The sequence below is a fragment of the Ranitomeya imitator genome, chromosome 4 (genome assembly GCF_032444005.1).
Source record: "Ranitomeya imitator isolate aRanImi1 chromosome 4, aRanImi1.pri, whole genome shotgun sequence".
NCBI lineage: Eukaryota > Metazoa > Chordata > Amphibia > Anura > Dendrobatidae > Ranitomeya > Ranitomeya imitator.
This window is the reverse complement of record NC_091285.1, coordinates 260,099,515-260,171,603: the sequence shown is the minus strand read 5'-3', so window position 1 is coordinate 260,171,603 and position 72,089 is coordinate 260,099,515. Positions and strand designations below refer to the sequence as shown.

General features: G+C 42.6%; 2 protein-coding genes across 11 annotated transcripts in view; both read right to left on the bottom strand.

The window, feature by feature from the left end:
* Positions 1–14,154: 14,154 nt before the first annotated feature.
* Positions 14,155–46,821, bottom strand: BBS10 (Bardet-Biedl syndrome 10). 4 transcript variants are annotated; one of them, XM_069764560.1, is made up of 6 exons: positions 46,683–46,800; positions 33,727–34,466; positions 33,480–33,545; positions 31,373–31,943; positions 24,755–24,949; positions 14,155–16,095 (listed from the first exon to the last, which is right to left on the bottom strand). In XM_069764560.1, exons 5-6 carry the CDS (start codon positions 24,946–24,948, stop codon positions 14,265–14,267), a joined length of 2,025 nt encoding a protein of 674 aa, XP_069620661.1. In that variant the 5' UTR covers position 24,949; positions 31,373–31,943; positions 33,480–33,545; positions 33,727–34,466; positions 46,683–46,800; the 3' UTR covers positions 14,155–14,264. The 4 variants fall into 4 exon arrangements, with proteins under 4 accessions (XP_069620661.1, XP_069620663.1, XP_069620665.1 ...); XM_069764562.1 differs by lacking the exons at positions 31,373–31,943; positions 33,480–33,545; positions 33,727–34,466 and having other exon boundaries at positions 46,683–46,821; XM_069764564.1 differs by lacking the exons at positions 31,373–31,943; positions 33,480–33,545; positions 33,727–34,466 and having other exon boundaries at positions 46,729–46,819.
* A 24,301-nt stretch (positions 46,822–71,122) lies between these two features.
* The window catches only part of OSBPL8 (oxysterol binding protein like 8), a 441,028-nt gene continuing 440,061 nt past the window's right edge, over positions 71,123–72,089 (bottom strand). For all 7 annotated transcript variants that reach the window (XM_069764557.1, XM_069764552.1, XM_069764556.1 and 4 more), the window contains one exon: positions 71,123–72,089. This exon is cut by the window's right edge and continues 1,409 nt beyond it. The gene's annotated coding sequence lies outside the window, so the exon portion shown is untranslated.

The following is a 72,089-nucleotide window of genomic DNA, read 5'->3' as shown; positions in this document are numbered from 1 at the left end:
TTGCCCCATAGATGTGCCATAGAAAGCTGTGCCATATAGTGCTCTGCACCGTTCATTATTGCCCCAGAGATGTGCCATATAAAGCTGTGCCATATAGTGCTCTGCCATATAGAATGCTCTGCACCGTTGATTATTGCCCCATAGATGTGCCATATAAATCTGTGCCATATACAGTCATGGCCAAAAGTATTAACACCCCTGCAATTCTGTCAGATAATACTCAGTTTCTTCCTGAAAATGATTGCAAACACAAATTCTTTGTTATTATTATCTTCATTTAACTTGTTTTAAATGAAAAAAACACAAAAAGAATTGTCCTAAAGACAAATTGGATATAATTCCACACCAAACATAAAAAAGGGGGTGGACAAAAGTATTGGCACCATTCGAAAAATCATGTGATGCTTCTGTAATTTGTGTAATGAATAGCACCTGTAACTTACCTGTGGCACCTAACAGGTGTTGGCAATAACTAAATCACACTTGCAGCCAGTTGACATGGATTAAAGTTGACTCAACCTCTGTCCTGTGTCCTTGTGTGTACCACATTGAGCATGGCGAAAAGAAAGAAGACGAAAGAACTGTCTGAGGACTTGGGAAACCAAATTGTGAGGAAGCATGAGCAATCTCAAGGCTACAAGTCCATCTCCAAAGACCTGAATGTTCCTGTGTCTACTGTGCACAGTGTCATCAAGAAGTTTAAAGCCCATGGCACTGTGGCTAACCTCCCTAGATGTTAATGGAAAAGTAAAATTGACAAGAGATTTCAGCGCAAGATTGTGCGGATGTTGGATAAAGAACCTAGACTAACATCCAAACAAGTACAAGCTGCCCTGCAGTCCGAGGGTACAACAGTGTCAGCCCGTACTATCCGTCGGCATCTGAATGAAAAGGGACTGTATGGTAGGAGACCCAGGAAGACCCCACTTCTTACCCCGAGACATAAAAAAGCCAGGCTGGAGTTTGCCAAAACTTACCTGAAAAAGCCTAAAACGTTTTGGAAGAATGTTCTCTGGTCAGATGAGACAAAAGTAGAGCTTTTTGGGCAAAGGCATCAACATAGAGTTTACAGGAGAAAAAAAGAGGCATTCAAAGAAAAGAACAGTCAAACATGGTGGAGGTTCCCTGATGTTTTGGGGTTGCTTTGCTGCCTCTGGTACTGGACTGCTTGACCGTGTGCATGGCATTATGAAGGCTGAAGACTACCAACAAATTTTGCAGCATAATGTAGGGCCCAGTGTGAGAAAGCTGGGTCTCCCTCAGAGGTCATGGGTTTTCCAGCAGGACAATGACCCAAAACACACTTCAAAAAGCACTAGAAAATGGTTTGAGAGAAAGCACTGGAGACTTCTAAGGTGGCCAGCAATGAGTCCAGACATGAATCCCATAGAACCCCTGTGGAGAGATCTAAAAATGGCAGTTTGGAGAAGGCACCCTTCAAATATCAGGGACCTGGAGCAGTTTGCCAAAGAAGAATGGTCTAAAATTCCAGCAGAGCATTGTAAGAAACTCATTGATGGTTACCGGAAGCGGTTGGTCGCAGTTATTTTGGCTAAAGGTTGTGCAACCAAGTATTAGGCTGAGGGTGCCAATACTTTTGTCTGGCCCATTTGTGGAGTTTTGTGTGAAATGATCAATGTTTTGCTTTTTGCTTCATTCTCTTTTGTGTTTTTTCATTTAAGACATATTAAATGAAGATAATAATACCAAAGAATTTGTGCTTGCAATCATTTTCAGGAAGAAACTGAGTATTATCTGACAGAATTGCAGGGGTGTCAATACTTTTGGCCATGACTGTATAATGCTGCTGCTGCTGCAATAAAAAAAATAAATGACATACTCACCTCTCTTGCTTGCAGCTCCTCAGGGTCCCGTCTCGGCGTCTCTCCGCACTGACTGTTCAGGCAGAGGGCGGCGCGCACACTAGTACGTCATCGCGCCCTCTGACCTGCACAGTCACTGCAAGAGGACACGAAGACAGAGCGGCGCCCGGCGTGTGGAACGGGGACAATTAACTATGAGATACTTACCTGCTCCCGGCGTCCCTGGCTCCTTCTCCCGGACAGCTGGTCTCCGGGTGCCGCAGCCTTTTCCTCTGTCAGCGGTCACTGGCACCGCTCATTAGAGAAATGAATATGCGGCTCCACCCCTATGGGAGTGGAGTCCATATTCATTTCTCTAATGAGCGGTCCCACGTGACCGCTGAACAGGGGAAGAGCTGCAGCACCCAAAGACCGTGGGATAGGCAGGGGGAGCGCCAGGAGCCCCGGAAGCAGGTAAGTATGCCTCAGACTTCTCTCCCCCTCACCCGCCGACCCCACCGCCGACCGTGACTCGAGTATAAGCCGAGAGGGGCACTTTCAGCCCAAAAATTTGGGCTGAAAATCCTGGCTTATACTCGAGTATATACGGTACTTTATTTTTCAGGTCGGTGCAATTCTACTGATACCAGATTTATATAGTTTTTTCTGTGTGACTGCTGTCACACACTGAAAACTGCTTATAATGCATTGCCATATTTTGAGAGCTATAATTTTTCTATATTTCTGGCAAAAGAGTCGTGTCAGGGCTTGTTTCTGGGGGGACGAGTTACTGTTTTATTGGTAACATTTTCCGGCACATGACATTTTTTGATTGCATTCTATTCTGATTTTTGTGGGGCAGAATGAACAAAAAACAGCAATTAAGGATTTTTTTTGTGCTAAAATTGATAAGGCAGCTTTATTCTTCGGGTTTGACCAATTAGAGCTATACCACATTTTTTTCTTTTTTTTATGTTTTGGCGCTTCTACACAAAAACTATTTTATAGAAAAAATAATTATTTTTGCATTGCTTTATTCTGAGATCTATAACTTTATTTAATTTTTACACTGATAGAGCTGTATGGTGGTTTGTTATTGGGGGACAAGATGCCGTTTTTAGCGATACCATATTTATTTACATTTGTCTTTTTGATTGCAATTTATTCCATTTTTTTGTTCGGCGGGATGACGAAAAATCATAATTTTTTGTCCCGTTTTTTATTTACAATGTTAAATGAGGGGGTTAACTAGCGTGACAGGTCGTTCAGATCACAGCGATTCTAAACGTGTACATTTTTTATTTTTTTTAATATAAAAATAGAATTTTATTGGTACAATATATGGTGACCAGAAAAATGCCCACAGGAAAATTGCCCACATGGAAAATTGCCCACATGGAAATTTGCCCACACGGAAAATTGCCCACACGGAAAATTGCCCACATGGAAAATTGCCCACTTGGAAAAGTGCCCACACGGAAAATTGACCACACGGAAAATTGTCCACACGGAAAATTGCCAATTGCAGCATCACAAAGTTTCAGATCCATGATATTTGAGGTGGAAGGTGAAGAATGCCCACAGAAAATTGCCCACAGGCTGAATTATAGGTTAAATGCTCTGTAGGACAGGAGGATAGTATATGCGTGTATACATGAGATGCTCTGCAGGGCAGAAGAATAATATAGAATTATAGGTGAGATGCTCTGCAGGGCAGAAGAATAATATAGAATTATAGGTGAGATGCTCTGCAGGACAGAGAATAGAAAAGAGATATAGGTTAAATGCTCTGCAGAACAGGGGGATATTATGCAGGTATACGTGAGATGCTCTGCAGGGGCAGAAGAATAATATAGAATTATAGGTGAGATGCTCTGCAGGGCAGAAGAATAATATAGAATTATAGGCGAGTTGCTCTGCAGGATAGAGAATAGCAAAGATCTATAGGTTAAATGCTTTGCAGGACAGGGGGATAGTATGCAGGTATACATGAGATGCTCTGCAGAACAGAGAATAGTATAGAATTATAGGTGAGATGCTCTGCAGCACAGAAGAATGTCGGCGAAAATTGCCCACAAAAAAAAAATACCAATAAGTTTATTAAGAACAGTTTATTAAGGAGTTCTAATAACAATAACTTAAGTTTATTAAACACTCATTGCACACCTGCAAATAATTAGCTGCCGGGTGATTGTCCTTGACTTCCATGGGCTCCATTGAAATACAATACAGCACAACACAGGCAGGAAAGAAAATGCAGGATGGATTTCAACAAAGGTCTCTAGGCCCAGTTTATTTCTCCAGGTTCTATAGGTTCGGTTCACTCATCCTTAGTCCCAGAGTACGGATTCTGTTCTTAGGAGTTGTCATTCCACTGTGCTAACAATAATTCTACTCTCATTGTGGTGTGTCTGGGCCTAGAGACCCTTATTCCACTCTTATTATGGTGTGTGTGGGCCTAGAGACCCTTATTCCACTCTCATTGTGGTGTGTGTGGGCCTAGAGACCCTTATTCCATTCTCATTGTGGTGTGTCTGGGCCTAGAGACCCTTATTCCACTCTCATTGTGGTGTGTCTGGGCCTAGAGACCTTTATTTCACTCTCATTCTGATGTGTCTGGGTCTAGAGACCCTTATTCCACTCATTGTGGTGTGTCTGGGCCTAGAGACCCTTATTCCACTCTCAGTGTGCTGTATCTGGGCCTAGAGACCCTTATTCCACTCTTATTGTGGTATGTGTGGGCCTAGAGATCCTTATTCCACTCTCATTGTGGTGTGTGTGGGCCTAGAGACCCTTATTCCACTCTCATTGTGGTGTGTCTGGGCCTAGAGACCCTTATTCCACTCTCATTGTGGTGTGTCTGGGCCTAGAGACCTTTATTTCACTCTCATTCTGATGTGTCTGGGTCTAGAGACCCTTATTCCACTCTTATTGTGGTATGTCTGGGCCTAGAGACCCTTATTCCACTCTCAGTGTGCTGTGTATGGGCATAGAGACCCTTATTCCACTCTCATTGTGGTGTGTCTGGGCCTAGAGACCCTTATTCCACTCTCATTGTGGTGTGTCTGGGCCTAGAGACCCTTATTCCACTCTCAGTGTGCTGTGTATGGGCCTAGAGACCCTTATTCCACTCTCATTGTGGTGTGTCTGGGCCTAGAGACCCTTATTCCACTCTCATTGTGGTGTCTGTGGGCCTAGAGACCCTTATTCCACTCTCATTGTGGTGTGTGTGGGCCTAGAGACCCTTATTCCACTCTCAGTGTGGTGTGTCTGGGCCTAGAGACCCTTATTCCACTCATTGTGGTGTGTCTGGGCCTAGAGACCCTTATTCCACTCTCAGTGTGCTGTGTATAGGCCTAGAGACCCTTATTCCACTCTCATTGTGGTGTGTCTGGGCCTAGAGACCCTTATTCCACTCTCATTGTGGTGTGTCTGGGCCTAGAGACCCTTATTCCACTCTCAGTGTGCTGTGTATGGGCCTAGAGACCCTTATTCCACTCTCATTGTGGTGTGTCTGGGCCTAGAGACCCTTATTCCACTCTCATTGTGGTGTGTCTGGGCCTAGAGACCCTTATTCCACTCTCATTGTGGTGTCTGTGGGCCTAGAGACCCTTATTCCACTCTCATTGTGGTGTGTGTGGGCCTAGAGACCCTTATTCCACTCTCAGTGTGGTGTGTCTAGGCCTAGAGACCCTTATTCCACTCTCATTGTGGTGTGTCTGGGCCTAGAGACCCTTATTCCACTCTCAGTGTGCTGTGTATGGGCCTAGAGACCCTTATTCCACTCTCATTGTGGTGTGTCTGGGCCTAGAGACCCTTATTCCACTCTCAGTGTGCTGTGTATGGGCCTAGAGACCCTTATTCCACTCTCATTGTGGTGTCTGTGGGCCTAGAGACCCTTATTCCACTCTCATTGTGGTGTCTGTGGGCCTAGAGACCCTTATTCCACTCTCATTGTGGTGTGTGTGGGCCTAGAGACCCTTATTCCACTCTCAGTGTGGTGTGTCTGGGCCTAGAGACCCTTATTCCACTCTCATTGTGGTGTCTGTGGGCCTAGAGACCCTTATTCCACTCTCATTGTGGTGTGTCTGGGCCTAGAGACCCTTATTCAAATCTACTCTGTATTTCCTTCCATCCTACGCCTGCCTGCACCTGCAGTATATGTGTATGATACATAACTAGGTAGGATCTGTTCACTTTTACTCTTGGCAGTCATAAGTAGACAGGGAAGGAAGTGCAGGCGCCAGATTCACTGCCACTGTAGTCAATGGGAGAGCGGAGCTGCTATAGCACTTCCGCTCCTCTGACAGAATCTCACCTTTCAGCGGTGCCTTCGGGCCTTCCAGGACCATCTATCTCTGCCAGCAGCACCCTGCTTTTGGTGGGCACCCACTGAGATGATAATGTATTAGATCTGACCTGCAGTCCCATGTAACTCCACAGATAATACAGTGATTATTTTGTGGGTACTGATAGCAGTGATGGCTCCTCTAGATCATACTGCTGCTGGCTCTGCATGTGCTGCTGTTCTGGTGGGAGTAGGGCAGAATCAGTGAGAGAGGAGAGCAGACTAGATCTGTCTATTGCTGATAATGACAGACTGCTACAAACCACAGATCTTCAGCATGTTTGCAGTTTTGCACTTGGTCAGCTGTAAATCACAAGTTGATCACACATCATGTGAACATCCTCACCTTTCACCTCAAATATCATAGATCTGAAACATTGTGATGCTGCAATTGGCAATTTTCTGTGAGGGCAATTTTCCTGTGGGCATTTTTCAGGGAACCGTAGGAAGAGAACCAGGAGAGAGCAGTGTCCTTAATGCCTAGTGACTGGAGCCTAGAGAGTAGGAGAGGGTGGTCAACAGTGTCGAAAGCTGCAGAAAGGCCGAGAAGAATGAGCAGAGAGTGGTCACCATTACGTTTTGCTGTCAGATGGTCATTGGTCACTTTGATGAGTGCAGTTTCAGTCGAATGTAGGGGGCGGAAACCGGACTGTGGAGGGTCTAGGAGGGAGTGAGTGGAGAGGTAACGGGTAAGGCGGGAGTATATCAGGCGCTGCAAGAGTTTAGAGATGAAGGGGAGATTGGAGACCGGTCTGTAGTTATTTGGGCAGGATGGGGATTGTAGTTAGGTGAGTTGTGAGGACTGGAGGAGGTGTGAGGGAATGGGGTTGGTGGTGCATGTAGTCGGACGAGAAGAGGAGCCTGGAGACTTCTTCTGTGATGGGATCGAATGTGGAGAGTGAGCCAGGGCTGTTTCACTCTGTGTTTGGAGGTTCTGAGGGTGAGGGGCGCTACTTGGTCAAGGGTGCTTCTAAGAGTGTCATTAAAGTGATATACAGCCAGATCAGGACAGGAAAAAGAAGAGATTGGGGACAATGATGAGTGTAGGGAGTCTGAAAGTGTATGAGGGTTAATGGCATAGATTTGGTAGATTTCTGAATGTGCAGTAGGTAGGAGTGTGCTAGGGTGGGCGAGGATTTGTGAGTGTGAAGGAGAGAATGTTGTGGTCAGAGAGGGGAAGCGGTGAGTTATCTAGGTAGGAGATTGAGCAGAGCCGGGCGAAGACCAGGTCAAGGGTGTTACCATCCTTGTGTGTCTCAGAGGTTGAGAGCTGTGAGAGGCCTAGAGAAGTGGTTAGTGATAGAAGCTGGGATGCAGATGTAGAAGTGGGGCTGTTTATGGGGATGTTGAAGTCTCCCAGGATAAGGGTTGGTAGTTCTGAGGACATGAAGTGCGGCAGCCAGGCAGAGAAATGGTCCAGGAAGTGGGTGGGTGAGCCTGGGGGCCGGTATATGACCGCTACTCTGAGGGAGAAAGGACGAAAGAGCCTGATGGTGTGGACCTCAAAAGACGGGAATGAGAGTGATGGAGCTGGAGGGATGACCTGGAAGGTGCATTGTATGGAGAGAAGTATGCCGACTCCACCACCATGTCTGTTTGTGGGTCTTGGGGAATGTGAGAATTGTAAGCCACCATGGGAAATGGCAGCAGGAGAGACCGTGTCAGAATCCTGAATCCAGGTTTCCGTGAGGGCCAGCAGATTCAGAGAATGTTTCAGAAAGTAATTGTGTAGGAAAGGAAGCTTGTTGCAAACAGACCGTGGATTCCAAAGGGCACAATTAAAGGAAGGAGATGAAGGAGTGCAAGTAATATTAGTAAGATTATTAAGGTTTCTATGTGAGGTAGGGTACGGGTTGAGGTTGGTGGATGGTGGACCGGGGTTGGGGAAGATGTCCCCTGAAATCAGTAGGAGTAGGAAGATAAAAAGCAAGTAGTTTTTGGAATTGTATGAAGTTTTTCTGCGCAGAGTGTTTGGGCAAGATGGATTGAGGTTTTTCAGGAAGGTGAGAAGTGCATGGGTGCTGTACATGGGAGAGGGAAGGAGAATGGAGCTGATGTATGAGTCGTGATGGAGGGGGGATTGGTCGGTGAAAGTGGATTGCAAGGGAACATAAGAGGATAGGAATAAAGCACATGGGTAGAGGGGAGTGCAGAGTGTGGGCTACTTGACTCCTGCCCTGACTAACTGCCATGGAATAACTACTGTATCACGACGCTTAGCTTCATGACACTTTGCTTCTGGGATTGGCGAGTCTACATTGGCGAGTCTTGTCCAAGAATCGCAGCAATACGCAGCATGCTGCGATTTTTTCCTCAGTCCGACTTCGGCTGAGAAAACACTCGCAAATGAGATGTCACCTATTGAATAACATTGGTCCGAGTGCAATCCGATTTTTTATCTGATTGCACTCGTCTGTTTTTCTCGCAAATGGGTATGAGGCCTTATACATATTATATCTTCACAGCACTCACATTATATATTGTCTCTGCAGTGCACACATAAAACACAATACTGCTGCATGCACAGTACACGCACGCTCAGTTCTGCTGTACATTTACACATCTATGCTACATAGGCATACACATACAACTCTGCTACATCAACACACATCTCAACTACAATAACACACTCAGCTTAGCTACATCAACACTTAGCTTCAGCTTGCCAGGACCTACAGCAAACACCCAGCTTTAGTGCTGTCTGAATCCTGGTAGCATCCTCTCCTGTCCTGCACCAAATCAGTATCAGGCAGGAGAAAATAGTGCTGCTACGTACCTTTCTAAGGCTAGGTTCACATTTGCGGTTGAGTTCGCAGCATTTCATATGCAACCGCAAACGCTGTTTTTTAACCGCATCAACTTACGCATGACAGATAAAAACACGCAACGTTTGCACGCATTTACATGCATTTTTGCATGTGTTCGCGTTTTTTATGCGCATGCGTTTGATAGGAGAAAGATTTTCCAGGAGAATTTCCTTCTGTAGTCCCGGCGTGGGGAGCAGTGAGTATTCTGGCAGCTGTCCTCTGCTTGTAGGCAGAGCATGACGTCACTGCCAAGCGCTGCTTACAATCAGCAGCTGGCATCAGTACAGGAGACTGCCAAAGAGAGCAAGGACGGTAAGTAGAATGGTTTTTTGTATGTTTTTCTAATGGGGCCCATGCAGACCAGGATGGGGATGAGGGGGCCATGCACACCAGGATGGGGATGAGGAGCCATGCATAGCAGGATAGGGATGGGACCCATGTATATGATAGGGATGAGGAGGCCATGCATACCAGGATGGGGATGAAGAGCCATGCACACCAGGATGGGGATGAGGAGCCATGCATACCAGGATGGGGATTATGGGTCCATGATCACCAGGATGGGAATGAGGAGCCACGCACACCACGATTGGGATGATGGGTCCATGTACACCAGTATAGGGATGAGGGGGCTATGCATATCATTATAGGGATGAGGGGGCCATGCATATCAGGATAGGGATGCGGGGGCCATGCATACACAGATAGGGATGAGGTGGCCATGTATACCTGGATAGGGGACATATATACCAGGATGGGGAATATTAGTACAGAATTGACCACATTTTTTCTTCACTTTTTTTCCCTATTTTCCTCCTTTAAAACCTAGAGACATAACTACCATATGGGGACCTGGATGGGGACATTACTACAATATGGGGACCTGACTAAAATATGGGGACCTGGATACTGGGACATAACTACAATATGGGGACCTGGATACTGGGACATAACTACAATATGGGGACCTGGATAGTGGGACATAACTACAATATGGGGACCTGGATACTGGGACATATCTACAATATGAGGACCTGGATGGGGACATAACTACAATATGACGACATTACTACAATATGGGGAACTAGCTATGGGGACATAACTACAATACATGGAAATAACTACAATAAGTGCACATTTGTAATTACTACATCCATAACGACCAAACTTCTAAAAAAAAATTTTTTTAAAAAGCAAAAAAAATGTTCAAAAGGTGTATAGAAAAAAAAATGGTATCACTAAAAATGTCACTTTGTCCTTCAAAGAATGCGGCCCCCCAAATTCAAATTTTTTTTTATATGCGGCCCATATACCCAGCCAAGTTTGAGACCCCCAATCTAAGTGATCTGAAAGGATGCTGTGTTAGGAAGCTGCATTCAGACTATAAGACGCACACACAATTTAAATTTTCTCTTGCTAAAACATGCGATTTAGTCAGAAAAATACGATATAACATTTTTCCAAGACAATTGGGTGTGCTCAGATTTGTGTATAGGCAGGTCCACAGAGCACAATGGTATTATGTATATATACACGTGCCCACGTAGGTAATAATAAATATAAATATCCTTGTGAAAGTCACCAGTGCGCTGTGGAAGGTTTAGTGGGAAACCCACTTAGCAAGGGATAGGTACAACCGTAACCAGTATATAGATAAAAGTAAGATATAACACCAGACAGGGATTATATATAAAAAATGCCTTTATTAAATACAGATGGCAAATAAATGTATATTTTTAAATACTCATAAAAAGTGCGCACAAGGACAAAAAAATATATTACAAAAAATGACCACAATATATAACAATTATTAAAAAATATACAGTGGGGCAAAAAAGTATTTAGTCAGTCAGCAATAGTGCAAGTTCCACCACTTAAAAAGATGAGAGGCGTCTGTAATTTACATCATAGGTAGACCTCAACTATGGGAGACAAACTGAGAAAAAAAAATCCAGAAAATCACATTGTCTGTTTTTTTAACATTTTATTTGCATATTATGGTGGAAAATAAGTATTTGGTCAGAAACAAACAATCAAGATTTCTTGCTCTCACAGACCTGTAACTTCTTCTTTAAGAGTCTCCTTTTTCCTTCACTCATTACCTGTAGTAATGACACCTGTTTAAACTTGTTATCAGTATAAAAAGACACCTATGCACACCCACAAACAGTCTGACTCCAAACTCCACTATGGTGAAGACCAAAGAGCTGTAAAAGGACACCAGAAACAAAATTGTAGCCCTGCACCAGGCTGGGAAGACTGAATCTGCAATAGCCAACCAGCTTGGAGTGAAGAAATCAACAGTGGGAGCAATAATTAGAAAATGGAAGACATACAAGACCATTGATAATCTCCCTCGATCTGGGGCTCCACGCAAAATCCCACCCCGTGGGGTCAGAATGATCACAAGAACGGTGAGCAAAAATCCCAGAACCACGCGGGGGGACCTAGTGAATGAACTGCAGAGAGCTGAGACCAATGTAACAAGGCCTACCATAAGTAACACACTACGCCACCATGGACTCAGATCCTGCAGTGCCAGACGTGTCCCACTGCTTAAGCCAGTACATGACCGGGCCCGTCTGAAGTTTGCTAGAGAGCATTTGGATGATCCAGAGGAGTTTTGGGAGAATGTCCTATGGTCTGATGAAATCAAACTGGAACTGTTTGGTAGAAACACAACTTGTCGTGTTTGGAGGAAAAAGAATACTGAGTTGCATCCATCAAACACCATACCTACTGTAAAGCATGGTGGTGGAAACATCATGCTTTGGGGCTGTTTCTCTGCAAAGGGGCCAGGACGACTGATCCGGGTACATGAAAGAATGAATGGGGCCATGTATCGTGAGATTTTGAGTGCAAACCTCCTTCCATCAGCAAGGGCATTGAAGATGAAACGTGGCTGGGTCTTTCAACATGACAATGATCCAAAGCACACCGCCAGGGCAACGAAGGAGTGGCTTCGTAAGAAGCATTTCAAGGTCCTGGAGTGGCCTAGCCAGTCTCCAGATCTCAACCCTATAGAAAACCTTTGGAGGGAGTTGAAAGTCCGTGTTGCCAAGCGAAAAGCCAAAAACATCACTGCTCTAGAGGAGATCTGCATGGAGGAATGGGCCAACATACCAACAACAGTGTGTGGCAACCTTGTGAAGACTTACAGAAAACGTTTGACCTCTGTCATTGCCAACAAAGGATATATTACAAAGTATTGAGATGAAATTTTGTTTCTGACCAAATACTTATTTTCCACCATAATATGCAAATAAAATGTTAAAAAAACAGACAATGTGATTTTCTGGATTTTTTTTCTCAGTTTGTCTCCCATAGTTGAGGTCTACCTATGATGTAAATTACAGACGCCTCTCATCTTTTTAAGTGGTGGAACTTGCACTATTGCTGACTGACTAAATACTTTTTTGCCCCACTGTATATATAAAAAAATGGAAAATTTGAATAGACTAGCTGACCCCGACGGTATCTTCATATAAAACCGAGGGTGTGCTCCCACACAAAGTATATGACTAGACAAATATCAATATATATTTATTATAAACAATGATAAAAAGTGCGGAATAAAATGAGTAACAAAAACATCCGTGTGTATATATACCAGACTGCACAGACAAAAGCGCAATGTGCAAAAAATATATAGCAAAAAAATAATTAAATATATGAATGTAGAAGTAAAAAGTGACACCACTGTATCATGTGATGAACAGTACTAAAGTGCAAAATATATGTGCAAAATTATTACCAAGGCCGGTGATAAAACAATCACACAAAACGGACTATCTGGTCTCACTACCTGCTACAATGTAGGCACATCAAACAATGGAAAGTGCCAAAGTGCAATAAAGCCAAGTATGGCAGAGAAGGTGCAATATGATATATATCTAATTGATACGAGTAAACTTGCTGCTGGCTCTCTATTAAGGTGGAGGCAATTAACGTCACTCACATCCGCACATGGCCAAGAGAGCCACAACCACCTCAATATCCTAGCGTGAAAAATCACAAGGGGAGCACATTATACCTCAATTGCTTAAACCGGATCAGTGGGGTCAGCCAGGTCCTCATACGAACGCGCCCCGACGCGCGTTTCGGATAGTGATCTACTTACTTGTCTATGTACTTCATCTTGATCCTTTGCTGCTGTAGGATGTGTCGTCCGTCATGATGTTTGACCAGATAGTCCATTTTGTGTGATTGTTTTATCACCGGCCTTGGTAATAATTTTGCACATATATTTTGCACTTTAGTACTGTTCATCACATGATACAGTGGTGTCACTTTTTACTTCTACATTCATATATTTAATAATTTTTTTGCTATATATTTTTTGCACATTGCACTTTTGTCTGTGCAGTCTGGTATATATACACACGGATGTTTTTGTTACTCATTTTATTCCGCACTTTTTATCATTGTTTATAATAAATATATATTGATATTTATCTAGTCATATACTTTGTGTGGGAGCACACCCTCGGTTTTATATGAAGATACCGTTGGGGTCAGCTAGTCTATTCAAATTTTCCATTTTTTAATATATATATTTTTTAATAATTGTTATATATTGTGGTCATTTTTTGTAATATATTTTTTTGTCCTTGTGCGCACTATTTATGAGTATTTAAAAATATACATTTATTTGCCATCTGTATTTAATAAAGGCATTTTTATATATATAATCCCTGTCTGGTGTTATATCTTACTTTTATCTATATACTGGTTACGGTTGTACCTATCAGATTTGTGTATGATGTATTGCAGCTTCCAGTGATCTAGAATCTAGTTCATCAATATTCAACCAGTGAGTCTCGAACACCCAGCCCGCTCACTGATCAGTTGTTTGCAGATCCCACAGCAGCCAGATGGATACTGTGTACAGAGCGAAACAGCATGGCTCTGCACAGTGTATAGTGGCTATTCTAGGGTAATACAGTCCAGCACCTATTCACTTCCATAGGATCTTTCTCCTTGTGAGGGTGGTGCTTTGGTTTTTACCTGGCTGGCAGCGCCCACCGCATGACACTGACTGGCGTTGCGGGTAGTCATGGCTACGGACGCGTCACTTCCGGTTCGCGTCATCACTACATCCGCTCCAGCTGTAATTTATATCCTGCATTTTATTCAACACATATGCCCCCTGACAAATTTTGAAACATGTTATAAATAAAAAAAAAAACGAACACACTTTCCAAAAAACTGCATTTATAGTTTACATGTCAATTTTAAAATATGAGGAAGCAGATATCTAGTAACTTTAGGTATTAGGAAAACAACCTGCATTAACGCCTATAAAGGTCAATGATCCTCCAGCAACATGTCTTGATCAGTTTCTTCGCTTCGACTACATGGGCTCCTTTTAACACCAACAATCAAGTCTATGGTCACAAGCTGGCTGATGCATTGGAGCACAGAGGCTAGCAATTGGTACTTACAGGAAACAGGTTCAAGACCTGTCTCTGCTATGCTAAGTAAATCTGTGGGTTTCATGTTTTGAGTACACTGTAAATAATATAGTGGGAAATGGACCTGTCCGGTCTTTGCTTTGTAGATTTGCCTGGGAATACATAAAAGAGCATTTCCAAACATTGTACATATGGATGCCAGTTCTGTATCATGGCATGTCTTCGCAAACTTGTAGAGATAATCTTTCAGCAAAAGTTCAAAAACTCCAGCCCCTGGAAATACTAGTCCAACATTTGCAAATGGTATTGTGCCCGTTGAATCAGTAATACTACTAGAGTCGCCATGGATTATAAATGGCTCTTGATGCGATTTTCTTCTCATCTCATGAAAACATATATTGCCTGTGTCCTCACATCTATAAGATGGACTTAAACTTGCTGAACACTCTTTACAAGCGCGAGTCGAGTCCTTTTCCACGGACAGTGTGCCGAGTACGTGGACGGCCTGGTCAATATTTTCTAGATAGCACTTGTGGCCAGCTGAGTCATTCCGGCAGCCATTACAAGTGACACTTTGTTCTTTAGAGAGAACGGCCACTTTTGGAAAATAACTATCTGCATTACTTGGTGGCTGTTCCTGAATGGCAGTGAACGGATGGAATAACTGGGTTAGCATCCTAAAAGCACCATGAAAGGCAGAAACAAGCTGCTCAGTCACACCTTTCACAGGGCCACACAACACAAGGCTGTGCGGCCTGAAGGCCGATGAACTCTGGAAAACAAGATGCACATACTTCTTGGAACCAATCACAATAGGCTTACAACTTGCTGCTGGAAAAGTTACAGTCTGAAGGTCTCCATTAAGTGGTCCGGACATTTGGGATACTCCGGTGATCTTGCAAAGAAGACTAATCTCCTCTGATGGTAAGCAATCTACTATCGATATTCCACTTAGTTTGGCATAGTAAAGTACAATCTCGTGTTGCTTCACCCTTGAAAATATGACCTTGACTTCTTTCTGTCGTAATTGTCGCAGAACACTTTCGGTTCTCAGTCTTTGGAATAGTTGGGACTGTTGTAGTTGAAAATCTGATGAAACGACAAAATCTATGTCTGTATCTGAGAGACACGGACTGATCTGCTCGGTTACAATTAGTGCTCTTACTTCTCCCTCTGCTGGACAGTACACAGAAAACGGCCGGTGTAGTATTAGGCCGGGTAATATCCTGGAATCAGCTACTGGGAGTCCCGAAACTTCTGTGAGAAGCTCAGAGAAATATTTGTTCACTAAACTGACCACACTGGGAATGTCGCCAATGTCCAGAAAAGAGTTATAAAAGTATTCACAGGCAAGTTTACTAATGAACCCCTGGAGGTTACATCCAATTCTTCCGCTGAAATAAGTATCTAATATGTGCTGTACAGATGCTCTACATAAGGTAATATTTCCTTCCATAAGTCTGAAAACTGACAGAAAGTGAGGACTCAGGTGCTCGGCTATAATGTGAGCCAGAACTCTACTGTGGAAGGTCAAGAGCAAATTGCTTAATCTTCTCAATGCATGACCTAGCCTTTGATATTGGTTCTTCCCGGATGAAAGCGGATCTTCATTTTTATCAGCTGTTGCCTGGAGCTCTCGGAGGACAGCACATAAGAGAAGAACAAAGGATTTCACACCATCACCAGTAATATCGTAATGCCTGGAGGCAGACTTCACGATCATTCTAGAGAAAAACAAAATCAGAACGGAGGTTAACTTCAGTGGCAGATCATTTTTATGTAGTTTGTACATACCGTATATACTCGAGTATAAGCCGACCCGAGTATAAGCCGACCCCCCTAATTTTGCCACAAAAAACTGGGAAAACTTATTGACTCGAGTATAAGCCTAGGGTGGAAATGTAGCATTTACCGGTGAATTTCAAAAATAAAAATAGATCATTATTTCCCCATAGCTGTGCCATATAGTGCTCTGCACCGTTCATATTGCCCCATAGATGCTGCACAGATGCCCCATATAGTGCTGTGTGCCGTTCATACTGCCCCATAGATGCTGCACAGATGCCCCATATAGTGCTGTGTGCCGTTCATACTGCCCCCATATAGTGCTGTGTGCCGTTCATACTGCCCCCATATAGTGCTGTGTGCCGTTCATACTGCCCCCATATAGTGCTGTGTGCCGTTCATACTGCCCCCATATAGTGCTGTGTGCCGTTCATACTGCCCCCATATAGTGCAGTGTGCCGTTCATACTGCCCCCATATAGTGCTGTGTGCCGTTCATACTGCCCCCATAGAAGCTGCACAGATGCCCCATATAGTGCTGTGTGCCGTTCATACTGCCCCCATATAGTGCTGTGTGCCGTTCATACTGCCCCCATATAGTGCTGTGTGCCGTTCATACTGCCCCCATATAGTGCTGTGTGCCGTTCATACTGCCCCCATATAGTGCTGTGTGCCGTTCATACTGCCCCCATATAGTGCTGTGTGCCGTTCATACTGCCCCCATATAGTGCTGTGTGCCGTTCATACTGCCCCCATATAGTGCTGTGTGCCGTTCATACTGCCCCCATATAGTGCTGTGTGCCGTTCATACTGCCCCCATATAGTGCTGTGTGCCGTTCATACTGCCCCCATATAGTGCTGTGTTCCGTTCATACTGCCCCCATATAGTGCTGTGTGCCGTTCATACTGCCCCCATATAGTGCTGTGTGCCGTTCATACTGCCCCCATATAGTGCTGTGTGCCGTTCATACTGCCCCCATATAGTGCTGTGTGCCGTTCATACTGCCCCCATATAGTGCTGTGTGCCGTTCATACTGCCCCCATAGATGCTGCACATAAATCTGTGCTGCCGCTGCTGCAATAAAAAAAAAAAACCACATACTCACCTCCCTTGATTGCAGCTCCCAGCGTCCGGTCCCGGCGCCTCCATCTTCCCGGCGTCTCTGCTCTGACTGATCAGGCAGAGGGCGCCGCGCACACTATATGCGTCATCGCGCCCTCTGCCTGAACAGTCAGAGCGCAGACCCCGGGAAGATGGAGGCGCCGGGAAGATGGAGCGACGCCCGGCGGCTGGAACGCGGACAGGTGAATATAACATACTTACCTAGTCCCAGCGATCCTCGCGCTGTCCCTGCCTTCCTCCCCGTCTTCTGTGCTGCAGCATCTTCCTGTCAGCGGTCACCGGCACCGCTGATTAGAGACATGAATAGGCGGCTCCGCCCCTATGGGAGGTGGAGCCGCTTATTCATATCTCTAATGAGCGGTCCCACGTGACCGCTGAAGAGGGGAAGACGCTGCAGCACAGAAGACGGGGAGGAAGGCAGGGACACTGCGAGGATCGCTGGGACTAGGTAAGTATACCTCAGCGCCCTCTCCCCCTCACCCGCCGACCCCACCACTACCGTGACTCGAGTATAAGCCGAGGGGGGCACTTTCAGCCCAAAAATTTGGGCTGAAAATCTCGGCTTATACTCGAGTATATACGGTAAGTGGTATTAACCTCATTTTTAAAATCAGCAAGAAAGTTTACAGAGAGACATATATTATCTTAAGGTAATATCAGGTAATCAGAACCTCCCACTCCCGTCTCCAAGACTTTACACGTGCTGCGCCGATTCTTTGGAATGCACTACCTAGGTTAATACGATTAATCCCCAATCCCCACAGTTTTAAGCGTACCCTAAAAACTCATTTGTTCAGACTGGCCTACCGCCTCAATGCATTAACCTAACGATCCCTGTGTGGCCTATTTATAATAAAAAATAAATAAATAAATAAATAAATAAATAAATAAAAAAGGTTCCTCGCATCATGTTCTCATACACTTTATGCAGTATTAGCCCTCTGTGTCTGTACTGCTACATACTGGTTCATGCAGCTTTACATGAACACCTGAGCCTTACACTATAGCTGGTCCGAATAACTAAAGCAATTGTTACCATCCACCTCTCGTGTCTCCCCTTTTCCCCATAGTTTGTAAGCTTGCGAACAGGGCCCTCACTCCTCCTGGTATCTGTTTTGAACTGTATTTCTGTTATGCTGTAATGTCTATTGTCTGTACAAGTCCCCTCTATAATTTGTAAAGCGCTGCGGAATATGTTGGCGCTATATAAATAAAAAATTATTATTATTATTATTATTAAGGTGAGAATATAGCAGTTTCTCCACATACACTGTTCAGCCAAACATTAAGACACCGGTTAAGTGAATAAAATTGATCATCTTGTGACAATAACATTTGTCTAGGGGTCACTTCTTAAAAAGGAAATGTTGGGGTCAGGAAAGTGAGCTAGTGTAAGAATAGTAGCAATCCTAACACGCACCAAATTGCGAAGGTTAGATGATCACCAAAACATCAGGTCTTGGGAAGTGCCCCCAAGGATGCAGTGGTATCTGCTAAAAGTAAGCAAAATAGGACAATAGTCAAGCTGGCGACAGAGTCAAGGGCACCTAAAGCCCACTGATGCGCTTGTGGTGCAAAGGCTAACCCTATTCCAATCCTACAGGGTTAAAGTAGCACAGACTGCTGAAAACATCTATGTTGGCTATTACAGAATGGTTTGGAGTCCGGCCAGAGTGCCCATGTTGACCAATGTCCAATTTCAAAACAACCAACAATACACATGTAAGCATCAGATCTAGGCCATGAAGCAATGAAAGACCTGTCCTGGTCTGGTGCGACGAATCAAGTGCTATTCAACATCATGTGGACGGCTGGGGGGAGATGTATCTGAGAGACACCAACTGACCTGCACTGTAGCAATTAGCGCTCTTACTCCCCCTCCGGTGGATAGTATACGTCCGATCAATGTGTTATTTAACATCATGTGGACGACCGGAGTCAAACATGTTTCTGAGAGACACCTATTGCTGCACTATAGAAAGAAGGCAAGCCGATGGAGTCGGTATGGTGCTCTTGGCAATTCCTGCACCTTGGGACCAGGCATTCTTCGGTATGTTACTTTGATATATTATGCCTACCTTAACATCAGCTCTGAAATCAGGATCAGACAAGGGCAGGCAGAGAGGAAAACACCCGCTGCTGCTCTCTCTCCCACCTATCACAGGTTCTATCATGTGTGGGCTTACCCTAAGGGGGCTAAATGTAATCAGAGATCTGATTAGGATTATTGCAGACCACCTGCACACCTTTACGGTAAAGGCCTTTCCTAGTGGTAGTGGCCTCTTTCAGCAGGATAATGCTCCCTGCGAAACTGCAAAAAATGTTTAGGAATGGCGTGAGAAACCTCCAAATTTCTCAGATCTCAATGAAGCCATTGTGTACTGTGTTAAAAATAAATTAAAATTGATATCAAACATTGCAAGTTACATGGATCTCCATACTAATGTCTTGGAGTCATGTACTATATGACATCTTCAGAGGTTGTGTGGAGTCCGTGCCTCCAGTCAAATCTGTTTAGGTAGAACAAACGGGCCTCCACAGTGTATGATCGGCGCAAATACAGTGGGGAGAAGAAGTATTTGATACACTGCTGATTTAGCAAGAATGTAGCAGTCTTTTTTTTTTTTTATATTCTGTCTTTCACAGGTGAAGTATACCTACGATAAAAATTACAAACACACAACGGAAAATCACATTGCATGATTTCTAAAAAATTAAATTGCATGAAATAAGTATTTGATCACCTACCAACCAGCAAGAATTCTTTTTCTCACAGACCTGTTAGTTTTTCTTTAAGAATCCCTCCTACTCTGCACTCATTACCTGTATTAATTGCACCTGTTTGAACTTGTTACCTGTATAAAAGACAACTGTCCATACACTCAGTCACACTCCAACCTCTCCACCATGGTCAACACCAAAGAGCTGTCTAAGGACACCAGGGACAAAATTGTAGACCTGCACAAGGCTGGGATGGGCTACAGGACAAAAGGCAAGCAGATTGGTGAGAAGGCAACAACTGTTATTAACCCCTTTCTAACACATGACGTACTATCCCGTCGAGGTGGGGTGGGCCCGTATGACCACTGACGTGATAGTACGTCATACGCGATCGGCCGCGCTCACGGGTGGAGCGCGGCCGAGTGTCAGCTGACTATTGCAGCTGACATCCGGCACTATGTGCCAGGAGCGGTCACGGACCGCCCCGGCACATTAACCCCCGGCACACTGCGATCAAACATGATCGCAGTGTGCCGGCGGTATAGGGAAGCATCGCGCAGGGAGGGGGCTCCCTGCGGGCTTCCCTGAGACCCCAGAGCAACGTGATGTGATCGAGTTGCTGCGAGGGCCTCTTACCTCCTCCCTGCAGCAGGCCTGGATCCAAGATGGCCGCGGCATCCGGGTCCTGCAGGGAGGTGGCTCACTGCACCTGCTCAGAGCAGGCGCCGGGAAGCCAGGAGAAGTGCACGTCAGATCGCTGATCTGACACAGTGCACAGCAAAGTGTCAGATCAGCGATCTTACACCATAACATGATGCCCCCCCTGGGGCAATGTTATAGTGTAAAAAAAAATTTAAAAAAATTCCCCGAAAAAAAAAATTCTTCCTATAAATACATTTCTTTATCTAAATAATAATAAAAAAATAATAAAAGTACATATATTTAGTATCGCCGTGTCCGTAACAACCCCACCTATAAAACTATATCACTAGTTAACCCCTTCAGTGAACACCGTAAAAAAACAAAAACAAAAAAAAAACCACGAGGCAAAAAACAACGCTTTATTCTCATACTGCCAAACAGAAAGTGGAATAACACGCGATCAAAAAGACTGATATAAATAACCATGGTACCTCTGAAAACGTCATCTTGTCCCGCAAAAAACAAGCCGCCATACAGCATAATCAACGAAAAAATAAACAAGTTATAGTCCTCAGAATAAAGCAATGCAAAAATAATTATTTTTTCTATAAAATAGTTTTTATCGTATAAAAAGCGCCAAAACATAAAAAAATGATATAAAAGAGATATCGCTGTAATCGCACTGACCCGAAGAATAAAACTGCTTTATCCATTTTACCAAACGCGGAACGGTATAAACGCCTCCCCCAAAGAAATTCATGAATAGCTCACAAAAATCGGAATAAAAAGCGATCAAAAAATGTCACGTGCCCAAAAATGTTACCAATAAAAACGTCAACTCGTCCCGCAAAAAACAAGATCTCACATGACTCTGTGGACCCAAATATGGAAAAATTATAGCTCTCAAAATGTGGTAACGCAAAAAATATTTTTTGCAATAAAAAGCGTCTATCAGTGTGTGACGGCTGCCAATCATAAAAATCCACTAAAAGACCCGCTATAAAAGTAAATCAAACCCCCCTTAATCACCCCCTTAGTTAGGGGAAAAATTTAAAAAATGTATTTATTTCCATTTTCCCATTAGGGTTAGGGCTAGGGTTAGGGTTGGGGCTAAAGTTAGGGTTGGGAATAGGGTTAGGGGTGTGTCTGGGTTAGAGGTGTGGTTAGGGTTACCATTGGAATTAGGGTTAGGGGTGTGTTTGGATTAGGGTTTCAGTTATAGTTGGGGGTTTCCACTGTTTAGGCACATCAGGGGCTCTCCAAACGGGACATGGAGTCCGATCTCAATTCCAGGCAATTCTGCGTTGAAAAAGATAAACGGCGCTCCTTCCCTTCCGAGCTCTCCCGTGTGCCCAAACAGGGGTTTACCCCAACATATGGGGTATCAGCGTACTCAGGACAAATTGGACAACAACTTTTGGGGTCCAATTTCTCCTGTTACCCTTGGGAAAATACAAAACTAGGGGCTAAAAAATTATTTTTGTGTGAATTTTTTTTTTTATTTTCACGGCTCTGCCTTATAAACTGCAGTGAAACACTTGGGGGTTCAAAGTTCTCACAACACATCTAGATAAGTTCCTTAGGGAGTCTACTTTCCAAAATGGTGTCACTTGTGGGGGGTTTCAATGTTTAGGCACATCAGGGGCTCTCCAAACGCAACATGGCGTCCCATCTCAATTCCAGTCAATTTTGCATTGCAAAGTCAAATGGCGCTCCTTCGCTTCCGAGCTCTGTCATGCGCCCAAACAGTGGTTTACCCCCCACATATGGGGTATCGGTGTACTCAGGACAAATTGTACAACAACTTTTGGGGTCCATTTCCTCCTGTTACCCTTGGTAAAATAAAACAAATTGGAGCTGAAGTAAATTTTTTGTGAAAAAAAGTTAAATGTTCATTTTTATTTAAACATTCCAAAAATTCCTGTGAAACACCTGAAGGGTTAATAAACTTCTTCTTGAATATGGTTTTGAGCATTTAAAAAGGTCCCTTAGTCTGTTTCAGTAGGCTCCACAATCATGGGGAAGACTGCTGACTTGACAAATGTCCTGAAGGCAGTCATTGACACACTCCACAAGGAAGGTAAGCCAAAAAAGGTCATTGCTAAAGAAGCTGGCTGTTCAGAGTGCTGTATCCAAGCATATTAAAGGGAACCTGTCACCCCCAAAATCAAATATGAGCTAAGCCCACCAGCATCAGAGGTTTATCTACAGCATTCTGGAATGCTGTAGATAAGCTCCCGTTGTATCCTGAAAGATGAGAAAAAGAGGCTAGATTATACTAACCCAGGGGCGGTCCATCTGCGGTCCGGGTCCGATGGGTGTCGCGTCCGGTCCGGGGCCTCCCATCTTCTTACGATGACGTCCTCTTCTTGTCTTCTCGCTGCGGCTCCGGCGCAGGTGTACTTTGTCTTCCCTGTTGAGGGAAGAGCAAAGTACTGCAGTGCGCAGGTGCCGGGAAAGGTCAGAGAGGCCCGGCGCCTGCACACTGCAGTACTTTCCCCTCAACAGGGCAGACAAAGTATGCCTACGCCGGAGCTGCAGTGTGAAGACAAGAAGTGGACATCATCGTAAGAAGATGGGAGGCCCCGGACTGGACCACGACCGCAGCGGGACTGCCCCTGGGTTAGTATAATCTAACCTCTTTTTCTAATCTTTCAGGATACATTAGGGGCTTATCTACAGCATTGCAGAATGCTGTAGATAAGCTCCTGATGCCGGTGGGCTTTGCTCACCTTCGATTTTGGGGGTGACAGGTTCCCTTTAATGGAAAGTTGAGTGGAAGGAAAAAAAGTGTGGTAGAAAAAGGTGCACAAGCAACCGGGATAACAGCAGCCTTGAAAGGATTGTTAAGAAAAGGCCATTCAAAAATTTGGGGGAGATTCACAAGGAGTGGACTGCTGCTGGAGTCATTGCCTCTAGAGCCACCACACACAGACCTATCCTGGACATGGGCTACAAGTGTCGCATTCCTTGTGTCAATCCACTCATGACCAATAGACAACGCCAGAAGCGTCTTACCTGGGCCAAGGAGAAAAAGAAATGGACTGTTGCTCAGTGGTCCAAGGTGTTGTTTTCAGATTAAAGTAAATTTTGCATTTCATTTGGAAATCAAAGTCCCAGAGTCTGGAGGAAGAGCGGAGAGGCGCACAATCCAAGCTGCTTGAGGTCTAGTGTGAAGTTTCCACAATCTGTCATGGTTTGGAGAGCCATGTCATCTGCTGATATAGGTCTTTTTTTTTTTTCTTCCCCACAGGTCCACTGTGTTTTAGTAAGACCAAAGTCAGCACAGCCGTCTTTCAGGAAATTTTAGAGCACTTCTTGCTTCCCTCTTCCGACAAGCTTTTTGGAGATGGAACTTTCATTCTCCAGCAGGACTTGGCACCTGTCCACACTGCCAAAACTACCAATACCTGGTTTACAAAAAACTGGATCACTGTGCTTGATTGGCCAGCAAACTCGCCTGACCTTAACCTCAGAGAATCTATGGAGTATTGTTAAGAGGAAGATGAGACACCAGACCCAACAATGAAGACGAGCTGAAGACTGCTATCAAACCAACCTGGGCTTCCATAACACCCCAGCAGTGCCACAGACTGATCGCCTCCATGCCACGCAACATTGATGCAAAAGGAGCCACAACCAAGTATTGAGTGCATTTACTGAATATAGATTTCAGTAGGCCAACAGTTCATATTTGAAAATCATTTTTCAAGCTGGTGTTATAAAGTATTCTAATTTACTGAGATAATGACTTTTGGATTTTCATTGGCTGCAAGCCATAATCATCAACATTAATAAATAAACACTTGAAATGGATCACTCTGTTTGTAATGACTCTATATAATAGATGCGTTTTACTTTTTGTATTGAAGAACTGAAATAAATAAATTTTTTGATGATATTCTAATTTTGTGAGAAGCACCTGTGCATCAGCAAGTGTCTGGCTCTATGAAGTCAGAACTGTCAATCAAAGAGGGGGATGGAGATAGAGGGAAAACAAACAGGTGGGAAGGTGTATATAAATGATTGGCAATGCCGTGGAGTGCCGAGTGGCGAGACTTAGTTTGAACAGTCATCCTGTGCTGACAAAATACACAAAGTATGCATAAGTACCTTGCAACAGGGTGATCCAATAAAAGGCTCTCCAATATCCTTCTTCCATCTTTGGTAATGAGAAGATCACCTGTGGATTTAATGAATAAAACTTGTCCTCCTTCAGGACCAAAGCAACTACGTAGAATATTCTCCAATGGCTCCGTCACCTGCAGGATTTTACGAATGTTTAGATGTTCTGTATGTCTTTGCATTCTTTAAAATTAAAAGAAAAACAAATTGTACTGGTGTATACAAAGATTATTTTATATGACATCCTAAGTAATGAAACAGTGACAGTATGTTAGCTGCTACTGCGCAGGCGGCGCCACCTTGGAGGAGGAAATTGTTTTTTTATCTCTAGCAAGATGGCGCCGCCGTGCCTGCGCTGTAGCAGCTATCGTATCACCTCTATATACACCGATAGTTGCTACTGCGCAGGCACGGTGGGGCACCATTTTCAAATGGATTTTGTTTTTTAATATCCGGATAACCTCAAGCATATTAATTTTATTCACAGTACACACGCGATTATGCTGCAAATAACACCTCACAGTGGGGCTTTCAGGAGCACACGTCTGACAAGACATCTATTGCGTCCCCCCGTGAAGTGACCACAGAGCGGCAATGGATTGTGATGGCAGCTGGGGCCTACAGAAGACACAATGCCGGCCATACCCTGTGAACCCCAGCCTCATTAAGATATACACTATATTTAAAAAAAAACTAAACATTTTAATCAACCCTCTATAAAAGTAAAGAAATTAGAAAACAAATAAGTTTAGATAAATTTAGTTAACATGTATATTTTCAGCGGCGCTAGTATATAAGGTGTCCTATTGCTGCAAGTCTAGACAACAACCACCATGTTTTAAACCAAAAAAAAGGAGCAAAAATAAGAACCTATCAAATTACTCAAAAATAAAGCTCAAGCAGACAACTAAATATGATACCAAAAAAGGAACCACTTGAAAAGAAATGTAAAATAAATAACTAAATCCAAAAAACAATAATGTTCAAATATAAATAATTTTATTTAGAGACACCAATCCAATCTAACACAGACACATAATAATAAAAAACATAAACAACAAACTAAAAACCAGAGGGGGCAGAGCACCACCCGTAATCTGAGTAATCAATCAAGGTAGTGCATTGTACTATACAAATTCAACTGCCATAATTAGGGAAATATATCCTCCATATATTAAGTTTCATGAATATTAATAAATAAATAAATAAGGTGCTTATGAGTATTCAATCCAGTCCAAGTAGTATCATATAAAGTGCATAAATAACCTCAAGATATATTAATAAAGTGCACATAGTAAGATCACATATAGTATTCCCTAATAGGAAGGTAACTGGCACATAGTAAAAAAAGGACCTCCATATACTAACCAGGATTCATTTCCCACGTAGTGCTACTGCTACCCCGCACTCCAACGCGCGTTTCACACGTTGCTTCGTCAGGGAGTGATGGGGAATGAGGGCTATAGCCGTATATATATATATATATAAGTCCACATAATTAAGTATAGCCAATGGTATATTTCTCACTCACGTGCATATAATCCGGCGCTTGATTCACCGCCGCCAAACACGGCACCATGTCACCGGCCCTGCGGCAACGTCACTAGAGGGCGCAGTCGCACCCTCTGTAACGTCACAGGCAGGGCACGTGACTAGGCACACGTGCAGGGAGGCAAATCAAGCGCACAACACCGGAGCGGCCATTGGAAGTGTTGGCAAAGAAGAGGGAATAGGAAAATATAACAAAACAAACAACCAAGTACAAAAATAGAGGGTAAATCACGCGCATAACATCAGAGCGGCCAAATGTGTTAAGAACAACAAATATGGGCACAAAAATAAAGAAATATATATAAGTGAATAAGTGCACCAGAAATATATATATAACCACAAAATAAAATAAGCAAATGTCCAGGAAGGCGCTGCCCTAAAAACTGAGTTCATATGCAGCAAATATAATGATGACCACCCTATTCATCCATAGATAAACACTATAAAAAATATATAAAGAGAATATTTGCGCTAAAAAACATCAATATATAAAAATATAAATAAGGAATAGTTCCGTCTGAACTAGGCGTTAGGGTGCCTCCGCATATGTAGTAACAAAAAGAGAAATCCAGCTCACCATAGTGAAGATCCCAGGGGGCTCGGAGCACGGAAACGCTGTGTCAAGGCGTGAGAGAACCAGAAAATGAAAAGGAATTCCTGGAATTCATTTTCATTTTCTGCCTCCGCATATGGCATACCTGAATCCTGATGTGCTGTATATATGCGTGTGTCTCCCTGTAGTGGAAAATCCTGTGGATAATGTCCGTAAGGTCCTTAATGTAGATGTACCAATGCTGGCAAAAGATAGCTGATAAGAAGCAAAAATCGCAGGTGCCAATATGTCGGGGGTCGCCGTCCCGGCCGGTGACAAGCGAACACTCCCGCACACCGCTGAATAGAACGTGCCGTGCACAGGCAGCTCTATCAAAATAATAGAGCTGGCAAGGTGCAGAGCAGCTGCAGGACCTTGCGTGACGTCACTGCCACGTGATGAGTCACGTGACCGGCTACGGAACGCACACCAGACCAATATCCAACGCGTTTCGGAATCGCTGATTCCTTCTTCAGGGATGGTAAGGTGTGCGGTGTGTGCGTCCTAAATAGAGCGCCGGATCGTACGTTATTAACTCATTGTTGGAAGGCAAAAAGTTCTACTTCACTATTGAGGCCATGTGGTACTAAAGTGTTTAACTAGAAAATGCATTTTGTCTCAGCCCTGGACATCTGATGAATAAAATTACCCCCACGTCCATCTTTTTTGACAATTTTTAATCCTGTGACCTTGATGTCCTTCAACGAGCTCCCATGGTGTGTTATAAAATGCATGGACAGGGGGTGTCCAGTAAACTTGTTTGAGATATTCCTCAAATGTTCCCCTATTCTGACATGCATAGCTCTTATGGTGCGGCCTATATAAAGTTTTCCGCAGGGGCAAGTTATTCCATAAATAATTCCCTTGGTGGAACATGTAATAAAATCCTGAATGTCCATAGTAACTGATTTGTTAGAAATAGATGTTTGTTTATTTATGTTCAATTTTTTACATGGTCCACATTTTTTACAAGGGAAGAACCCGTTAGGACAATGTGATGATGTGAGATTACGCCTGTTCCTCACCATGCCGTTCGTAGGGGCTATTATATTACCCAGATTATTTGCTCTTTTATAAATAAATCTGGGACGTGTAGATAAGAGGTCACCAATCACTTTATCCTCCCTTAAGATGTTCCAATGCCTATTCACAATTTTGTGCAAGAATTTACTGTTCGAATTATATTGTGTGATAATTGGGATCTCACCCACTTCCCATTCTTCATGGATATTTTTGGTTTTGTCCCTCTGGATCAATAATTCTGCACGTGAGCACTTGCCAACTAGTTCCCTGGTACCCAATAGGGTTTGTTTGTCATATCCTTTTGCTACGAACTTTTCTACTAGCATGTCGGACTCCAAGTCATAATCCTGTTTCCTTGAACAGTTTCTATGTGCTCTTATAAATTGACTCCTGGGGACGTTCAATAACCAACTGGGGAGGTGGCAACTGTCCAAAGCAATGTAATTGTTGGAGTCCGTGGGTTTATGGTACATTTGCGTCTGAATAGTATTATTTGTTATGAAAATTTTTAAATCTAAAAAATTAATTTCTTTATTACTGGTCGTGACCGTGAATTTTAAAAAATATTCATTTTTATTTAACGCTTGAATAAAATCATTCAATAAAAGGGGGCCTGTGGACCAAATAAATATAATGTCATCTATGAATCTCTGCCATAGGATCAGGCCCGCCCGCAGAGTGCCATTGTGGAAAATGGTTTCCTCTTCCCACTTGCCCACATACAAATTGAATAGAAACGTACAAAATAATAATCGGAAAAGGGAAATTAAAGACTGTGTAACATGTTGTCCCCTTAAAAAGTATAAGTTTAATCAAAAATTCTTTAAAAAATACCACTTCCCAGTGAAACAGAAAAAAATAAATATACAAATATGGATCACAAATGTGCACCTATCCTAATATAACCCTACGCTTACCTGCTGTCCCTTCCTAGCAGTGGAGGTTGGCACCCTGATAGATAATTTGGCGCCCCCACTCCGCGGCGGCTGACACCTGCTCACCCTATTACAAACCTAACCAACTAAAGGAGGGAAAACAATGAGCAATAAAAAGAGATGAAAGAAAGCGTAAGGTAAGAAAAATACATATAGGTGCACAAAAAATATACCAATACAGCCCCCTTCTATATTGGAATCTCATGTAGGACGGTTCAAGCATTAGGAAAGGCAATTGAAGCAAACAAATCCGTATGCTTGACAAAAAATATCCACCAGTCCTACTGCACATTTCTCAGGGATATAACTGTGTGCAAAAATAATGAGATAATCATAGAAGGAAGGACATATATTAACAAATAACCTGGTTCAGTCTAAGATATAAGATATAACATGTGTATGGCAACACCTCCCTCGTAAGGGTTAATAAACAATGGTTATAACCAGCGCTTTACAGGATGTTCAACATACAAATTGGCATAGCTGGGGGCGAACCTGGTACCCATGGCAGTACCCCACTTCTGGGAGTAGTAGTGCACCCCAAATTTAAAATAATTGTGTTTTAATATAAAATCAACACATTCCAAAATGAAGACTGATCATCTGGGATGTTATCGTTTAACATGAAATGTTTTGCCACTGCGCACCCTTTTTCATGCTCAATGACGGTATATAGGGAGGTGATGTCTAAAGTACCTATAATATAGGACTCTTCCCATGTTATATCCTTTAAAATATTTAAAATATGCGTACTGTCCTTTACATACAAGGGGAGCTTAGGGCACAACTTCTGTAAATAACAGTCCACGAATCTTGAAAGGTTGGATGTAAGCCCCCCTATAGCAGAAATAATCGGTCGACCCGGTGGGTTAATGGGGTCTTTATGGACTTTCGGCAAATAATAAAGATATGGGGTTCTGGGGTATGGAGAGTTTATAAAATCAAATTCATTTTTATTAAAAAACCCTTTTTGAAGGCCCGTTCTAATTAAAACTTGCATCTCTCCTAAATATTTATCCGTTGGGTCAGTCTTAAAAATCTCATAAGTCAGTGTATCACCCAACAGACGTGAGGATTCTTTATTGTAATCTTCAGTATTCAGAATCACAATACCACCACCCTTGTCAGCGGGCCTAATAGTCAAATTTCTATTATTTTGAAATTGCTGGATAGCTCTTCGCACTTGATTAGATAGATTGGATTTAAATTTAGAACATTTTTTATCTGAAATTTTCCTGATGTCACGTATGACATTATTCTGGAAAGCATTGAAAGCTTCCGAATACTCTGTGTGCGGGAGTGTTCGCTTGTCACCGGCCGGGACGGCGACCCCCGACATATTGGCACCTGCGATTTTTGCTTCTTATCAGCTATCTTTTGCCAGCATTGGTACATCTACATTAAAAACCTTACGGACATTATCCACAGGATTTTCCACTACAAGGAGACACACGCATATATACAGCACATAAGGATTCAGGTATGCCATATGCGGAGGCACCCTAACGCCTAGTTCAGACGGAACTATTCCTTATTTATATTTTTATATACTGATGTTTTTTAGCGCAAATATTCTCTTTATATATTTTTTATAACCACAAAATATTTGTTCATATATACAAATAAAAAAACCCTATTACAAATACACTATAACTCATATTAATATACACAAATACAATACTAGTGTGCAAAAAGTATATAAATGAATATATAATAAAAATAATAATAAAAAATATGCCTCAAAATATTCTACAATATTATACACATGTGATATGTCCACAATCCAGTGATCATGTGAAATTTCTTGAAAAAGGTGACGATTTTTCCAAACACATTTTTCCTCTCCAATGAACTCCTTCTTCATATTTTATACAGTTATTGTTAACGATCACTCTTATTCTATACATAATAGTGAACCTAAAATACTGAAACAAGAAATTAGTTACAAATGAGCATTATATACGGCACATGGATCCCTCACAAAAAGAGATTAAAATAAATAAAACAAAAATAAAATCCAACGACACTCCTTCCGTGCCAGCCTATTCATAAGATGACCACCACGAGCCCCCAAATGGACCACATCAATGCCTTTCACCTGCATCTCAATTGTTCCTGTGGGATGAAACTCCCGATAATGGGAAGGTATCGTTTTTAACTTGGCAACTTCCTCTTTATGTAAATCCTCAAATCCAATCAATCTAGCCGCTCGTATATATCTTATATGCTCCAGGATCTGTACATGCAACTGCCTTGATGTGAGGCCTATATAGATAAGCCCACAAGGGCAAGTGATGTGATACACCACTGATGTAGTTCTACAATTAATAGGGTGTACTATCTTGAACGTATGAGAATTTGAAGAGTTCACAAATACATCAGTCTTGACCATGTACCTACATGCACTACATCCACCACATGGCCGTGAGCCCCAACCTGGTCCCTTGGAGTTAAATATGAATTGCGACCTAGGAGGGATATAATGACTATGTGTAATCATCTCACCTATGGTTTTACTCCTCCTCGCAACGATCCTAGGTGTTCCTTCAATCAATTTAGACAGTTCCGGATCCTCTTTCAGAATAGGCCAGTGACGATTCATAATGTCACCCATGTCTCTCCATCTGCTGTGATAGTTCGTAATCATCCGCAGTTGTGGCTCCTCTTTTCCCCGTATCTGATAACGAAGAAGGCTGTCACGACTCCTGTCCTTGGCTTGCTGATACCCCCTTTCCACATCATCTGGCATATAGCCTCGACGGAAGAATCGCTGCTTCAAATCCCGAGCCTGGTTTTCAAACTCCTCCTCAAAGTCACAAATCCTCCTGGCTCTAATAAATTGTCCCTTAGGGATCGCTTTAATGGTGTGTCTTGGATGTGCAGATCTTGCATGTAATAAAGAGTTTGTACTCGTTTCTTTACGATAAATGGTACTGTGGATATTGCCCAGTTGGTCAACAGACAGTTGCAAATCCAAGAAGTCTATTTTGTTCTCTTCCACTTTAAAAGTAAACTTAATATTCCAGTCATTGGCGTTGAGGTATGTCAAGAAGCCATCCAATTCAGTTCTACTCCCCTGCCAAATAATAAGGACATCGTCTATAAAACGCATCCAACTCAATACATTAGGGCCCGATACATCAGATGAATATGATAGCATATATTCTCGTTCCCAATGGCCCATAAATAAGTTAGCGTATGAGGGCGCGAAGCACGCCCCCATCGCCACTCCCCGTTCCTGTTTAAAATAACGGTCCTTGAAAGTAAAGTAGTTGTGCGTAAGCGCATATTCCAATAATTCCAATAAAAATTCCAATAAATCCGAGTCCATACCCTTGTTTAACAGAAAAAATCTGACTGCCGCTATCCCCTTCTGATGTTCTATACAAGTGTATAGCGACTCAACATCGCCAGAAATGAACAACATGTCTGGTTCAAAGGTGATACCCTGTATCCTTAATACATCACCAGAGTCCTTGATGTATGATGGTAGTTCAAATACACATGGCTTTAAATAATAATCCAAAAATCGGGAAATCATCTCATTTAATCCTCCACACCCGGAGACAATAGGCCTACCGGGAGGATTCAGAAGACTTTTATGGACTTTGGGTAAAAAGTAGGGTTGAGCGAAACGGATCGTTCATTTTCAAAAGTCGCCGACTTTTGGCAAAGTCGGGTTTCATGAAACCCGACCCGATACCTGTGTGGGGTCGGCCATGCGGTACGCGACTTTCGCGCCAAAGTCGCGTTTCGTATGACGCGCTTGGCGCCATTTTTTTCAGCCAATGAAGGGGCGTGGGCAGAGTGATGACATAGGTCTTAGGGGCGTGGACGCCTATCGCCATGTTGTCGCTTGTGCGCTGTAGCGATTTGCACTGTGTAACACCAGCTTTTCAGTTCAGGGACGGACGGAGGGGAGAGGGGGAGAGGGGGAGAGGGGGAGAGGGGGAGAGGGGGAGAGAGGGAGAGAGAGAGAGAGAGAGAGAGAGAGAGAGAGAGAGAGAGAGAGAGAGAAAAAATAAAAAATCCCGTTGCCTTTGCATTGGGTTTCGTGTTTCGGTCGATCCTCGACTTTTCGCCATAATCGGCCGATTTCACTCGACTCGACTTTTGAGATAGTCGGGTTTCGCGAAACCCGGCTCGACCCTAAAAAAGTCAAGGTCGCTCGACCCTAGTAAAAAGTATATAGTTGGAACCACTGGAAATGCAACCCGTAGTCCTTCCCACACTGTTTTAGTAATGCACCCATTCTCCAGTGCAACATCAAGGATATGAAACAGTTGTAGCTGAAAGGCGGATGTGGGGTCTGATGGCAGCCTCTGATAACAAGTATCATCATTTAGTTGTTTAAAGGCCTCTTTCTCGTATAATTGTACCGGCCAAACCACCACATTACCGCCTTTATCAGCCAGCTTGAATACCACCTGTTTCATATCCTTGAGTTCCTGTAGGGCCCATCGTTGTATAGAAGTCAGATTATCATACGGTCTTCTGGTCTGCAACTGATATAGCTCATTACAGACCATTCTTACAAAAACCTCAATAGAGGAATTCAAAGTTAATGGTGGAAATGTTTTAGACCTCTTTTTAATGAAGTCAGGAAACTTACCCTGCTCTGACTCCTGTTGTTCTAAAAGAAGACTCTCTAGTACCCGGAGCGCTTCCAATTCCGCCTCTGTTGAAAAAGGGGCATTATTTTTACTGTGGAATTTTTTCAAAATCAATTTATGGGCAAAAAGAAAAACATCCTTGACAGCCTCAAAAGTATCAAAATTGGCAATTGGGCAGAACGTCAGACCCAAAGTCAATACAGATTGTTGAGCTGACGTGAGAACAATATCAGAAAGGTTAATTACCTTGAGTTCATTGCCTTGTTTGAAGTCCTGAAACTTATTTTTATTATTATTATTGTTACACCCATTGGTCATCTGGCGAGTATTATAGCGTCTTGGATCCATAGCTGGTTCTCCGATACTTGCACTAGCTGACATATGCGATGAGCTACTAGAGATGGATGTAACCAAATTGGTACGGGAGCGATTTTGTTGTAGTCTCCATCTATATACTCTTTTAGTATCATAATCCAGCTGATCACACTGAAATTTCTGCATCTTAGATTTTTTCAAATCCTCCTCCCATCTAATATAGCGTTTATTGAGATCTTCCTCAAATGTGCTAAGTTCAGAGCCTGTAAGATTATTCTTCAATTTCTCCTGCAAAGGTTGTATTTGTCCCTCCAATAACTCCAGTTTCTTCTGATCAAATGAAATCAATAATTCCAAAAAGACCCGGGAACATTTTTCACACGCCTCTTCCCATTTCTGTATAATAACTGTATCCTCAATGGGAAATGAGGGGAAAACCTGGACACGTAATCCTCGTGAAACCAGTCCACGTTGCAAATACTGCTCCAATGTTTTACAATTCCACCAAGTCTTGGTGCGTTTAAACAACAAATCCCTCAATCGCTGACCATCAACCTCTATGCCATCACCAATCTCTTTAGTCTTATCAGAGTTATTTCCAAATATAGTAGATAATTGTGTAAGTCAGTTGGTGTCCCGGCTCTTATAATCCATTGTTGGTAAGGTTCCTCCTACAAAACAGAATAAACTTTAAACCAAAAAAAAGGAGCAAAAATAAGAACCTATCAAATTACTCAAAAATAAAGCTCAAGCAGACAACTAAATATGATACCAAAAAAGGAACCACTTGAAAAGAAATGTAAAATAAATAACTAAATCCAAAAAACAATAATGTTAAAATATAAATAATTTTATTTAGAGACACCAATCCAATCTAACACAGACACATAATAAAAAAACATAAACAACAAACTAAAAACCAGAGGGGGCAGAGCACCACCCGTAATCTGAGTAATCAATCAAGGTAGTGCATTGTACTATACAAATTCAGCTGCCATAATTAGGGAAATATATCCTCCATATACTAAGTTTCATGAATATTAATAAATAAATAAGTAAATAAGGTGCTTATGAGTATTCAATCCAGTCCAAGTAGTATCATATAAAGTGCATAAATAACAGGGTCTATATAACCTCAAGATATATTAATAAAGTGCACATAGTAAGATCACATATAGTATTCCCTAATAGGAAGGTAACTGGCACATAGTAAAAAAAGGACCTCCATATACTAACCAGGATTCATTTCCCACGTGGTGCTACTGCTACCCCGCACTCCAACGCGCGTTTCACACGTTGCTTCGTCAGGAAGTGATGGGAAATGAGGGCTATAGCCGTGTATATATATATATATATATATATATATATATATATGTCCACATAATTAAGTATAGCCAATAGTATATTTCTCACTCACGTGCATATAATCCGGCGCTTGATTCACCGCCGCCAAACACGGCACCATGTCACCGGCCCTGCGGCAACGTCACTAGAGGGCGCAGTTGCACCCTCTGTAACGTCACAGGCAGGGCACATGACTAGGCACACGTGCAGGGAGGCAAATCAAGCGCACAACACCGGAGCGGCCATTGGAAGTGTTGGCAAAGAAGAGGGAATAGGAAAATATAACAAAACAAACAACCAAGTACAAAAATAGAGGGTAAATCACGCGCATAACATCAGAGCGGCCAAATGTGTTAAGAACAACAAATATGGGCACAAAAATAAAGAAATATATATAAGTGAATAAGTGCACCAGAAATATATATATATACAGTGGGGCAAAAAAGTATTTAGTCAGTCAGCAATAGTGCAAGTTCCACCACTTAAAAAGATGAGAGGCGTCTGTAATTTACATCATAGGTAGACCTCAACTGTGGGAGACAAACTGAGAAAAAAAAATCCAGAAAATCACATTGTCTGTTTTTTTATCATTTTTTTTTGCATTTTATGGTGGAAAATAAGTGTTTGGTCAGAAACAAGCAATCAAGATTGCTGGCTCTCACAGACCTGTAACTTCTTCTTTAAGAGTCTCCTCTTTCCTCCACTCATTACCTGTAGTAATGGCACCTGTTTAAACTTGTTATCAGTATAAAAAGACACCTGTGCACACCCTCAAACAGTCTGACTCCAAACTCCACTATGGTGAAGACCAAAGAGCTGTCAAAGGACACCAGAAACAAAATTGTAGCCCTGCACCAGGCTGGGAAGACTGAATCTGCAATAGCCAACCAGCTTGGAGTGAAGAAATAAACAGTGGGAGCAATAATTAGAAAATGGAAGACATACAAGACCACTGATAATCTCCCTCGATCTGGGGCTCCACGCAAAATCCCACCCCGTGGGGTCAGAATGATCACAACAACAGTGAGCAAAAATCCCAGAACCACGCGGGGGGACCTAGTGAATGTACTGCAGAGAGCTGGGACCAATGTAACAAGGCCTACCATAAATAACACACTACGCCACCATGGACTCAGATCCTGCAGTGCCAGACGTGTCCCACTGCTTAAGCCAGTACATGTCCGGGCCCGTCTGAAGTTTGCTAGAGAGCATTTGGATGATCCAGAGGAGTTTTGGGAGAATGTCCTATGGTCTGATGAAACCAAACTGGAAACGTTTGGTAGAAAAACAACTTGTCGTGTTTGGAGGAAAAAGAATACTGAGTTGCATCCATCAAACACCATACCTACTGTAAAGCATGGTGGTGGAAACATCATGCTTTGGGGCTGTTTCTCTGCAAAGGGGCCAGGATGACTGATCCGGGTACATGAAAGAATGAATGGGGCCATGTATCGTGAGATTTTGAGTGCAAACCTCCTTCCATCAGCAAGGGCATTGAAGATGAAACGTGGCTGGGTCTTTCAGCATGACAATGATCCAAAGCACACTGCCAGGGCGACGAAGGAGTGGCTTCGTAAGAAGCATTTCAAGGTCCTGGAGTGGCCTAGCCAGTCTCCAGATCTCAACCCTGTAGAAAACCTATGGAGGGAGTTGAAAGTCCGTGTTGCCAAGCGAAAAGCCAAAAACATCACTGCTCTAGAGGAGATCTGCATGGAGGAATGGGCCAACATACCAACAACAGTGTGTGGCAACCTTGTGAAGACTTACAGAAAACGTTTGACCTCTGTCATTGCCAACAAAGGATATATTACAAAGTATTGAGATGAAATTTTGTTTCTGACCAAATACTTATTTTCCACCATAAAATGCAAATAAAATGTTAAAAAAACAGACAATGTGATTTTCTGGATTTTTTTTTCTCAGTTTGTCTCCCATAGTTGAGGTCTACCTATGATGTAAATTACAGACGCCTCTCATCTTTTTAAGTGGTGGAACTTGCACTATTGCTGACTGACTAAATACTTTTTTGCCCCACTGTATATATATAACCACAAAATATTTGTTCATATATACAAATAAAAAAACCCTAATTATTACAAATAATACACTATAACTCATATTAATATACACAAATACAATACTAGTGTGCAAAAAATATATAAATGAATATATAATAAAAATAATAATAAAAAATATGCCTCAAAATATTCTACAATATTATACACATGTGATATGTCAACAATCCAGTGATCATGTGAAATTTCTTGAAAAAGGTGACGATTTTTCCAAACACATTTTTCCTCTCCAATGAATCGCTCCCGTACCAATTCGGTTACATCCATCTCTAGTAGCTCATCGCATGTGTCAGCTAGTGCAAGTATCGGAGAACCAGCTATGGATCCAAGACGCTATAATACTCGCCATATGACCAATGGGCGTAACAATAATAATAAAAATAAGTTTCAGGACTTCAAACAAGGCAATGAACTCAAGGTAATTAACCTTTCTGATATTGTTCTCACGTCAGCTCAACAATCTGTATTGACTTTGGGTCTGACGTTCTGCCCAACTGCCAATTTTGATACTTTTGAGGCTATCAAGGATGTTTTTCTTATTGCCCGTAAATTGATTTTGAAAAAATTCCACAGTAAAAATAATGCCCCTTTTTCAACAGAGGCGGAATTGGAAGCGCTCCGGGTACTAGAGAGTCTTCTTTTAGAACAACAGGAGTCAGAGCAGGGTAAGTTTCCTGACTTCATTAAAAAGAGGAACACATGGGCTACTTGCACAGTGAACAAGTCTGTATGATCATGTTCACACACCACCAAGAAACCTGAAGACACAAAAGAGAATAGTAAAACCAAAAACACTCAGTTTGAAAAAATGTTGCAGTAATCCGCAAGTGCTAGTAAAAGATGTAAAAAACAGGGTATTTGGTTGATACGTTTTTTGCAAAAAATGTATACTAAGCTGCTCTACCAATCTTCACGGTATACCCTTATCAGAGCAGTCCTAACTAATGTATGCAATCCCTATCTGATGTATTTAAAAACCTGATCATCTGTATATAACCTGTGTGAACAGGGTTCAGAGAGGAAAAATCCATGTGTGCATACAGGGTAGAACAGCTTTTGTGCAGATAGCCCAAGAGGAGTGGTGGAACTCCCCAGTCTTGTAGACACAAGAGAACAATTATGGAAACAGGAACACATGGGCTACTTGCACAGTGAACAAGTCTGTATGATCATGTTCACACACCACCAAGAAACCTGAAGACACAAAAGAGAATAGTAAAACCAAAAACACTCAGTTTGAAAAAATGTTGCAGTAATCCGCAAGTGCTAGTAAAAGATGTAAAAAACAGGGTATTTGGTTGATACGTTTTTTGCAAAAAATGTATACTAAGCTGCTCTACCAATCTTCACGGTATACCCTTATCAGAGCAGTCCTAACTAATGTATGCAATCCCTATCTGATGTATTTAAAAACCTGATCATCTGTATATAACCTGTGTGAACAGGGTTCAGAGAGGAAAAATCCATGTGTGCATACAGGGTAGAACAGCTTTTGTGCAGATAGCCCAAGAGGAGTGGTGGAACTCCCCAGTCTTGTAGACACAAGAGAACAATTATGGAAACAGGAACACATGGGCTACTTGCACAGTGAACAAGTCTGTATGATCATGTTCACACACCACCAAGAAACCTGAAGACACAAAAGAGAATAGTAAAACCAAAAACACTCAGTTTGAAAAAATGTTGCAGTAATCCGCAAGTGCTAGTAAAAGATGTAAAAAACAGGGTATTTGGTTGATACGTTTTTTGCAAAAAATGTATACTAAGCTGCTCTACCAATCTTCACGGTATACCCTTATCAGAGCAGTCCTAACTAATGTATGCAATCCCTATCTGATGTATTTAAAAACCTGATCATCTGTATATAACCTGTGTGAACAGGGTTCAGAGAGGAAAAATCCATGTGTGCATACAGGGTAGAACAGCTTTTGTGCAGATAGCCCAAGAGGAGTGGTGGAACTCCCCAGTCTTGTAGACACAAGAGAACAATTATGGAAACAGGAACACATGGGCTACTTGCACAGTGAACAAGTCTGTATGATCATGTTCACACACCACCAAGAAACCTGAAGACACAAAAGAGAATAGTAAAACCAAAAACACTCAGTTTGAAAAAATGTTGCAGTAATCCGCAAGTGCTAGTAAAAGATGTAAAAAACAGGGTATTTGGTTGATACGTTTTTTGCAAAAAATGTATACTAAGCTGCTCTACCAATCTTCACGGTATACCCTTATCAGAGCAGTCCTAACTAATGTATGCAATCCCTATCTGATGTATTTAAAAACCTGATCATCTGTATATAACCTGTGTGAACAGGGTTCAGAGAGGAAAAATCCATGTGTGCATACAGGGTAGAACAGCTTTTGTGCAGATAGCCCAAGAGGAGTGGTGGAACTCCCCAGTCTTGTAGACACAAGAGAACAATTATGGAAACAGGAACACATGGGCTACTTGCACAGTGAACAAGTCTGTATGATCATGTTCACACACCACCAAGAAACCTGAAGACACAAAAGAGAATAGTAAAACCAAAAACACTCAGTTTGAAAAAATGTTGCAGTAATCCGCAAGTGCTAGTAAAAGATGTAAAAAACAGGGTATTGGGTTGATACGTTTTTTGCAAAAAATGTATACTAAGCTGCTCTACCAATCTTCACGGTATACCCTTATCAGAGCAGTCCTAACTAATGTATGCAATCCCTATCTGATGTATTTAAAAACCTGATCATCTGTATATAACCTGTGTGAACAGGGTTCAGAGAGGAAAAATCCATGTGTGCATACAGGGTAGAACAGCTTTTGTGCAGATAGCCCAAGAGGAGTGGTGGAACTCCCCAGTCTTGTAGACACAAGAGAACAATTATGGAAACAGGAACACATGGGCTACTTGCACAGTGAACAAGTCTGTATGATCATGTTCACACACCACCAAGAAACCTGAAGACACAAAAGAGAATAGTAAAACCAAAAACACTCAGTTTGAAAAAATGTTGCAGTAATCCGCAAGTGCTAGTAAAAGATGTAAAAAACAGGGTATTTGGTTGATACGGGATTGCATACATTAGTTAGGACTGCTCTGATAAGGGTATACCGTGAAGATTGGTAGAGCAGCTTAGTATACATTTTTTGCAAAAAACGTATCAACCAAATACCCTGTTTTTTACATCTTTTACTAGCACTTGCGGATTACTGCAACATTTTTTCAAACTGAGTGTTTTTGGTTTTACTATTCTCTTTTGTGTCTTCAGGTTTCTTGGTGGTGTGTGAACATGATCATACAGACTTGTTCACTGTGCAAGTAGCCCATGTGTTCCTGTTTCCATAATTGTTCTCTTGTGTCTACAAGACTGGGGAGTTCCACCACTCCTCTTGGGCTATCTGCACAAAAGCTGTTCTACCCTGTATGCACACATGGATTTTTCCTCTCTGAACCCTGTTCACACAGGTTATATACAGATGATCAGGTTTTTAAATACATCAGATAGGGATTGCATACATTAGTTAGGACTGCTCTGATAAGGGTATACCGTGAAGATTGGTAGAGCAGCTTAGTATACATTTTTTGCAAAAAACGTATCAACCAAATACCCTGTTTTTTACATCTTTTACTAGCACTTGCGGATTACTGCAACATTTTTTCAAACTGAGTGTTTTTGGTTTTACTATTCTCTTTTGTGTCTTCATTAAAAAGAGGTCTAAAACATTTCCACCATTAACTTTGAATTCCTCTATTGAGGTTTTTGTAAGAATGGTCTGTAATGAGCTATATCAGTTGCAGACCAGAAGACCATATGATAATCTGACTTCTATACAACGAAGGGCCCTACAGGAACTCAAGGATATGAAACAGGTGGTATTCAAGCCGGCTGATAAAGGCGGTAATGTGGTGGTTTGGCCGGTACAATTATACGAGAAAGAGGCCTTTAATCAACTAAATGATGATACTTGTTATCAGAGGCTGCCATCAGACCCCACATCCGCCTTTCAGCTACAACTGTTTCATATCCTTGATATTGCACTGGAGAATGGGTGCATTACTAAAACAGTGTGGGAAGGACTACGGGTTGCATAGGACTATTGTCTCCGGGTGTGGAGGATTAAATGAGATGATTTCCCGATTTTTGGATTATTATTTAAAGCCATGTGTATTTGAACTACCATCATACATCAAGGACTCTGGTGATGTATTAAGGATACAGGGTATCACCTTTGAACCAGACATGTTGTTCATTTCTGGCGATGTTGAATCGCTATACACTTGTATAGAACATCAGAAGGGGATAGCAGCAGTCAGATTTTTTCTGTTAAACAAGGGTATGGACTCGGATTTATTGGAATTTTTATTGGAATTATTGGAATATGCGCTTACGCACAACTACTTTACTTTCAAGGACCGTTATTTTAAACAGGAACGGGGAGTGGCGATGGGGGCGTGCTTCGCGCCCTCATACGCTAACTTATTTATGGGCCATTGGGAACGGGAATATATGCTATCATATTCATCTGATGTATCGGGCCCTAATGTATTGAGTTGGATGCGTTTTATAGAGAATGTCGTTATCATTTGGTAGGGGAGTAGAACTGAATTGGATGGCTTCTTGACATACCTCAACGCCAATGACTGGAATATTAAGTTTACTTTTAAAGTGGAAGAGAACAAAATAGGCTTCTTTGATTTGCAACTGTCTGTTGACCAAACGGGGCAATATCCACAGTACCATTTATCGTAAAGAAACGAGTACAAACTCTTTATTACATGCAAGATCTGCACATCCAAGACACACCATTAAAGCGATCCCTAAGGGACAATTTATTAGAGCCAGGAGGATTTGTGACTTTGAGGAGGAGTTTGAAAACCAGGCTCGGGATTTGAAGCAGCGATTCTTCCGTCGAGGCTATATGCCAGATGATGTGGAAGCCAAGCCAAGGACAGGAGTCGTGACAGCCTTCTTCGTTATCAGATACGGGGAAAAGAGGAGCCACAACTGCGGATGATTACGAACTATCACAGCAGATGGAGAGACATGGGTGACATTATGAATCGTCACTGGCCTATTCTGAAAGAGGATCCGGAACTGTCTAAATTGATTGAAGGAACACCTAGGATCGTTGTGAGGAGGAGTAAAACCATAGGTGAGATGATTACACATAGTCATTATATCCCTCCTAGGTCGCAATTCATATTTAACTTCAAGGGACCAGTTTGGGGCTCACGGCCATGTGGTGGATGTAGTGCATGTAGGTACATGGTCAAGACTGATGTATTTGTGAACTCTTCAAATTCTCATACGTTCAAGATAGTACACCCTATTAATTGCAGAACTACATCAGTGGTGTATCACATCACTTGCCCTTGTGGGCTTATCTATATAGGCCTCACATCAAGGCAGTTGCATGTACAGATCCTGGAGCATATAAGAGATATACGAGCGGCTAGATTGATTGGATTTGAGGATTTACATAAAGAGGAAGTTGCTAAGTTAAAAACGATACCTTCCCACTATCGGGAGTTTCATCCCACAGGAACAATTGAGATGCAGGTGAAAGGCATTGATGTGGTCCATTTGGGGGCTCGTGGTGGTCATCTTATGAATAGGCTGGCACGGAAGGAGTGTCGTTGGATAACGACACTCAGAACAATGAAACCACTTGGTCTTAATGACCAATGGGGTTTCTCCAGTTTTTTATAGTTTCCCTTTCTTGCTGATCATCAACCTCTGTGCCAAATGATTATGTAGATATATAGGTCATATATTTGGTTATTTGAATGATTAACAATTATATTTGGTCATATTATTGTATATTTTCTTTGATTTTATTTTTGTTTTATTTATTTTAATCTCTTTTTGTGAGGGATCTATGTGCCGTATATAATGCTTATTTGTAACTAATTTCTTGTTTCAGTATTTTAGGTTCACTATTATGTATAGAATAAGAGTGATCGTTAACAATAACTGTATAAAATATGAAGAAGGAGTTCATTGGAGAGGAAAAATGTGTTTGGAAAAATTGTCACCTTTTTCAAGAAATTTCACATGATCACTGGATTGTGGACATATCACATGTGTATAATATTGTAGAATATTTTGAGGCATATTTTTTATTATTATTTTTATTATATATTCATTTATATATTTTTTGCACACTAGTATTGTATTTGTGTATATTAATATGAGTTATAGTGTACTATTTGTAATAATTAGGTTTTTTTTAATTTGTATATATGAACAAATATTTTGTGGTTATATATATATTTCTGGTGCATTTATTTACTTATATATATTTCTTTATTTTTGTGCCCATATTTGTTGTTCTTAACACATTTGGCCGCTCTGATGTTATGCGCGTGATTTGGTGACCAGAAAAATGCACACAGGAAAATTGCCCACAGGAAAAATGCCCACAGGAAAATTCCCCACACGGAAAATTCCCCACACGGAAAATTCCCCACACGGAAAATTGCCAATTGCATCATCACAAAGTTTCAGATCTATGATTTTTCAGGTGCAAGGTTCACATGATATGTGAAAAGTGCCCACAGACATTGTCATGATCTGTACTTTTATCCCTGTCCTGTATTTTGTATAATATGTCATGATGTGATGTGACTTCTCTTTCGTTGTATTTACTGTACATTTTGCAATGTCATGGGGTGTATGTAACTAACCAGTCTCCTTCCCCCAATACTTGCAGCCCTGAGCTATAATTTAATTAAGCTTTGTCCACACCACTAGGGAAAGAATAGCCATTCTTCCTCACAGCAGGTGGCTAGTCAAATGTAAATACTACCTAGACTGCCTGGAGCCCACCAGTCTAGAATCTTCTGGTGGACCCAACCATTGAATAGAAGGTGTGACCCCCCTTTATGGGCGGATCCCAGGAGCTCAGACAATCCATTCCTATTTTGAGATCAGATGTGAGTTGATCCTTGAAGGAGAAGGAGTGGGGATTCTTAGCTGAGGCAAGACCCCATGTCCATCTGGAACTGCGGAAGCAAACGGGGCGAGACTTGAGCTGAGGACATATCTCGTTGTTTGTGAGATTGTTTTGGGATCTATTGGACTCGTGTGGACTATTGCTTTGTTACCTGGCACAAGGATTATCGGGAGGTGCCCCCGAACCTGTTCCATTGGACTAATTGTGGACTCTGTAGATCTACCTGCATGTGTTATTTCAGCGTTCTTGATAATAAATCTGTTGAATCATCCCTCGGCCTGTTGTCCCTTCTTGCTCTGCCGTACACCCCGTCACAGACATGAATACCCACAGGAAAACAGTAGAGAGTTATAGGTGAGATGCTCTGCAGAACAGAGAATAGCATAGAGCTATAGGCTAAATGCTCTGCAGGACAGGACAGGTGCCTTCTGGGCTTCCAGGACCAACTATCTCTGCCAGCAGCAGTGATACTTTTGTGAGCACTGATAGCAGTGATGGCTCCTCTGGATCACACTGCTGCTGGTTCTGCATGTGCTGCTGTTTTGGGCTGGTGGGAGGAGTAAGGCAGAATCAGTGAGAGATGAGAGCAGACTAGATCTATCTATTGCTGATAATGACAGACTGCTGCAAACCACAGATCATCATTTTTGCAGTTTTGCACTAGGTCAACTGTAAATCACAAGTTGATCACATATTATGTGAACGTCCTCACCTTGCACCTGAAATATCATAGATCTGAAACTTTTGTGATGCTTTAATTGGCAATTTTCCGTGTGGGGAATTTTCCGTGTGGGGAAGTTTCCGTGTCGGGAACTTTCCATGTGGGGAATTTTCCGTGTGGGGAATTTTTCTGTGGGCATTTTTCCTGTGGGTAATGTTCCTGTGTGCAATTTTCAGGGAACCGCGTGATTTACCCTCTATTTTTGTACTTGGTTGTTTGTTTTGTTATATTTTCCTATTCCCTCTTCTTTGCCAACACTTCCAATGGCCGCTCCGGTGTTGTGCGCTTGATTTGCCTCCCTGCACGTGTGCCTAGTCACGTGCCCTGCCTGTGACGTTACAGAGGGTGCGACTGCGCCCTCTAGTGACGTTGCCGCAGGGCCGGTGACATGGTGCCGTGTTTGGCGGCGGTGAATCAAGCGCCGGATTATATGCACGTGAGTGAGAAATATACCATTGGCTATACTTAATTATGTGGACATATATATATATATACGGCTATAGCCCTCATTCCCCATCACTCCCTGACGAAGCAACGTGTGAAACGCGCGTTGGAGTGCGGGGTAGCAGTAGCACCACGTGGGAAATGAATCCTGGTTAGTATATGGAGGTCCTTTTTTTACTATGTGCCAGTTACCTTCCTATTAGGGAATACTATATGTGATCTTACTATGTGCACTTTATTAATATATCTTGAGGTTATTTATGCACTTTATATGATACTACTTGGACTGGATTGAATACTCATAAGCACCTTATTTATTTATTAATATTCATGAAACTTAATATATGGAGGATATATTTCCCTAATTATGGCAGCTGAATTTGTATAGTACAATGCACTACCTTGATTGATTACTCAGATTACGGGTGGTGCTCTGCCCCCTCTGGTTTTTAGTTTGTTGTTTATGTTTTTTATTATTATGTGTCTGTGTTAGATTGGATTGGTGTCTCTAAATAAAATTATTTCTATTTGAACATTATTGTTTTTTGGATTTAGTTATTTATTTTACATTTCTTTTCAAGTGGTTCCTTTTTTTGTTTTAATAACCACCATGTTGTAAAAAAAAAATAAGGAATTCTAAAATTATTAGATTTACGCACAGGAAACTAGATGAAAACAGCGTTGAATCCCTAAATAACGGAAAAAACCCCCCACACTAAATGAAATCTAAATAGAAGAAATCTATGTTTACTCGGGAGATATATTGAAGACTTGTATAGTACACATAAGGAGGGTAGTAAAATACAGAAAATATTCACTATGGAGACAACATTATCCCGTAGGATTCGATTGACGATGCTATGAGATTAGTAACATATAGCGCTAACCACCTGTGGAAATATTGAGCAGTAAGGGTTAATGCGCTGCGTGATCAAGTGTCTGGTGGGTTATTGCAGCCCCCCGAAATGAAGCTTGCAGAGTTATTATACTGCGAGCCTGTAAGGTAACAAATAGAAGATAAAGAAGTAACAGGTTGGACAGAAGTCTATAAAAAGGAGTTCGATTAGAGTCTATTAGAGAGGGTTTAACCCCTGATGGTAGGTGACTGTCCCGGTCCTTGATCCACAGTAGAAAGTCCTATGAAAGACCAATCATGCATGCAATAGTCACAGTTGGGTAGAAGATGCCCCGGCCGGTGGCAGAGCTTCTGAGATTAGGGTGATGCGGCGCGTGTTCCCCAAGGATAACCCCAAGGAACAGCGATCCCCTCCCCCTCAGACTGTCAGTGTGCCCTGAGGAAGACATGGACATCTCGGTACTGTAACAGTTAATAACAGGAACATCCACAGGTGCACAATATATTTACCTCCCCAGCCATGTATCACCCGGAATGTGAGCCTATCAGCTCTCACCTCTGCCTGTCTCCATGACAACCACTAGCAGGAAACAGCGCGCCCAATCATAGAGCAAGCTACAAGGTTACTAAAATGTAAAGCTTCTTCCGGGATGGCGTCATTTCCGCCACGTGCTATGGGCGTGCCCACACTAGACTCAACCCGAGGCCCAATCATCTTCTGACAAAGGCGTGCCAACGTGATAGATTAGTCACGTGATTGTCACCTGACAGTGTACCATGTGACCCACGTTGGTTAGCGAGAAAATCCAAACAGGAAAAATGTTATTTTCGGAGAAAAGCATTAGTTTATAGAAGAGCTGCGGTGGCCCGGCAGTATGGTGTGTTGTTCTGTGTGCTAGTAGTGTGGTACGGAGTGTGTGACTAATAGAGGAGTGACTATAGGACGTAACTGGGGGTACTGAGCGGGTGTGACTAATATAGGGCTGTAATATATGTGAGGTGTATATAGGACATGACTGGAGGTACTGAGAGTGTGTGACTAATATAGGGGTGTAATATGTGAGGTGTATATAGGACATAACTGGGGGTACTGAGCGGGTGTGACTAATATAGGGCTGTAATATATGTGAGGTGTATATAGGACATGACTGGAGGTACTGAGAGTGTGTGACTAATATAGGGGTGTAATATATGTGAGGTGTATATAGGACGTAACTGGGGGTACTGAGCGGGTGTGACTAATATAGGGCTGTAATATATGTGAGGTGTGTATAGAAGGTTACTGGGGGTACTGAGCGGGTGTGTGACTAATATAGGGGTGTAATATATGTGAGGTGTATATAGGACGTAACTGGGGGTACTGAGAGGGTGTGTGACTAATATAGGGGTGAAATATATGTGAGGTGTATATAGGACGTAACTGGGGGTACTGAGCGGGTGTGTGACTAATAGGGGTGTAATATATATGAGGTGTATTTAGGACATAACTGGGGGTACTGAGAGTGTGTGACTAATATAGGGCTGTAATATATGTGAAGTGTATATAGGACATAACTGGGGGTACTGAGCGGGTGTGTGACTAATATAGGGGTGTAATATATGTGAGGTGTATATAGGACGTAACTGGGGGTACTGAGAGGGTGTGTGACTAATATAGGGGTGTAATATGTGAGGTGTATATAGGACGTAACTGGGGGTACTAAGCGGGTGTGACTAATAGGGGTGTAATATATGTGAGGTGTGTATAGGACGTAACTGGAGGTACTGAGAGTGTGTGGCTAATATAAGGGTGTAATATATGTGAAGTGTATATAGGACATAACTGGGGGTACTGAGAGGGTGTGTGACTAATATAGGGGTGTAATATATGTGAGGTGTATATAGGACATAACTGGGGGTACTGAGAGTGTGTGACTAATATAGGGGTGTAATATGTGAGGTGTATATAGGACATAACTGGGGGTACTGAGAGGGTGTGTGACTAATATAGGGGTGTAATATGTGAGGTGTATATAGGACATAACTGGGGTACTGAGAGGGTGTGTGACTAATATAGGGGTGTAATATGTGAGGTGTATATAGGACATAACTGGGGTACTGAGCGGGTGTGTGACTAATAGGGGTGTAATATATGTGAGGTGTGTATAGGACGTAACTGGAGGTACTGAGAGTGTGTGACTAATATAGGGGTGTAATATATGTGAGGTGTATATAGGACGTAACTGGGGGTACTAAGCGGGTGTGACTAATAGGGGTGTAATATATGTGAGGTGTGTATAGGACGTAACTGGAGGTACTGAGAGTGTGTGGCTAATATAAGGGTGTAATATATGTGAAGTGTATATAGGACATAACTGGGGGTACTGAGAGGGTGTGTGACTAATATAGGGGTGTAATATATGTGAGGTGTATATAGGACGTAACTGGGGGTACTAAGCGGGTGTGACTAATAGGGGTGTAATATATGTGAGGTGTGTATAGGACGTAACTGGAGGTACTGAGAGTGTGTGGCTAATATAAGGGTGTAATATATGTGAAGTGTATATAGGACATAACTGGGGGTACTGAGAGGGTGTGTGACTAATATAGGGGTGTAATATGTGAGGTGTATATAGGACATAACTGGGGGTACTGAGAGGGTGTGTGACTAATATAGGGGTGTAATATATGTGAGGTGTATATAGGACATAACGGGGTACTGAGAGTGTGTGACTAATATAGGGGTGTAATATGTGAGGTGTATATAGGACATAACTGGGGGTACTGAGAGGGTGTGTGACTAATATAGGGGTGTAATATGTGAGGTGTATATAGGACATAACTGGGGTACTGAGAGGGTGTGTGACTAATATAGGGGTGTAATATGTGAGGTGTATATAGGACATAACTGGGGTACTGAGCGGGTGTGTGACTAATAGGGGTGTAATATATGTGAGGTGTGTATAGGACGTAACTGGAGGTACTGAGAGTGTGTGACTAATATAGGGGTGTAATATATGTGAGGTGTATATAGGACATAACTGGGGGTACTGAGAGGGTGTGTGACTAATATAGGGGTGTAATATATGTGAGGTGTATATAGGACATAACTGGGGGTACTGAGAGTGTGTGACTAATATAGGGGTGTAATATGTGAGGTGTATATAGGACATAACTGGGGGTACTGAGAGGGTGTGTGACTAATATAGGGGTGTAATATGTGAGGTGTATATAGGACATAACTGGGGTACTGAGAGGGTGTGTGACTAATATAGGGGTGTAATATATGTGAGGTGTATATAGGACGTAACTGGGGTACTGAGAGGATGTGACTAATATAGGGGTGTAATATGTGAGGTGTATTTAGGACATAACTGGGGTACTGAGAGGGTGTGTGACTAATATAGGGGTGTAATATATGTGAGGTGTATATAGGACATAACTGGGGGTACTGGGAGTGTGTGACTAATATAGGGGTGTAATATGTGAGGTGTATATAGGACATAACTGGGGGTACTGAGAGGGTGTGTGACTAATATAGGGGTGTAATATGTGAGGTGTATATAGGACATAACTGGGGGTACTGAGAGGGTGTGTGACTAATATAGGGGTGTAATATATATGAGGTGTATTTAGGACATAACTGGGGTACTGAGAGGGTGTGTGACTAATATAGGGGTGTAATATATGTGAGGTGTATATAGGACATAACTGGGGGTACTGAGAGTGTGTGACTAATATAGGGGTGTAATATGTGAGGTGTATATAGGACATAACTGGGGGTACTGAGAGGGTGTGACTAATATAGGGGTGTAATATATGTGAGGTGTATATAGGACATAACGGGGTACTGAGAGTGTGTGACTAATATAGGGGTGTAATATGTGAGGTGTATATAGGACATAACTGGGGTACTGAGAGGGTGTGTGACTAATATAGGGGTGTAATATATGTGAGGTGTATATAGGACATAACTGGGGGTACTGAGAGTGTGTGACTAATATAGGGGTGTAATATGTGAGGTGTATATAGGACATAACTGGGGGTACTGAGAGGGTGTGACTAATATAGGGGTGTAATATATGTGAGGTGTATATAGGACGTAACTGGGGGTACTGAGCGGGTGTGACTAATATAGGGCTGTAATATATGTGAGGTGTGTATAGAAGGTTACTGGGGGTACTGAGCGGGTGTGTGACTAATAGGGGTGTAATATATGTGAGGTGTATATAGGACGTAACTGGGGGTACTGAGCGGGTGTGTGACTAATATAGGGGTGTAATATGTGAGGTGTATTTAGGACATAACTGGGGTACTGAGAGGGTGTGTGACTAATATAGGGGTGTAATATATGTGAGGTGTATATAGGACATAACTGGGGGTACTGAGAGTGTGTGACTAATATAGGGGTGTAATATGTGAGGTGTATATAGGACATAACTGGGGGTACTGAGAGGGTGTGACTAATATAGGGGTGTAATATATGTGAGGTGTATATAGGACGTAACTGGGGGTACTGAGCGGGTGTGTGACTAATATAGGGGTGTAATATATGTGAGGTGTATTTAGGACGTAACTGGGGGTACTGAGAGTGTGTGGCTAATATAGGGGTGTAATATATGTGAGGTGTATATAGGACGTAACTGGGGGTACTGAGCGGGTGTGTGACTAATAGAGGGGTGTAATATATGTGAGGTGTATTTAGGACGTAGCTGGGGGTACTGAGAGTGTGTGGCTAATATAGGGGTGTAATATATGTGAGGTGTATATAGGACATAACTGGGGGTACTGAGAGTGTGTGACTAATATAGGGGTGTAATATGTGAGGTGTATATAGGACATAACTGGGGGTACTGAGAGGGTGTGACTAATATAGGGGTGTAATATATGTGAGGTGTATATAGGACGTAACTGGGGGTACTGAGCGGGTGTGACTAATATAGGGCTGTAATATATGTGAGGTGTGTATAGAAGGTTACTGGGGGTACTGAGCGGGTGTGTGACTAATAGGGGTGTAATATATGTGAGGTGTATATAGGACGTAACTGGGGGTACTGAGCGGGTGTGTGACTAATATAGGGGTGTAATATATGTGAGGTGTATTTAGGACGTAACTGGGGGTACTGAGAGTGTGTGGCTAATATAGGGGTGTAATATATGTGAGGTGTATATAGGACGTAACTGGGGGTACTGAGCGGGTGTGTGACTAATAGAGGGGTGTAATATATGTGAGGTGTATTTAGGACGTAGCTGGGGGTACTGAGAGTGTGTGGCTAATATAGGGGTGTAATATATGTGAGGTGTATATAGGACGTAACTAGGTACTGAGCGGGTGTGTGACTAGAGGGGTGTAATATGTGAGGTGTATATAGGATGTAACTGGGGGTACTGAGCGGGTGTGTGACTAATATAGGGGTGTAATATATGTGAGGTGTGTATAGGACGTAACTGGGGGTACTGAGAGTGTGTGTGACTAATAGGGGTGTAATATATGTGAGGTGTGTATAGGACGTAACTGGGGGTACTGAGCGGGTGTGTGACTAATATAGGGGTGTAATATATGTGAGGTGTATATAGGACGTAACTGGGGGTACTGAGCGGGTGTGTGACTATAGAGGGGTGTAATATGTGAGGTGTATATAGGATGTAACTGGGGGTACTGAGCGGGTGTGTGACTAATATAGGGGTGTAATATATGTGAGGTGTATATAGGACGTAACGGGATACTGAGCGGTTGTGTGACTAATATAGGGGTGTAATATATGTGAGGTGTATATAGGACATAACTGGGGATACTGAGCGGGTGTGTGACTAATATTTGGGTGTAATATATGTGAGGTGTATTTAGGACGTAACTGGGGGTACTGAGAGTGTGTGGTTAATATAAGGGTGTAATATATGTGAGGTGTATATAGGACGTAACTGGGGGTACTGAGCGGGTGTGTGACTAATAGAGGGGTGTAATATATGTGAGGTGTATTTAGGACGTAACTGGGGGTACTGAGAGTGTGTGACTAATATAGGGGTGTAATATATGTGAGGTGTATATAGGACGTAACTGGGGGTACTGAGCGGGTGTGTGACTAATAGAGGGGTGTAATATATGTGAGGTGTATTTAGGACGTAACTGGGGGTACTGAGAGTGTGTGACTAATATAGGGGTGTAATATATGTGAGGTGTATATAGGACGTAACTGGGGGTACTGAGCGGGTGTGTGACTATAGAGGGGTGTAAAATGTGAGGTGTATATAAGACAACTGGGGGTACTGAGCGGGTGTGTGACTAATATAGGGGTGTAATACATGTGAGGTGTATATAAGACAACTGGGGGTACTGAGCAGGTGTGTGGCTAATATAGGGGTGTAATATATGTGAGGTGTATATAGGACGTAACAGGGTACTGAGCGGGTGTGACTAATAGAGGGGTGTAATATGTGAGGTGTATATAGGACGTAACTGGGGGTACTGAGTGGGTGTGTGACTAATAGGGGTGTAATATATGTGAGGTGTATATAGAACGTAACGGGGTACTGAGCGGGTGTGTGGCTAATATAGGGGTGTAATATATGTGAGGTGTATATAGGACGTAACTGGGGGTACTGAGCGGGTGTGACTAATAGAGGGGTGTAATATATATGAGTTGTATATTGGAGGTAACTGGGTACTGAGCGGGTGTGACTAATAGAGGGGTGTAATATATGTGAGGTGTATATAGGACGTAACTGGGGGTACTGAGCGGGTGTGTGACTAATATAGGGGTGTAATATGTGAGGTGAATATAGGACGTAACGGGGTACTGAGCGGGTGTGTGACTAATATAGGGGTGTAATACATGTGAGGTGTATATAGGACGTAACGGGGTACTGAGCGGGTGTAACGGGGTACTGAGCGGGTGTGTGGCTAATATAGGGGTGTAATATATGTGAGGTGTATATAGGACGTAACTGGGGGTACTGAGCGGGTGTGACTAATAGAGGGGTGTAATATATTTGAGGTGTATATAGGACGTAACTGGGGGTACTGAGCGGGTATGACTAATAGAGGGGTGTAATATGTGAGGTGTATATAGGACGTAACTGGGGCTACTGAGCGGGTGTGTGGCTAATATAGGGGTGTAATATATGTGAGGTGTATATAGGACATAACTGGGGGTACTGAGCGGGTGTGTGACTAAAATAGGGGTGTAATATGTGAGGTGTATATAGGACGTAACTCGGGGTACTGAGCGGGTGTGTGACTAATATAGGGGTGTAATATATGTGGTGTGTATATGACGTAACTGGGGGTACTGAGAGGTTGTGTGACTAATAGAGGGGTGTAATATGTGAGGTGTATTTAGGACGTAACGGGGTACTGAGAGGGGGTGTGGCTAATATAGGGGTGTAATATGTGAGGTGTATTTAGGACGCAACTGGGGGTACTGAGCGGGTGTGTGACTAATATAGGGGTGAAATATATGTGAGGTGTATATAGGACGTAACTGGGGGTACTGAGAGGGTGTGTGACTAATATAGGGGTGTAATATATAGGAGGTTACTGGAGGTGCTGAAAGATTTTGTGATTAATATAGGGGTGTATATAGGACGTAACTGGGGGTATTGAAAGGGTGTGTGACTATAGGGGTGTAATATGTGAGGTGTGTATAGAAGATTACTGGGGGTACTGAGAAGATGTGTGGCTAATATAGGTGTAATATGTGAGGTGTGTATAGAAGATTACTGGGGGTACTGAGAGAATGTGTGGCTAATATAGGGGTGTAATACATATGAGGTGTGTATAGGTTACTGGGGGTACTGAGATGGTGTGTGACTAATAGGGGTGTAATATATATGAGGTGTGTATAGAAGGTTACTGGGGGTACCGAGACGGTGTGTGACGAATATAGGGGTGTAATATATGTGAGGTGTGTATAGAAGATTACTGGGGGTACTGAGAGGGTGTGTAGCTTATATAGGGGTGTAATACATATGAGGTGTGTATAGGTTACTGGGGGTACTGAGATGGTGTGTGACTAATGGTGTAATATATATGAGGTGTGTATAGAAGGTTACTGGGGGTACCGAGACGGTGTGTGACGAATATAGGGGTGTAATATATGTGAGGCGTGTATAGAAGGTGACGGGGTACCGAGAGGGTGTGTGACTAATAGAGTGGTGTATATAGGAGGTTACTTGGGGTACTGAGAGAGTGTGTGACTAATATAGTGGTTATCCAAGAAGTATCGTTTCTCCTTGCGGAGATAGACATGCTAAGCAGTCCGGGATGAGGAGACTTAAAGCTGCAATGGTCCTCTGGGTAATATGCTAATTATGCAAATTGTCTCTTCAGAGAGGAAGAGAGCTAGAACTCTAGTGCCACCTATTGGAAGGTAGCAATCCTACAAGTCAATGTTGACCATTTAACGACCCTTGTCACATGATCTTAGGATAATAGCCAAACCAGAATCTCAATTTGCAGACACTGTGTTTCGGGTACTGCCCCATGTCATTTGCATAATTAGCATATTACCCAGAGGAGCATTGCGGCTTTAAGTCTCATCTCAGCATGCTTAACATGTCGATCTCCACAAGGAGAAACGATACTTCTTGGATAACGGTCTGACGCCTCTCACACAAACCAGATCTCCGCTTTACACTGACAATGCTTCCCTATGCCACCGGAATGCTGCGATCATGTGCCGGATGTCAGCTGTGATAGTCAGCTGACACCCGGCCGCGCTCCCCCCGTGAGCGCGGCTGATCTCGTTAGATGTATTATCCCGTCGGTGGTCATACGGGCCAATACCACCTCGACGGGATAATACGTCGAATGTCAGAAAGTGGTTAATGAGAAAAAAAATGAACTTATTTGAATTTACCAAATGGCTGCAATGAAACAAAGTGAGAAATGTAAAGGGGTCTGAATACTTTCCATACCCACTGTACCATAGTACTACCAGTCTGCGGCTTGTGCAATATTCGGCTAATTTATCTCACTGGCATCTTTTTGACTCCTTGGCAATACAATACCACTATTACAATTTGTTTTCCTCTTGCATGGTTATTTATTATATCATACCTACCCACTATTGTCCCCATCATCATGTTTTTAAATTTCCCTTGTCATTTTGCCTTAGGCTTAGGCTATGTTCATAAGTAGTGTTTTTCCACAGTTTATTTTTTAAAGCAAATTTTCAACTGCGTTTTACAGTACCAGCAAAGTCTAGTAGATATCAGAAGTCTCATCCACACAGCCTTGGCTTTTTTTGTCCTTAGTATTTTGCGCAAAACCTAAGGTTTTGCAGAAAGCAGCATGTCACTTCAGCATTTTTCACCCATTGAATGCAATGGGTGGTGAAGAGACAAATGTACCTTGACATACTGTAGATTTCTAATCCACCACATACACTATATGCACAAAACTATTGTGACACCTACTCAATCTTTTATGAAATCCACTTCTAAATCTATATGGAGTTGGTCCCCTTGTTGCAGCCAAGACGGTCTACTCTGAAAAGTTGAGGCTTTCTATGAGATTTTGGAATGTGTCTGCGGCAATTTGCCCCTATTCATCCAGAAAAGCATTTTTTGAAGTCAGACAGACACTGATATTTGACCCGAGTTTCTGGCTTTCAATCTCATATTCTTTCCAAAGGTGTTATATATTGCTGAGACCAGGGCTGTGTGGGCCTGTCAAGTTTTCCACACCAAGCTCAGCCAACCATGGCTTCATGGACCTTGCTTTGGCTATTGTGTTATAGTCATACTACAAAAGAAAAAGCCTTACCCAAATAGTTCTGACAAAGTGAGAATCATAACTGTCCAAAATGTGTTTGCTGAAGTATTAAGATTTTCCTTGTAAGAGGTCTATGCCAACCCCTGAATAACAACGATTAAGCATTACCCCTCTTCCACCAAACTTTAGAATTTGCACAATGCAGTAAGACAGGTAATGTTTTCTTGGCATTTTCAAAATCCAGACTCATCCATCAGACTACCAGAGAGAAGTGTTGTCACTCTACCATCATTATTTATTATTATAGTGCCATTTATTCCATGGCACTTTACTGTACTCGTTTTTATTCTGGATACCCCTTTTCACATGTAATCTTAAACAATAAAAGTCACGACTGACACAGGAGGAAAGAAGACCTACACTCTACAAAAGACATTTTCATTGCTTTAAATTCCTATTGTGGCCTACTTAACACCACTCCATCAGGTGCTTGGCATTGTGGTTGGTGAGGTTTCCATGCTACTAAACCACAGAAACCCATGCCACAAAGCTCCTGGCACAATTTTTCCACAGATGTTTATCATAGAGGAGGTTTGGAGCTCTGTAGTTACTGAGTTTGCAAAGTGTCGGCAACCAATATGAAATATAACGCCTCCGCATTTGGCGACCCTGCTCTGTAATTTTATGTGGTCTGCCACTTTATGGAGGAGTTATTGTGGTTCCTAAACAGTTCCACTTTCTTATTTGTTAAAGTAGGAGGCTTTGTTGCACCCTTGGCATGGCCAGCATCTTGGTGTACCTACTCACTACCTCAATACTCCGCTCCTCTCTCATGCCGATTGGCAGTGCTTGCTTTGCATCTGACTCCTCAGCCCTGCACATACAGACACTGGAGTGGCCGAGCGCCTCCCTCTGCCTACACAGTGTCAGTGTGGCAGGGACACGAGTTCTCATCCCCTTTTCCTGTGTATAGTAGCTGTTCATTGCACACAGGGTCACAAGACAGAGGCCGATGGTAACAAGGTCGGTGTATGTGCCCTCTCGTGTATGATGGCCGCACGTTGCTGTGTCATCCTTTGTGTATCGAGTGGCTACTATACACCATAGAGGGAGGTAACCGGGTGCACATACATGCAGGGAGGGACGAGCATGTACACACAGCATGTGCGCATTTGTATTTCCCTCATATGTCTCCATGGGCCATCGCTTTTTAGATCTGTGTGTAGAAAAAAACTGCTATACAGAAAAGAGGGAGATGAGAACTCTGCCCCTTCACACTGACACTGTGTATGGCACTCCGCCATATACAAGTGCTTTCCACCAAATTAGAATATCGTCAAAATTTCAGTTCTTCAATACAAAAAGTGAATCTCATATGCTATATAGAGTCATTACAAACAGTAACCTAAAGTGTTTATTTCTATTAATATTGATGATTATGGCTTACAGCCAATGAAAATCCAAAAGTCATCTCGGTAAATTAGAAGAATTAACAAAAAAAAAACACCTGCAAAGGCTTCCTAAGCATTTAAAAAGGTCCCTTGTCTATTTCAGTAGGTTCCACAGTCATGGGAAAGTACTTACTTGACAGATGCCCAGAAGGCAGTTAATGACACACCCCACAAGGAGGGAAAGCCACAAAAGGTCATTGTTAACCCCTTAGTGACAGAGCCAATTTGGTACTTAATGACCAGGCCAATTTTTGCAATTCTGACCACTGTCACTTTATGAGGTTATAACTCTGGAACGCTTCAACGGATCCCGCTGATTCTGAGACTTTTTTCGTGACATATTGTACTTCATGTTAGTGGTAACATTTCTTCGATATTACTTGCGATTATTTATGAAAAAAAACGGAAATATGGCGCAAATTTTTAAAATTTAGCAATTTTCAAACTTTGTATTTTTATGCCCTTAAATCAGAGAGATATGTCACGAAAAATAGTTAATAACATTTCCCACATGTCTACATCAGCAAAATTTTGGAAACAAAATTTTTTTTTTTGTTAGGGAGTTATAAGGGTTAAAAGTTGACCAGCAATTTCTCATTTTTACAACACCATTTTTTTTTTTTAGGGACCACATCACATTTGAAGTCATTTTGAGGGGTCTATATGATAGAAAATAACGAAGTGTGACACCATTCTAAAAACTACACCCCTCAAGGTTCTCAAAACCACATTCAAGAAGTTTATTAACCCTTTATGTGCTTCACAGGAACTGAAACAATGTGGAAGGAAAAAATGAACATTTAACTTTTTTTTGCAAACATTTTAATTCAGAACCATTTTTTTTATTTTCACAAGTGTAAAAACAGAAATCTAACCATAAATTTTGTTATGCAATTTCTCCTGAATACGCCAATACCCCATATGTGGGGATAAACCACTGTTTGGGCGCACCGCAGAACTTGGAAGTGAAGGAGCGCCGTTTGACTTTTTCAATGCAGAATTGGCTGGAATTGAGATCGGACGCCATGTCACGTTTAGAGAGCCCCTGATGTGCCTAAACAGTGGAAACTCCCCACAATTGACACCATTTTGTAAACTAGACCCCTTAAGGAACTTGTCTAGATGTGTGGTGAGCACTTTGAACCCCCAAGAGCTTCACAGAAGTTTATAACGTAGAGCCGTGAAAATAAAAAATCGCATTTGTTTACACAAAAATGATCTTTTCGCCCACAAATTTTTATTTTCACAAGGGTAACAGGAGAAATTAGAACACAAAAGTTGTTGTGCGATTTCTCCTGAATACGTCGATACCCCATATGTGAGGGTAAACCACTGTTTGGGTGCACCGTAGAGCTTGGAAGTGAAGGAGCGCCGTTTTACTTTTTCAATGTAGAATTGTCTACGCTATGTCGCGTTTGGAGAGCCCCTGATGTGCCTAAACAGTGGAAACCCCCCACAAGTGAAACCATTTTGGAAACTAGACCCCTTAAGGAACTTCTCTAGATGTGTGGTGAGCACTTTGAACCCCCATGTGCTTCACAGAAGTTTATAACGTTGAGCCGTGAAAATAAAAAAAAAAAAAAAAAAATCGCATTTTTTCTACAAAAATGATTTTTTGCCCCCAAATTTTTATTTTCACAAGGGTAACAGGAGAAATTAGATGACAAAAGTTGTAGTGCAATTACTCCTGAGTACGTCGATACCCAATATGTGGAGGTAAACCACTGTTTGGGCGCACCGCAGAGCTTGGAAGAGAAGGAGTGCCGTTTTGGAATGCAGACTTAGATATAATGGTCTGTGGGCGTTATGCAGAGCCCCTGATGTACCTAAACAGTAGTAACCCCCCACAAGTGACCCCGTTTTGGAAACTAGACCCCCCAAGGAACTTATCTAGATGTGTGGTGAGAACTTTGAATGCCCAAGTGCTTCACAGAAGTTTAGAATGCAGAGTCGTGAAAATAAAAAAATATTTTTTTTCCACAAAAAAGATTTTTTAGCCCCCAAGTTTTTATTTTCACAAGGGTAACAAGAGAAATCGGGCCCCAAAAGTTGTTGTATAATTTATCCCGAGTACGCTGATGCCCCATATGTGGGGGTAACCCACTGTTTGGGCGCACGGCAGAGCTCAGAAGGGAGGGAGCACCATTTGACTTTTTGAGGGCAAAATTGTCTGTCGTGTTTGGAGACCCCCTGATGTACCTAAACAGTGAAAACCCCCCAATTCTAGCTCCAACCCTAACCCCAACACACCCCTAACCCTAATCCCAACCCGATCCATAATCCTAATCACTAACCCTAACGATAATCACAACCCTTACCCCAAAACAACCCTAATGTCAACCCTAACCATAACCCTAATCAAAACCCTAAATCCAACACACCCCTAATCCTAATCTCAACCCTAACCTCAAACCTAACCCCAATACACCCCTAATCACAACCCTAACCTCAACCCTAATCCCAAACCTAACCCTAATCCCAAGCGTAACCCTAATGCCAACCCTAACCCTAATACCAACCATAATCCAAAACCTAATCCCAACTCTAACCCTAACTTTAGCCCCAACCCTAAGGCTACTTTCACACTTGCGTCGTTTGGCATCCGTCGCAATCCGTCGTTTTGGACAAAAAACGGATCCTGCAAATGTGCCCGCAGGATGTTTTTTGCCCATAGACTTGTACTGCCGACGGATCGTGACGGATGGCCACACGTCGCGTCCGTCGTGCACTGGATCAGTTGTGTTTTGGCGGACCATCGGCACAAAAAAGGTTCAATGTAACTTTTTTTGTACGTCGCGTCCACCATTTCTGACCGCGCATGCGTGGCCGTAACTCCGCCCCTCCTCCCCAGGACATAGATTGGGCAGCGGATGCGTTGAAAAACTACATCCGCTGCCCACGTTGTGCACAATTTTAACAACGTGCATCGGTATGTCGGGCCGACGCATTGCGGCAGCCCCGTACCGACGTAAGTGTGAAAGAAGCCTAACCCTAAATTTAGCCCCAACCCTAACCCTAAATTTAGCCCCAACCCTAACCCTAAATTTAGCCCCAACCCTAACCCTATCAATAACCCTAATTTTAGCCCCAACTGCTCTTCTCCTGCCGGCCGGCAGATGGCAACAGATGGCGGGCGCACTGCGCATGCGCCCGCCATTTTCTTTTGCCAAGAAGACGCCGGTGGCCAGGAGAAGCAGCAGGAGGACCCAGGGACACCGGTAAGTATAATAGGGTCCCCGAATCCCCCTATTTCTCTGTCCTCTGATGTACGATCACATCAGAGGACAGAGAATTACACTTTGCTTTTTTTTTTTTTTGCGGTCGCCGGTAAACAGTTAATTACCGGCGATCGCAAAACAGGGGTCGGTAAAACCGACCCCGATCATGTTCTTTGGGGTCTCGGCTACCCCCGGCAGCCGAGACCCCAAAGATTCTCCCGGTGTCGGTCGGCGGGCGCACTGCGCATGCGCCCGCCATTTTGAAGATGGCGGCGCCCATCGGGAGCCACGAGGAGCACTGGGGGAGACAGGTAAGTATTGGGGGGCTACCTGGGACCCCATTTCTCTGTCCTCTGATGTGCGATCACATCGGAGGACAGAGAAATTAAAAAGAAGTCGCTTTTTTTTTTTTTTTGCGATCGCCGGTAAACTGTTAATTACCGGCGATCGCAAATGCAGGGTCGGTAAAAAAAACCCCGAATCATGTTCTCTGGGGTCTCGGCTACCCCGGCAGCCGAGACCCCGGAGAAAATCCGACTCTGGGGGGCGCTATTTACTTTTTCCACAGCGCCGTTAATTAACGGCACTGTGGTTTAAGTACCCTTAGCGGCCGCCGTATCGGCGGTCGTTAAGGGGTTAAAGAAGCTGCGTGTTCACAGAGTGCTGTATTCAAGCATATTAATGGAAAGTTGAGTGGAAGGAAAAAGTGTGGTAGAAAAAGGTGCACAAGCAACCGGATAATCGGAGCCTTGAAAGGATTAAGAAAAGGCTATTCAAAAATTTGGGGGAGATTCACAAGGAGTGGACTGCTGCTGGAATCATTGCTTCAAAAGCCACCACACAGACATATCCAGGACATGGGCTACAAGTGTCATATTCCTTATGTCAAGCCACTCATGACCAATAGACAACGCCAGAAGCATCTTACCTGGGCCAAGGAGAAAAAGAACTGGTCTGTTGCTCAGTGATCCAAGGTGTTGTTTTCAGATGAAAGTAAATTTTGCATTTCATTTGGAAATCAAGATTTGGGGAGCCATGTCATCTGCACATTATGGTCCACTGTGTGTTATCAAGACCAAAGTCAGTGCAGCAGTCTACAAGGAAATTTTAGAGCACTTCATGCTTCCCTCTGCCAACAAGCTTTTTGGAGATGGAAATTAAATTCTCCAGAAGGACTTGGCACTTGGCAGTGACAGACTGGTACAGAGGGGAGAGGACCCTGTCCTTGCCGACTTAAATTCTATGGGATAGTGGGGAAGAGGCAGAAGGTAGGGGCGAGGCGATGGCGAGACGGCAGCTCTGGCGATGGTGAGGCAGCAGAATGGTTATTGCAGGCTGTAGGCTTTCTTGAAGAGATGGGTTTTCAGGTTCCATCTGAAGGATCCGAGGGTGGTGGATAGTCGGATGTGTTGAGGCATGGAATTCCAGAGGATGGGGGATATTTGGGAGAAATCTTGGAGGCGGTTGTGTGAGGAACGAATAAATGTGGAGGAGAGTAGGAGGTCTTGGGAGGATCGGAGATTACGTGAGGGAAGATATTGGGAGATTAGTTCAGAGATATAGGGAGGGGACAGGTTGTGGATGGCTTTGTAGATCAGTGTTAGTAGTTTGAACTGGATTCGTTGGGGAATTGGGAGCCAGTGGAGGGATTTGCAGAGGGGAGAAGCAGGTGAGGAGAGGTGGACTAGCCGGGCAGCAGAGTCGAGGACAGACTGGAGTGGTGCAAGAGAGTTAGCGGGGAAGCCACAGAGGAGGGTGTTGCAGTAGTCGAGGCGGGAGATGAGGGCATGCACAAGAGTTTTGGTAGATTGTGGGCTGAGGAAGGAACGGATTCTGGCAATATTTTTGAGTTGGAAGTTACAGGAGGTGGCAAGAGTTTGGATTTGTGGTTTGAAGGACAAGGCAGAGTCGAGAGTTACCCCGAGGCAGCGGATTTCAGGTGCGGGAGAGATCGTGATGCCGTTTACCATAATAGATAGGTCAGGTAGGGGGGTACGTGAGATGGGGGAAAGATGATGAGTTTGGTTTTGTCTACATTGAGTTTTAGGAAGCGAGAGGTGAAGGAGGAGGATATGGCTGACAGACACTTCGGGATTCTGGATAGCAGAGAGGTGACATCTGGGCCAGAGAGGTAGATCTGTGTGACGTCCACATACATGTGGTACTGGAAGCCAATGGACTTTATGAGTTGTCCTAGGCCAAGGGTATAGATGGAAAAAAGTAGGGGCCCTAGGACAGAGCCTTGAGGGACTCCAGCAGAGAGAAGGCGGGATGAGGAGGTGGTGTGGGAGTGGGAAACGCTAAATGTGCGGTCGGAAAGGTATGAGGCAATCCAGGACAGGGTCTTTGATGCCAAGGGAAGAATCTGTAGCAGTAGGCAGTGATCGACTGTGTCGAAAGCAGAGCGACAGGTCAAGAAGGAGGAGGATGGAGAACTGTCTGTTAGCTTTGGCTGTAAGTCATTAATAATTTTTTTCAGGGCAGTTTCGGTGGACTGGTGGGGGTGGAAGCCAGATTGGAGGTTGTCAAGGAATTAGATGAGAGGTGGGAGGAAATTTGAGCATGGACATGCTGCTCAAGGAGTTTTGAAGCAAACGGGAGCAGTGATATGGGGCGGTAGCTGGGCATAGCAGTTGGGACAAGGTTTGTTTTTTTGAGGATGGGTGTGAGGGTGGCATGTTTAAAGGCAGAGGGGAAGGTACCAGAAGATAGCGATAGGTTGAAGAGATGGGTTAGGGCTGGAATGAGCATGTTAGTGAGGTTAGGGAGCAGGTGGGAGGGGATGGGGTCAAGTGCACAGGTGGTGAGGTGTGATTTGGAAAAGAGGCGAGTAAGCTCTCCTTCAGTGATGTTGGAGAGGGAGGTTATTAGGGAAGGGCAGAGGTCTGGTATATGGAGTGGTTGGGGTCGTGGAACAGTTAGGGTTTGCCTTGTTTGGTCGATATTGTTTTTGAAGAAGGTGGCAAAGTCCTCGGAAGAGATGAGGGGAGTTGGAGGTGGCAGTGGTGGGCGGAGGGAGGTAAATGTGCTGAATAGTTGTTTTGGGTTGTAGGATAGTGAAGATACAAAATTAGTGAAATAGGTCTGTTTAGCGGAGGTGAGGGCTAATTTGAAGTCAAATGTAGCTTGTTTGAAAGCAGTTAAGTCGTCAGGCAGGCGTGTTTTCTTCCAACGCCACTCCGTAACCCTGAATGCTTGTCGAAGTTTTTTGTGAGATTGTTATGCCAAGGTTGCCTATTGGTTCGTCGCACTGTGCCATGCATGAGAGGGGCAACTGAGTCTATGGCTGATGTGAGGGTGGAGTTATAGAAAGCGGTGGCACTATCCGTGTCGTGGAGTGAAGATATGGAGGACAGGGGTAGGAGAGAGTGTGAATGTCTAGATATGCGAGGTTTCTGCGAGGATGTGGTAATGGCTGGACATGGGGGGCAGGTGAGGAGGACAAGGATGAGAAAATGAGTAGATGGTGGTCAGATAGGGGGAAGGGAGAGGTTGTGAGATTAGATAAGGAACAGAGGCGGATGAAGATGAGGTCTAGTGTATGTCCGTCTGTGTGGTGGCTGTGGAGGACCACTGAGTGAGTGCAAAGGATGAAGTAAGGGCCAGTAGCTTGGAAGCTGCTGGCTGGCGGGTGTCAGTAGGGATATTAAAGTCACCCATGATGATGGTGGAGATGTCAACAGAGAGAAAGTGAAGGAGCCAGGTGGAGAATTGGTCGATGAAGGCAGTGGCTGAGCCCGGTGGTCGGTATATGACAGCCATTTGGAGATTAGAGGGAGCATAGATATGGACAGAGTGAACCTCGAAAGAAGGGAGGATAAGGGAGGGTGTGGGTTGGATAGGGTTAAAGGAACAGTTTTTAGAAAGAAGGATACCCACTCCTCCATCATGTCTGTTGCCAGAGAGAGGAGTGTGGGTAAATTGGAGGCCGCCGTAGCTCAGTGCTGCAGGTGAGGCCGTGTCAGGGGGCGTCAGCCAGGTCTCAGTGAGGGCCCGGAGGGAAAGGTTGCGGGAAGTAAAGAGATCTTGGATCACGTGGAGCTTGTTGCATATAGAGCGGGCATTCCAAAGTGCCCCAGAGAGAGGAAGCAGGGGGGTGGGGGTCAGTGGCACAGATTTTAAGTGTGAGGGGTTGTGATAGTTTCTCATAGTGTGAGAAGAATAGGGGTGAGGATTAGAGATGAATGAGGCAGGCGGGGGGGCAGGATTGGGGGATGTGTCACCAGCAGTGAGAATAAGCAGAGGAAGAAGCAGGTGGGTGAAGGAGAGTGATTGGCTTATATTATATTTTGGTGGTAGAGGTCTGAGGTTAGAGAGCAGGTCTGCAGATGAAGCAAGGTGGGGGGTAAGAGAGAGGGGGAGATAGCAATGTGGTTTGAGGGTGCGAGGGTATGGGGTTAGTGGAGGAGAGTGAGGATTAGTGGAGCAAAAACAGTGGGGGAAATGTGAACATGGTTAAAGAGCAGGGGAGAAAAAGAAAGGCAAGTAAATTTAGAAGACAGTGATTAGTCTTACCGTCTGGCCGATTTCTGGACTATTTCTGGTATATTTCAGATGATACACTTAAAATATGTCACTTGAAATTATGTCACATCTGATTAAAGTCAGATCTGACCCGCTGCATGCAACTTATACCATTCAAATGTCCAAGAAATGAAGCCAGGTGAGAGAGGGAGGGAAGGAAGGAGGTGGAGGAGGACAGTCCACAGCAGGGAACAATTAGCAGATTGCAGTTAATACAACATTTGACTACCAAAAATGAAGACAGGGGCAGGATAAGATAAAAAGATGGGGCTAGGTGTGAGGAGCACAGACATGTCAATATGCAGTCAGAAAATTTTCAGAATGATACAGGAATTAAAGTCAAGGAAAAAGAAGCAAAGTACCACTTAGAACAGAAGAAGTACATGGGATTCAGGGGTGCAGTGGCTATTCCAGAGTGGAGATGGTTCAGATGTACCAGCAGTAAGGAAAGAGGGCTTGAATGGCCAGCAAACTCGCCAGACATTAACCCCATAGAGTAAGATGAGAGACAACAGACCCAACTATGCAGACTATCTGAAGGCTGCTATCAAAGCAGCCTGGGCTTCCATAACACCTCAGCAGTGCCACATAGTGATCACCTCCATGCCACTCAGCATTGACGCAGTAATTGATGCAAAAGGAGCCCCGACCAAATATTGAGTGCATTTACTCTACACACATTTCAGTAGGCCAACATTCCAGATTTTAAAATAATTTTTCAAGCTGGTGTTATAAAGTATTCTAATTTACTGAGATGATGACTTTTGGGTTTTCATTGGCTGTAAGCCATAATCATCAACATTATCAGAAATAAACACTTGAAATAGATCACTCTGTAATGACTCTATATATGAGTTTCACTTTTTGTATTAATTGACTTTTTGAAGATATTCTAATTTAGTGAGAAGCACTTGTACAATACCAGAGAAATGGGCCTTCGTGCCATTTTTTATGGACTTTGCTAGAGATGCGCGAATCTGATCGGGTCCCTGCTTATTCAGCAAGCTATAGCCTTTACCAAATAAGCTGCAGTGGGAACCCGGCTTCCTGTATCGCGCCAGCTGATCAGCTGTCTGGCGCCGCAGCTGCATGTGTCGCTGCTGTCACAGTCAACACATGCATGGAAATCCCAACAGACTCTCCATGCATGTGCTGTCACACAGCTGCGACACATGCAGCTGCGGAGATGAACATCTGATCACCCGGAGCGATCCAGAAAGCCGGATTCCCACTGCAGCTTATTTGGTAAAGGCTATAGCTTGCTGAATAAGCAGGGACCCGAACAAATTTGCTCATCTCTTGTCTTTGAAAAAAAAAAGTGGTTACATTTGACCTGGCGACAGGTTCTTTTGAAGAGGTTTCCTGTTTGTTCTTCAAATTTCAGTTTCTGGCACATGAAGTAGCTGTCTGTAATTGGATCTCAATATAGGACCGTATACAATGAATTCTGGGATGTGCGACATTAGTGAGGAAGCAGCTACTATCAGCATCATATGCCTTCTTCCAAAAGAAAAATATAACTGGATAACTGGTATATGAGTGCATACCAATAAAGATTAGACGAGGTACCTTTGTATCTGTTATCTGGCTTCTTTATATTGGGCTTCTTTATATGTAGCGGTTCCCTTATTGTTGATTTGGCTCCTCACAAATACCATACTGCTCTCTAGACTATCGGTACATATAAACCAGACATGAATGTGTGTTATGATCATGTTTTATTCTAATTGGAAATACAAAACTACTGACCAGTGGTATTGTTTCCATTTTCAAAAAGCCATTGGACAAGATGTTAAACACACATGAACACATAACATGCTACAAGACAGCACATTTGTCATTCCATCCTAGCTCAGCGACATGTGAACCATTGGACCTCATGTATAAGAACTCATGATCCCAACTCCGAATGGTTGCTATTGACAATGTCTCAATCTCTGGCAGAAATGGTAATTATACATGAGGTACAATGTGTATGGAGTCCAGCTGAGACAGTGCTATTCCTGCTCACAGGTTCAACATTGAAATCATCAAATGCTCTTTTTATTAGACATAAATAACGTTGTCTTGGCTGTTTTCTTTCCGTCTTCTCACATTCATTTGTCATGGGTTCAGGCTCTTCATCGATACATAACACTGGTCCTTACTCAATGTTGATATAACAGTCTATTGTAGTTAAAAATGTAACAGTACAAAACAAGCAATGATGGTAAAAGAACAGATGTGCAGAAAAGTACAAGATGGAGATACAGAAGCCTTCAGTCACACCTGATTTAACCTCTTCTCCGTTGAGATCCAAGCGCATACTTTAAAGCACTAGGAATACATTGGTATACAGAACTATATATATCACTGGATTTCTTGTACTTAAAAGCTGTGAGATGCAAATAAAAAAAACATTTTAAACATTGTAATGAAGTCACACTTCTGTGTAAGAGGTCACGGCTTGTTGCTATGGCTATTAGGAATATGCCACAAATTGTAATGACTCCATTGTATATACACCCAATATGTGGACATAAATGCAACAATTTAAGATACGTCACAGGTCCTCCCTCTGACCCCCCCGATACTCATCGAAAGGGAGTCCAGTCAGAAGAAAGCCGATTAACTTGAAAGTACGCACAGCTTACCCTTCAAGAGCGAAGGAGATAAATATCTGACCAAGTATTGCAAATCCTCTTAGAAAAGTAAGAGCATGGGCTTGAAACCTGTGATCGTATGAATATGGCACAAACCCCAAAACACAAAACCGTTTATCAAAAAGGCACAGGTAACAATGTTCAGACAGCTCTCTGGCTTTCAGGGTCATCCAAAAAGTGCACATGTAGGACATGAAATACATGATCTACAGAAAAATGATACCGCACCACCGTGTTCTACTCCATATACTGGAATATACTGCACTAAAGGGACTGACCGTCTCGTTTTCTCAATGGCTAATCAGCCAGCAAGGCATTTTAGGCTCCCTTTAGTGAAGGAGAATGTACGCAGTAATGTTATATCAGGACTTCATGAAGATATGCCAGAAGCGGTGTCACTCACAACAAAATAGCGGAGTTCCAGGCTACAATTATGCTCAACCCCAAGAAATACATCAAAAATGTGACTGTACCTTATACTGTATATTGGTCACAAGTAACCTTGTTACACTGGACTCAGTGTTCAGAAACCATTCCCTGGTAAGTACATGACAACATACCTGTCTCAGTGCTGCCCAAAGGAGAGAGATATACGTACACATGATATGTGGGGATGCCATCCATATATACACAACACTGCCTTATAAACATCATTAAGGTTGTTCTGTCTCTGCACGAGACAGTGCAGAGAGAGCTAGAAATGACAGGTGATGATATGTATTATTTATATATATTGCTAACCAGTTTTCTAGACCACTAGACAAAGTCATCGGAGTGCACTGTACAGTCCCTCATCACTAAAGGTGCTCTGTACAAGAAAGAGTCCGTTTCTAAATACACAGTTTTCACTATACAATTCTTAATTGTTTTCTTCCTCTGAAGACCTGTGTGGTTAGGTGATTAACCCTTCAGTGCTGGCCACAGGATGTTCGGCTACATCTCTGCACCAATAAGGATATGTAATGTATTAAGTGGCGTTGTGGGTTACACAACGGAAATTGTTATTCGATGTATACGTTTTTTTAAGATTCTCATAGAAATCCGGAAGATACAATGTTCTGTTTCATTTTTCATATAAGAATACTTACTGTACAAATATTTATATCACTACAGCTATAATGTGTAGAACCTACCGTATACGAGACAATCCATATCCTATGGACACAATAATAAAGACATGTTGGTATGACACAAGGGTCAGACAAGGCGTAAACCCTCAATTCTCCACGTGGTGGAAGTTTCTACTGTATAGTATGGAATGTTACAATGGCTTTGGCAGGAAGAGCTGTCATCTTTTACCCTTATCCAGTTCATTTTGGCAAATTATCTACAGCTGTCACAATTATTTGGAAAAGTCATATTTTTAGAATCAAGAGGTGATTGATGCATCAAATTTAAGCGCTGGGTATGTTCACATGTTCATGTACGGGAGGAAAAAAAAGCAATTTGAGGATAGGATTTTAATAAATCCACTCACACATCACAATAAAGTATTATTTGGGATATATGATGCAACTATTAGAAACACAATGTCCATATTTATTTTAATTTGTGGTGATATTTTTTCCTGACGTCACAAAAAAAAATTGTCAAAAGGCAATGTAATAAAATAAGAAGAGAACCAATATTTGCTGGTATATCCGCCACCGTTCCACTGCTTCGGACAAATCTTTGAGTGTACAACGACGAGCTGTCTAATCACATGACTGTCGCAGCCTATTGCTGGCCTCAGCGATCATGTGACCTATAACACTGAGACCAGTGATTGGCTGCAGCACTTACATTGGTATTCGGAACGTCACTGATTCGCCCAACCAAGAGTTTGGGGAGCAATGGAGGTGAGACCTAAAAGCGCTGGGGATTTAACTGGAGAGTATAGGGGTTTGTTTTATTGCATTCCTTGATTTTGTCTAATTTTTTAATGATTTGGGAAAAAAACATTTTAATTTAGCAATTCCATCATCATTTCAGAAAATGTGTTGCGGATTGTGGCACAACAGTAAGCAGCAATGATCAGTTCTGCCGTGTGCATGAATTTCAGTCGTCCTGCTGCTCCCTGCACTATTTCCAGCACCAGTGAGCCCAGCTTTAGGCTGTATTTTTCATTATTCTCTCTTTATTATACAATGTAATCAGTATGACCTACATAGCTGTACAAATAACTAAACCGGGTAAAAATTGATGGCTAAGTAAAAAGTATGGCCTTTTCCTATACTTGCTTGTGTATGGTGCTGGCAGGTTACTTTTTTTTTTCTTTTTTTTTTAAAGTGAATTATTCACCTTGAAAGCATACATTTTAAACATAAATACAACTAATCTATCTGGAACCTTTAAAAAAAAATGGAGAAAATGCCAGCATTTCCAGCCAGCTACATGATGGATACAGGCACAATGCTGAAAGTTTAGCATATACACCCAAGTTGAAAATTGCCTCAAATGTTTAATTCCGCTGCTCAATTTCCATAACCTGAACATGTATTTCCTTGTTGGGCTGGAGTGTAGCTTAGAAATGTATCTAGCCAAGCACCCCCAAAGAAAATGAACATACGGTTTCACCGCAGTAATGGAGAATTATAACTGGGGAGCATCCACTTGGCTTCTCTTACACTGTAGTTTCTCTCCATGTGCTGCCATCTGCAGACTGCTGTATGTAGGGGCTAATATGGCAGTCTGATAAACTTATGGAATGTAGGCTTTACTTACTAAATACTAATTCAGTACTTAAAAGGTATAGGATACTTATACTGTTATTCTAGGCAAAACATCAACATTTTGTTTTAGCCAGAATGTCTGTTCTCCTCTCCCAGCCATCAATTCAGTGCTCGTGTGCCATCCTTTATGTCTTTTTATATATTAGCTACTACTGAAATCACTTACTACAGGTACGAAATTAAGGAGCGAGAAGATGAAACATACATGCAGTGTGATGCTATATAGGCGTCACAAACTATGGCAATATTCAAGTTGAGTTTTTGCACAGCCAATGGCCTGAACCAGTTTGGAAGTGGGCAATTCTTTAGATGTATTTGTACCCAGCAAAACCAGAAACAAGTGCGTAATTGGACTTAAAATTGAAATACTGACAAAAATGTATGGGCCATCATCCAAATACATACCGAATGTACAAGGATGACATGTTAAACCTCACAATAAAAGTTAGATAGATTCGGTAAAGAAAAGAAAATTCTGGGTACATTGGGCACAATGTATAAATAAGTAAGGACGCAGTGCGGTGTACCTGGCTTAGTGACCAGTCTGTTTTTTGTGACGGTTAGAGCCACTATTTTATACATATGATCACCTGCATGGCTCTATACTAGACTATAGGAACAGTCATATTAAGGCCCATATACACATTAGATGAAAGTTGGCCACAGTGGCCGACTACCAGATGTTCTCAGAGGGTCCAAGACACCAGAGATAGATCAAAAGTTCACATTTTATTAATTCCATCAGATTAAAATACAAAAAACAATGTAGCAACATTACAGCCATATGACCTTTATCAAGCAAGACAAGAGTAAAAAAAGAAATTAAGTTTTAATCTATCTTTGGTGCCTTGGTTCCTTGAGCTTTGTTTCTTCTGCTGGGTGCAAAACTGAGCCAAGTTTGCACAGACTTCTCCATGTAGTCAATGGGACTTTACTCAGAATATTTGACCATCAGGTGTTGACAGAGGAGAAAAGATCAGACAGATTGAATTTCAACACCCGATCCCGTTTTCAGGAAAGATAAGCCACCCACAGATGCGTCTGGCAGCGGCTTTCTACTCTATCCCCATTGAAAACACATAAGTGCTCAGCATGGCCAAATATTCATGTACATAGGGGAGTCGAGAGAGTTAGCTCTCTGCTGGATCTTGGCGGCTATTACATTTGTAGGACCAGCTCTAAATCAATCTATATTGGTCGAACATCAGTATCAGAATGATACTGACTTAACGTACTCCCAAATGGCACTCATATAAGTGGTCTAAGTCCTGATACACACACTGAAGCTCCACATTCCATTAACATTTGCTGTAAAATCAATACTCTAAAAATATCTTTATTATAGAACGATTTGCTATGGTTTTTCCTTATTTTCTTGTTTGATGGAGTGTAGAAAAAAAAATCAACAAGCTATTGATGCCACTTGTTATCATCATATTAATAAATATTACTTAAAGTCAAACCTGCTATATTTAGTTGGAAGCACTAACCATGTAATGTCTAAAGAGGCCTCCAGACTTTTCCCGACAGAGGTCATTAGGAACAAGAATGGTTGGATATGTTGAATTTCAATAGGCCTGACCTTTTTTCCCACGGGACATAACCTGCTGCCAGTGCCAGGTATGTTTGGCCGCAGCTTACTGCCTCCTACCCATAAAGAATTAAGTTCCCCCGACA

Bases quoted from the DNA above. Each gene is read 5' to 3' on its own strand.
- BBS10 (XM_069764562.1), bottom strand. From the start codon at position 24,948: ATGCAAAGACATACAGAACATCTAAACATTCGTAAAATCCTGCAGGTG. The intron at 16,096-24,754 runs GTACTTATGCAT...GTTTTTCTCTAG, and splicing joins TTGGATCACCCTGTTGCAAG to AATGATCGTGAAGTCTGCCT.